The 72089-nt window shown below is 40.0% G+C and overlaps 1 protein-coding gene across 21 annotated transcripts; it reads left to right on the forward strand.

Moving 5' to 3' along the window:
• Nucleotides 1–1479: 1479 nt before the first annotated feature.
• LOC118919346 (uncharacterized) lies at nucleotides 1480–56202 on the forward strand. 21 transcript variants are annotated; one of them, XR_008992824.1, is made up of 8 exons: nucleotides 1480–1657; nucleotides 35215–35415; nucleotides 35774–35915; nucleotides 37239–37493; nucleotides 41161–41341; nucleotides 43001–43156; nucleotides 51909–52673; nucleotides 55703–56202. XR_008992824.1 is itself a non-coding variant. In XM_057489401.1 (7 exons), the coding sequence occupies exons 4-7, from the start codon at nucleotides 37342–37344 to the stop codon at nucleotides 54387–54389; spliced, it is 540 nt and encodes a 179-aa protein (XP_057345384.1). In that variant the 5' UTR covers nucleotides 1480–1657; nucleotides 35215–35415; nucleotides 35774–35915; nucleotides 37239–37341; the 3' UTR covers nucleotides 54390–56202. The 21 variants fall into 21 exon arrangements, 16 of the variants coding, with proteins under 16 accessions (XP_057345384.1, XP_057345386.1, XP_057345374.1 ...); XR_008992823.1 differs by lacking the exon at nucleotides 51909–52673 and having other exon boundaries at nucleotides 42942–43156; XR_008992822.1 differs by lacking the exon at nucleotides 51909–52673.
• Nucleotides 56203–72089: the final 15887 nt, after the last annotated feature.

Below are 72089 nucleotides of genomic sequence, written 5' to 3' on the forward strand. Positions count from 1 at the left end.
GTATTTTTGCCTAGCTATCAACAAGGACCCTCTTCTGCCTGCAGATTCATTTTCATCAGGATATTTGGCTGAGCAGTTTCTCTAAATAGATTGTATTTGATTTAGCTGTAGTGTCTTGTCTAGATTGCCTCAAATGTGTATGAGATAACTGGTCAGACTTAAGACCATGGCACATAATCAAATTAACTGGTCCAAACAAGAACCAGAGCACATAGCCTCATCTTAATAAGCACGATTCCAGACTGGATGTTCAGACAGATTTTGCTTAAAGGAAACAACAAACAAACCTATTATGAGCCAATGAATATCATATACAACTATTAAGGAATAAAATTATAAATAGTGGCTACATAAACTAATGCACTAGACTTTACATACATCTGAAAAGAGCTTAAATTATGCAGTAGTCTTTTTAAACTTTTAAACATACCGAATGGCAATTAATTTGGACAAATCTTTTGACTGCCCTGGGGCTTAAAATGAATAGGTTGGATTAGATCATTTCTGAGGTCTCTTTCAAGTCTATAATTTTTCAGGCTTTAAGTCTTAATTTTAAATAAATTATAGCCTATGGTTAAAACTGTGACATCTTGTTTCTCTTGGATTCCTCAGTGGCTAGCATGTACTGGATCTTTAGTATAGGTTTGATGAATAAGTGAATCTAGAGTCTTTTTCATTAACTTTCATGGAAAGGAGGTTACTCAGTAGACTTGCTAAATTTAAAGATTTTATTTTGATGAGTTCAATTATACTTTTAAAATATTTCTATGTGATCAATAACCATTATACTTGCATATCTGAGTGACAATAAGTAGTCAGAGACCACAAATGTTCTTAGAGCTGATGCTTTTCAAAGTTGACCCAATTCATGAAATCGGTCAAGTAGTGAGTACCTGTGGTTATTTCCTTTGCATAACATGTTAAGTACTAGAGCTTCATTAATTTGATATTCATTTATTTTACACTTTTGGTGGTTTACATAGTAGCTGGTCTGAGTTTGTTCCCTACTTAAATCTTTAAGTGACTAATGCCGTAATCAAGATTTCTGGTAAATGTTTATTGTATTAAAGAACAGTCTGCATTACGAATTATTCATTTTGTATTACACATTATTAATTATCCCAGAAATCTCATTTACATGTGAAAAATAATACGAACAAATAGCTGAAGTATAGTGCAGCTCTGGGAGGGAGGGGGTTCCCTGGAAGGGAGGGGGTTCCCTGCCCGGCGCTAGTTCCATACATGGATCCGGTGAGACCGAAGGAACGCGAGGGCGAGGGGCTGCAGACCAAGGGGTTTTTTCTCGCGGCCCGGTCTGTCTCCTCCGCGCGCTCCGCCCCCCTCGCTGGGCTCCGAGCCCCGCCTCCCCAGCCGCACCGCGCGCTCTCCTCTTCCCCCCGCCCAGGGCCCGGGAGGAACTCTGTGGGCGGGCCCCTGGTGACTGGGGGCACGCCCCCCCCGCCCACTTACATACGGGAACTCAGGAGCGAGCAGCCTTTCCACCCTCCCCGGGGCCGGACCTTCCGTGACAGACCGGCCGCTGTGCCGCCCGTAGACACCCCGCCGATGCGCGGACAGGCCCTTGTGTTAGGCACAGTGGGCACCGTCAAGGCCGGGAGGGAATTCTGGTCGAAAACTTCCTTTTCCTTACATCTAGGTAACTTTATTAGATTATTTTGAGTCACTTTTAAATATTTAAATTAATTCAAATGCTTTTTCTTTGAGAATAATTTATAATGTAGTCTTTTACTAATTTTAACTGGTCCTTCTGTCTAAAGACTGATCCTTTTGAAAATTTTGACATATTTTTTCTATGGCAAAAATCGCAGACGTCCGAGATAGGTTACTTTTTGGTTATAAGAAATCAAAATGTACATAGAGTAAAACAGGTCGTCATAAAATTTTACTTTCAAAGTGATTATTTTAATTTTATACTTAAAACAGTTTCCAAGACTTGTAAACTGTTTTAGGTATAAAACTCCCGCCTCTTGTGAGCCAAGATAACTGGCATACAGAAAATCTGATTCTGAATTCATCAAAAAGAAGATTCTCATGTAAACTGGAGTAACGGGTAGGGGATTAGTGAGATGATAATAGGTACTGTACTGTGACATTTCTATAAAACTAATGATGAAATGCAAATTAATGTCTGTATTCACCAAATTTTTAATTAGTTCTAAAAATGAGGTAATGTATGTGCATATCAGATCAACACTTTATCCTTAAGATTGTTCTTTGAGTGGCAGACTTCCTACTCAAAGAGAATCTGACAGTCCCTAAAGGAAGGGGCCACCCACATTGCTCTTAAACAGGGAAAAATACTTTTTAGGCCAGCATCTTTCTAGTGAAGGTCATTAAGAAAAAAATATAAGAAAAAATGAAAAGTATAATACTTTTAAAAACAGAGAAATATGTTTTAAATTAGTTTTGCTACCCTCTGATCTTAATTTAAGATATATTCAGAAACATTAAATTCTTTTCCAGTTTATCCTAATGTTTTATTTACAGAGAGACTGACTAACTCAATGCATTAAGTTCTATAATATTGGATCCAGGTTACTGTGGGAAATACATGTAGCAGGGCTTAGCCCCAAAAAATAACAGGTCATTATATCTGTCTGTGTTACTAAAAGTTGCTTCTTTAGATGTGACTAGGCCATTAATATTAACATTGGTTTTTTTATTCGTCCCTGCTTTTCTGGGTGTCAGTTAATTTTGTAGGCTGCTTTTCTTTGCTCCTCTATGAAAGCATCTAAATGGGTTCAGTGTAGAAAATTATGTATTTCAGAAAAACTCTAAAACCTGAAACTTTTTTTTTTCTTAAATTAGAGGTATAGAAAATGTCATAGACTTAATATATAAGGGAAAGGTCAGGTAATTACATGTTTTCCAATACAGATAACATGTAGGCGAGTGGCACTAAGACTCTCAAAGTGAAAATCATCTTAGAAAAACATATTTTTATGCAGAAAACAATTTTTAGAATATTATTTGATCCTGAATAATACTTTCAAATGTCCAAGTTGCCTCCTACTCATGGTTATGTTGAACTCAGAAAAATAAAAGTAAGACCAACTCATTATGAAGTGTTTGTCTACCTCTTAGTTTTGGTATATGCAGCACATATTATTGCACTCACATGCATAGTTACAGGTCTTCAATAAAATATTAATATTAAAATCATATGCAGACGATAACCTACTTGTGCCTTTTAATTTATAAACTGCTTATGTACTGCTTCTGAGGAACAACATACTTCCTCATAAATTGGGAGGTTAGCCTTTGAGAAGATGGATCAAAAGATGACAAGCTGTGGACCAGTTTGGGCCTCAGTGGTCCAGATGAGTGGGGATTTTAACTGTGGATTGGGGAGACTTGGTTCTGTTGTGAGTCTGCGGAATGTCTTGAAATGTTTTTCAATGTTTTGTGTTTGGCAAACCCAAAGTGTGTTTTGCTAAGCACTTTTCTCTTCATTTTAAGCCCATGTGTATTATAAAGGAAATTTAATCCGTATGTTTTTGATTCCTTTACATTTAACTCATCAAAATGTTGTTTTGTAAGAGCTATTTGATGTCCAAGAAGCCTTTGAGTCTTTTTATAATTTTTAAAAGCTTTTTTCCCTCCTTAGAAACAGGAAGTTGTGTTTTTCTGAGTAAATGAACTAAAAAATCTAAAGGCTAGGGTTAGAAGACTTTAAAACTAAATTAACTGTTAATAATAATAATACAGAAGACACTACTATCATATTATGTTTTTGGTTTGTTCTAAGCATTTTTTTGGTGTTTTGACATTTAGTTCTTGCAACTACCATGTATGGTAGATATTCTTACTATCTCTGTTTTAAAAGAAAAAGTGAAATTGTCTGCCCAAAAGTTATGCAGCTCATAAAGGTGGAGCTGGGATTTGAAACCAGGCAGTCTGCTTTCTTGCATCTAAACTTTTAGCCACTATACCATACTGCCTATTCCCATAGTGTTATGCTGTAACTTACAGGCTTTGGGCATTACAATTAGTTATATATCAGTGTCCTACTAGATGCTGAGAAGATCATGTTCTTGCCCCCAGAGTTTACCTTATCATGGGCACAAATAGACAAAAAAACTTAAATACTGCATGTTTCTTCAGTATCATTTGTTCATTCAACACATACTAGTAGAGTATCTGCTAATGCCAGGCTCTCTTCCGGTCATCAGAGAGACAGCAGTCACAGACCTTGTGTCCTCATGGGTGGTGGATGCTGTATTCCTGCCCTTAAAGCAGACCCCTGGGGGAAATGGGAGAACTGTCTGGGCTGTGGCAGATATTTCCAACAATAATAGAAAATGAAGAGGCAGCTAGGATGACTTGTAGCAATGCCCACCCAGCCTGTGTTCTTGGGAGAATGAGTTTCCAGGGGCAGCTGGGGAGCAGTTCTGGTGTGCAGCCCTGTTCTTCAGATGTCGTTGGGTATTTCCTTCCTAGCACAGCTCTTTTTTTCCTCCATGATGTCCGGAAGCTAGTATTCCTGTTTCTGTAAAATAAGGTTTTAACCCTTGAAAGTCATAGCTAAGTTGAAGAATGAAACACCTGAAAGACCTTTAGGAAATTTCATATTTGTTAATTATAAATTGGTATGTTTTACCAATTTGGCATCTGAATTATGAACAAAAGATTATAGCAAAAATTAAGGACATTTAACAGTTAACTCATTAGGTTGATATTTATTTGAAAGCTTTATGGATGTTCTTTACTATAAAACTAATAAAGCATACTAAGAGCAAACTGAAAATCAGAATCAACTTTAAAGAAAGGAAAATCCACCTAAAAACACAAGTCTAATCTGACATTTCTGTTGGCTCTAGATGTGTAGTTTATTATTTTTAAATGGGTATATAACTGTCTTGCTTTTAGTTATGTACTTTTTCAATAACTTTTTCTCATTAAAAGAAAAGGAATACCAGCGTTTACCTTTTAACATGAAATATCACAATAGAATTTGGAACCTTGTATTTGGCTTTCCTTGAAATTTGAAGTTTATGTTTTTGTAACAAGGCCATTTAAGAAACTGCTGGAACCACTGGAATTGCCATGACATGGCGCCCGGTAGAGAGAAGCCACCAGGGAATATTGGCTGAAAACCCCAGGGGGAGATGTGTGGTGTGGTGAGGAAAAGTCACCGGAATGGTGCCCTTTCCTCAGGGAATGTATCTTGGATTCCAAATCAAAATTCCTTCAAAATGAAATGGAACAATTTAGGAAGAATGGATACTACCATCTGCATAAAACCCGAAAAGTGCCAAGTAATAAAAATTTGTCAAGCATATTACACAGTTAGGATTTTCTTCTGAGCCCTCAGAAAAAGACAGACTGTTTTGTGAAAATTACTTTCTCATCCATATTGTAAGAATGAATGAACTCCTTAAAAGGTTTAACCTGTGACAATCTCTAAATTCTCATGTAATTAAGCTTTAAAATTAAATATGCATAAATGCAAGCTGAAAGTGTTAAAAATGGTAAATTCAAAGAAAAGGGAAAGCCTATAGTACTTTCATTTGTGTTAAAAAATAATATAGAAACATACTAAATAAAAAGTGAATACATTTAAAAAGACTTATATTTTTAATCTTCTCATTAAATGCCCCCCAAGCAGCCAGAATGCCCTTATTTCACATGATTTTCCAGGTTCTGCCAATAGCCCTTCTTAGTTTTGAAAACTTATTCACATGTCAAGGGAATTAAGAAAGACAAACTTTCTTTAAAGAAAGATAGGAAATCCCTGAGCTAGGCATGTTTTAATCTTTGAATTACCTTTTTCAAATACTGATATTTTTCCACTTTTCAAAAGTTCACACTTTGCCACTTTGCTATTATGAAAGTCCTATATTAGAACCTTTTTTGCTAAAGAAATCTAATGAGGATTTTTCTCCTTTACGAAAAAGGTGAAGTGAAAATAGCCTTCAGCACTCCTTTTCTTTCGTGAGCCCTGATAGAGGCTGCGCACACCCAGAGCGGGGAGAGTGGCGCCCCCAAGTTCCTTCCCGGGGAACTACACTCGATGTCTCAGCCTCAAGCCGCCATGTCTTTGAACCATGTCTGTGTGCACCTGTCTTAATCTCGATTTATTGTATGCAATTAGAAAGATGGGTCCTAAGGTATAGAAAAGCCTACAAGAGGTTATTTTTTAGATCTGGGAATACTAAAAAGTATTTCCATTTAAATTAACAGTCATTGTTTCTTTACTTTATGCCATTTTGGCTTATGAAATGTTTCATGGGAAGGCTGTACATTCAGATAAGGGGGTTAACCTTTTTGAAGATTTATTACAGTTATTCATTTGTCTTATAAAAGTTTTCCCTTAAAATGCTTTGGAGTCCTGTATCACATTTGCCAGAACTATACTCATTTCTTTCAATTTGTTCTCCAGTTCTGGAAGCTGAGAGAAAGCTGCTCTGGGTATATTACGTGGGAAAATGGAGTCTACAGAGAGACTAAGGAAGAATCTCAATTTTAGCTTCACAGTTATAAGATGTTCTCTCACTCTTGGTATATTTTTTCTTGTAATAACACAAACTAGAACAATGAATTCTTATGATTCTCAAGCATACTTTATTGATCTTTATTCTTTCCCTGAGAAAAAGAAACAGGAAAAGCAGTTGGCTTCTAGTGCAGCTATTAAACATAAAGGATGCACTCACAAAACAAATTTCTTACTTCTAATCCTATGTTTCTGACAGTTTCCTCACCTTAAAAAAAGTCATAGTATTAGTTTTTAACAGTTCAAAAACTTCAGTCTCTGCCTATTAAAACATACATATAGATAGCAATTCTGATAGGCTAAAATCGGTAACAGTGTCACTGTTGCCATAATGGCCTGGAGTTGCATCTCTGAAATCAGTAGTGGGAATTCAAGTTGACTTGATTGGCCAAAACAATGATCTGATGCTACAGCTCATTTATGCAGTTTGGCTTCCAAACCCTGGGGTCCGACGTCTCATGTTAGAGTAATGACAATTGTGGGGCATCCCCTGCTTAGTCTCATCTTTATTTTAATATTGTTTTAATACTGTGATCCTGCCTCTTCTCTGCTCATTGAAGGAAGGACAGAAAGAACTGGGTGGGTGTGTAACAACCTAGGGAGGGGCATTATTCCTGTAACTACCTTTCTATTTGGGTGGAGGAGCTGTATCACCAATGTACTAAATTGAAGATCTGTAGACCTCATTAGGTCTGAGTAGAGTTTTAGCTCATCCAAGTCCCATTCTAGAGGCAACTTAGTCCATCCTGAAATGTGGCTCACAAATACAGTTTTACTTGAACAGAAAGGAAAATATAAGAAAAGTGAAAAATACAGTTTACCTATTTCTTAATCTGAGAACAAATTGTCAAAGTTAATCTGAAAGGACAAACTCAAATGAAGCAAGATGACTTTTCTTCTCATCATTTAAAAGTAGGAAGCTCAGGTTTTACAAACTTCTGTTACGGTTTAAAAAATTTTTTTCTGTCTTTTATTTAAATTAATAGTCAGGAAAGCCTTTAGAGAGTTGAGGTTATGTCATTTTTATACCCCAAGTTTTTAATCAGAAATGATATTTTGGGGAGCCTGTCATTTTCCATGTAGAGAAGTGTGTGTGTGTGTGTGTGTGTGTGTGTGCGTGTGTGTGTGTATTCAAGAAATATCCTAATGCACAACCTGAACTGGATTGGTCATGTCTGGAGGATCTGGTACTTTTTGCTCTGAGTCTAGAAGCTCAGGTGACTGGTCTAGTCAGTGAGTGAAAATAAGCAAGAAACTGGCTTAAGATTCCAGAGAATGTCTGGGAAGTCAGAAGGATGTCAAAGACCTTGATAATGTGCTTTTCTTATTCCCAGAGGAAATTGTTCCCCTCCATGTGTATTTCCTCTTCCTCCTCCTCCCGCTTCTTTCTGTTTTCTTCCCCCTCAAGGTCATTCCTCTCCTCTCGCTCCCCTCCGCCTCCTTCTCCTCCCGTTTATTTATCTCCCACTTTTGAGTCATACATCGTAAGTCTGCTGGCCTCAGGAAGGATGAATACACTGCAGAACAGCAAATGTGCGAGTGCAGGGACAGAAATGAAGGACTTCAGTGCAAAAATCAACTCAAATGAGCTCTTTCTCTCACCAGAGTAGAACAGTTTTTTAAATGGGAGGCAGTTATTTAGTGGAACAAGAGGGGACTAGACACGTGAGGAGGAAAAGGTCACACAATGACAGACCCAGTTAGGGGAGTGGGGAAGCCCTCTGGAACCTGAGTTCTGGTTCACTGAATCACAGGGTGGCTCTGACCTCTCTAGGCCACTTCTCCTCTCTCAGTAGGAATAAACACCTCCTATAAGTCTTTCACTTCGGGACAAAAGGGCAGGGATTTTCTTGACATGGAAATTGGATGGAATTAGCCAAGGAAGCTTTAGAAAGCCTATGAGAAAATCATCTCATGGTGATTCTGAAATTATTACTTCTTTTCCTTTGGCTGTTTCTCTGGCCTGGGCCTGTTGCCTTTGATTCTTCCCTTATGCAAGTTGTAACTGTTTAGTAGTAAAGGGGGAAGAGGATGAAAACGGAGCCAGGAAGAGCAGAGTGTGGGCCTTGGCGTTTTCTTAGTGCTCTTAGTAAACCAGTGTGTGGCCCACAGGGACAGCTTCCTGCCTGGCTGCAGAGGCTGGAGCGGGACGGAAGCCTCCCAGGGTGAGGAGGGAGCTCGCTGGGGACAGGAGACGCTGCAGCTGGCACCCACGCGGGGCTTGCGGCCCCCTGCTCCTGGGGTGGAAGGGAAAGGGAGGGAATAGCTGCTCGGCAGGGATGCTGCAAAGGCAGGGGAAGGGAAAGAAGAAAAAGGAGTGAGCTTTTGTTGGCTGTTAGTATGTTGGTTACTTATTTCATACCAGGCTCTAGAAAAATGTTAAGTCATTTAATCATTACAACTTGACAAGAAAGGGAATTTTAATTCTCATTCCATAGATACCCACATCTGGGAAATCTAGATTTCTAATAGGTTTTCAAGTGATGGGTTTTGGAGAAATTTAGTAATTAGAGCAAGAGAAAAGGTAAGATTCAAACCCAGAATTCTCTGTTTTCAAGGCCAGTGGTCTAAGTATAGCCTATGAAAAAGCAGTTCATAAAAGGAAATTTCTTCCCAGTGAGGAGTTCATCTGATGAAGAAGATAAGAGTATCTTTGGAAAGAAGTTATCAAACATGACAAAAAAATTTAATACTTGGGGGCAGATACAAAATGAATTAATATAGGGGGGAAATCTACATTTTCACTGTGCACCCTCAAATGAAATTGAACATGTTGCAATGGAAAATACCTTGATTTCATAGGAGACTCATCAACCAAATTAGGGTGCATGAATCACAGAATATACTCAATCAATTTTAAACATGTAGCAAGAAACAGGAGGAAAGAGGTGGAGTGCTAACACACTTAGGATAGGATCCAGTGCGTGGACCGCATTATCTGAATTCTGTCTTTTTGATGCATCCACCTTCCCTGCTGATTCTGTGGGTTAAGGAGCAGAGTTGAGTGGGAGCCAGGGGCCTCCATAGACAGAAGGTGCCTTGAGCCAACATGTACTTGCTCTACTGCAAAGATGCTTAGGAAAACATGCAAGGCCAGAAAGTGAAGCTCGCTGATAATCGCTGAGCAGCCACAGCTTTTCTCTGTGTATCTCTGGAAGAATTAGGTCACTAATGGCTGATCAAAGGAATCTAAACCCATTTGATATCTCACAAATGTTTTTTTTCTCAAAAAGACAAAACAAATGTATTACCGTGTTTACTGCTGCCAATGTTCTTCATTCCCCTGTGTACATCAGATTTCCATCTGGTCTCAGTTTCCTCTGCCTGAGGGACTTCCTTCCCACTTTTTGTGCATGTGTGTTTAAGGTCTTTGGTGAATTCTATAAACTCTTGTATGTCTGAAAAAAAATCTTTATTTTACCTTCATGAAAGATATTTTGCTGTGTATGGAATTCTAGGTTGACAAATTTTTCTTTTAGTACTTTAGAGATATTAATCCATTGTTCCCTGGCTCACATTGCTTGTAATAAGGTGTTTGTTTGTTTATTCATTTTCTTCTGTACAAAACATGTCTTTTCTCTGGATGCTTTTAAGATGTTCTCTTTATTTCTAGTTAAGCAATTAGATTATTATTTTCCTTGGTATAGTTTTCTTCACTGCTATACTTGGGGTTCATTGTGGATTTTTTGGATCTGTGAATTTTTAGGTTGCACTGAATTTGGAAATATTTCAGTTATTGCCAATGCAAATATCTGTCTCTTCCTGTCTCTCCTAATCTTTGGGGACTCCAGTCTTGTATATAATGTGTGGCTTGAAATTGCTGTCACGCATTTCCCTGACATTCTATTCATTATTATTATTATTATTATTATTTTTAGTGTCTCTTGTATTTGTGTCTCATTTTGGATAGTTTCTTTGCTCAGTCTTTAAGTTTACTAACCTTTTCTTCAACACTGTTTAATCTGCTGTTAATCCTGTCCAGTCATTTTCAACTCTGGATTTTAAATTTGGTCTTTTTAAAAAATCTTCCACTTGTCTCCATATATGTTTGTTTTCCTCTGTCTTCTTTAACATAAAGAATGTATTTATAACAACTATTTTAATGTCTTTGCTTAATAATTTAATCATCTTTGTGATTTCTGAGTCTATTTCTATTGAATTGATTTTTCTTTGAGTTGGAGCTATATATTTTTTTCTTCTTTACATGTTTATAAGTTTATTATTGCATTCCAGTTATTGAAAATGCAATAAAATATCTGTTGGGAAGCTGGATATTTTCTATTTCTTAAAAATTCTTGACCTTTGTTTTAGGATGCAGTTACTTGGAAACAGTTGATCCTTTCAAAATATACTTCTATGCTTTTTTTAAGTGGGAAAATAATATCATTTAGTAAAGAGACAATTTTACCCACTACTGAGGCAATACTTTTTTCAGTAGTCTACTTGATTCCTGTGTATTATGAAGTTTTTTCCTATGGCTGATGGGAGCACAAACTCTTCCCAAACTTGTTTGAGGTGTAAACATTGTTCTGCCTGTTTCTTCTCTGCAGTTCTTTCTCCAGTATCAGGCAGCTTTCTCACACATGTGCTGACCTGAATTCACCTGAAAACTCAGGGGAACACTATATAGTCCTCTGGCTCTCTCTGCACTACTCTCTCCTTTCCATGAAACTTGCTCCTCTCCCTGATATACTCTTCTCTCTAGTCCTCTACTCTGAGAGTTCTAGCTGCCTTGGTGTCTTTTCTGAGTTTCAGCCCTGGACAAGTTTACTGTGGATTCACTGACATCAAGGAATGACAATGGAACGTTCTTCTCATGGTGGCAGGTCAAGCACTACAATTACATCTGCATACAATCCTGTATGTAATCTGTAATCCTCCTTCATCTCTGCCTCTGCCCAGAACACTGGTAAGAGCTCTTTATATAGTAACTCAGTCAATAATAGCTCATTGCCTAGGGTGTGGAAGCATTAGCCTAGCAGTAGGCCAATTACATCAAGTGGTTTAGGGTCAAATGAGGATCCTAGCCATAGGTATTTCCATTTTCTCCACAAGAGAGGACTAAATTATTCTGCCCCATTAAGAAGAAAATCCATAATTTCCCTAGGTTGTCCTAAAGTGGAGAAGAAAGAGAGAAAAAAGCACTTTTTAAAAAAAGTCTACAATGAGGATAATAATCTGGGATATTAGGAGAGAATTTCCCTTGGGTGAGGAATTGCTTAATGAATTCTTAGAACATATATCTAATATTTAATCAAACATTGTTATTTGTATTGTGATAAAATCTCCAAAAAATTTAACAACAGTCTGCTTGTGCTTTTGGTGCTTTGGAGGAATTCATTCATTTACCAGACATTTACGGGGCATCTACTTTGTGCCAGGTACCATTCCAGGTGCTTAGGTAAATCTTTGAAGCTGCCTCAAACTTTTACATTCTATGAGGTCAAACTCAGGATTATGTTTCTGGCTTGGAGATCTTGGGAGTAGTTAGTGAATCAAACTCCACGACACACACATAGGAATTTGGCTGTTGAGAGGGTGTTAGGTATTAGGATAGCTTCCTGTCTTGCCAGTGGGTTTCAGCCTGGGACAAGTTCACTATGGATTCAATGAGACTGAAAAAAAAATGACAGTGGAACGTTGAGGGGTGAAAGAGTTATACCCAACTTTATTCCCATGGTGGCAGGTCAATCACTAGAATCCTGTCCACCTCAGAGTGAGTCTGCATTCAGCAAGCCGGTCTCTGCCTCTGGGTCTCTCTGCCCCTGCAGCCATCTCAGTCTCTGTCCTGGGCACTGCTACCACTCCAGTCTCTGCTGTCCTGCAGCCCTGCAGCCCAGAGCACTGGGCAGAGCTCTTTTCAGACTTAACAACATATTGCCCACTCATGTAGTGAGCAAACCGACCAGGATCAGGTGAGAATCCTGGCCGTAGGAACCTTCACTTTCTCCACACTTCCTCATGCTTTCTGAGGGAGAGGCAGCATTTGACACTATTGGACATTTACTTTAGAAGCTTAAAGAAACCCAGAGTTCAGAAAGACATAAAGTGTAAACATCTTTTTCCTGTAAACTTGGAAGATTATTCTTTCTAGTTGCCAGATAAGGCAAAAACTGAGAAGTAATTGGCAAAACCTTAGCACCTGGAATCACTCAGCACACTTGGAACATCCCAGTGAGACAACCACAGGTTTCAGGATTTGTGACTGCATCTCTTGTTTATCCTTTTACCTTATAATGTTTCCACCCATCTGTCTCAAGCCTACTCTGTGGCTCTCTGAAGAGTCCTTTTGCTCTGCAAGTTCAGTCCTGACCCTAACGTACCATCCTGTGACTGGTTTGACCCACTTTTGGTCTCATGTAGCTGACTCAGCAGTAATAGATTCTAGTATCTAAGGGAAGTCTCTCCTCTCCCTATTGCTTCCCTCTCTTCCTGCATGCTTGAAAGCATCTTGAAATGCTAAAAGAATGCAAAAGAACAAACGAAAAAAGACACTTGATTTACTCTGTTTTTCTCTCGCAACAGTGTGTTGAAGCAAACGTGACTTCTGAGTAACTGAGCGCGCTGTTTGGCACAATGTGTGGAAAAAGGTGCAGTGATTTGTCAGTGTCCCTGACTGGCCAAGAGTACTGCCTTCGGCCCCTGATGCCAGGTGGTAGGAACATTCAGGCCAAGTGTCTGGAACTCTGGCGCCATTGCTGCAGTGCAGTCCACACCAGCTGGACCTGGGCAGCCACTTGGTGTGGAAGTAGTGGCACCGTTCTTAAACAGAATCTTTCATAAGCTGGAGGCCCACCTCCTAATTTAAAAGTTTGCTGCCCTCATAGATGAAGTAACAGTCTTTGTTAAGGTTTTCCAGTTTTTAAAAATTTCGCTATTTTTATTCATTCTTTTATTATATAGTATGAGTTATATTAAAAAAGAAAAACTCCAAGAGTAAATGGAAACTGCACAGAGGTGAAAACCAGTGAGTAAACACTTACACAGTTCCTCAAATGGTGGCAAAGGAAAGAGGAAGGTACCAGTTGACACTAGAGAATTCCTCACTTTCTTCTTGTGGATTTAAACTGCTAAAGGAGTTAAATGTTTTGGCTTACTGCAAGCTTCCTTTATTTTAGCAACTAAAAAACATGATTCTTCCCTTAGTTTTTTCTTCCTCTTTTCACCAAGAACCTGAAAACAAAGACTTTTTTTTCTTCTTTTAATCAAACATTCCTCTCTAGGTATGTGCCAAGTCAGTTTTTCTCTCCACAAAATCAGGGCCCTCTTCCAACGTGGGAAGGTGTCTGCTCAACAGGGTGTGGCTCCTTACTCTTTTCTGTTGCTGTGTGAATGCCAGATTCTCATTAATTTTTTCACAATGAGGAGAATCCTAGGTGCTCATTAAGAGTTTTTCAGAAGGTACTTTGTGGGACAATTGTAAGGTGTACCAGCACCTGACTAGCCCATGTTCCACCACTCCCACTCGGTGTCTGTGGCAGACGTGCTTGTCTATTGTGGCACACCTTCCCACAGATGTTGGGTGTGCTCAGAATGCCTCTCAGCAGCATGTTCCCGCTGACCAGCCAGAGCTGTGCACAACAGGGGCCTCCTTGCCAGTGTCTGGCCCCAGTGTTTGTGGTCAGCCCCAGCAGAGGTGCCTGTTCTAGCTCTCCTGAGGGGAAAGAGGTGAACAGGGATTCTCCCTGCTGGAAGGTACTTAAAGAATATTTATTTTGTAAGCCCCCTGAATCAAAAGAGCCCCTGGCTTTAGCAATTCTACCAGAATGACATCTGGGGAAGTCATTTCCAGCCATAGGGGATTTCAATTCCAAGTAGCCAGTAAGAGACAACCAACATGAGAGTCTAATAAATACTGATATCACAGACTGTTATGACTTCTTGTTTGAGCAACAGTTATCTCCACTCTTTGCAGGATCTAGGTATACCTGTCTGTTAGGATGCCCCTACCACATCAACCTGAGTTTACAGTGATAGTAGGCTCAGAAACAGCAAAACAGACTACAGATGCCTTTCAGCATGAAAGAGGGAGTGTGAGGAAGCCAGACAGTGAACTCACTGTGTTAATAAAATACCTCGGATCATGGGGATAAGGCAGGTTCTGTAGTTGATTTCAATGAAGGATTTTAGGTAAGTAAGGAGGGGAAGTGAAGTTATGCTGTGAAGGAACAAATTGTTTGGCTCATTTAGAGAAATCCATGTTATTAGATAGACTTAAGAACATAAAAATTGCATTTTATTTAAAATGTTCTCTAATTCAGACTTGACCATAATTGAGGCCAGCTTTTGTCCAGGTGGCCTGAATTTGTTTTTCCCAGCACAGCTCTAAAGAACCCTCTCTGGGCTTAGTAGAAAACACTGCCCGCTTGTTTTAGGTCGTCCCATACCTGCCAGAATCTGTGTTGACTAGCTTGATTCTTTATCTCTTTTCTAAACCAGCTGGTATCTAGTCCCTTCCATTTATCTCTTCATCCTCTACCCTTATCAGTATCTCTGTCTCACCTCTTCCATGTCATCTCTTTTACAAACACAACACTGACTTCCTTCAAGCTCCCGACCCTCAGCTCCATTTCCCAGGGTGCCTAGAGTGGTACTTCCCTTTATGTATCAGGAAGTAACCATGCCCTTAACAGAAAGAGCAAAAATATTTTATCCTCATGCTTTTCCTTCAGTAGTGTCCCCAACAAATGTGGCTCAGTCTTGTTAATGAGACTGAGCACAATTAATGAGGTGCCAATGTAGAATAACCTATTCTAAGCAAATTTTTCAATTAGGTGTCTTTTTATTTATTTTGAATTTTCTTCTCACTTTCCGTATGCTATATTTCTTTCCAGCCTCAGCCCTTTTCACCAAAAAAACTCCCCCACTGCAAAAACCTTAGATATCTCCTTTTTAAGTTGTTAACTACTACTGAAATTTTCTTTATCAATTTCGAGCAGCAGAGAAGAGTGATTGACAGGTACTAGTTATTTTTGTGTAGGTATGTATTGTATCTGGCAATTCCGGTAGTGGTTAAGGTGCTTTGCCTTGAGACTATCATTTCTGGAACCTGGCAAATGGAAGGAAACTGAGAAGCAATCAGGATTTTTCTTCTCTGAATATCTGAATACTTCCAGGACTCAGAGTCAAATATATAAACGCATATGCTAAATTGTGCCCATGCTGATCATACATGGATCCCAAGGAGTTATTCAAGATTTATTAATTATACAAGTTGAACCTTCTCTCTTTCACCTTAAAGTAACATATCTTGAGAAGAGTCTTATCTGAACCTCCAGTCTGAATTATGTTCCTATTTGTACTCAGTTACAGTTTTTTCCCCATGTGGGCTTTATCACTACAGCAATCCTGTGATTATTGGTGCAATTACTTATTTACTCTGTGGCACTACTGTTTTATAGGCTTCATGAGGGTAGGGAACTTGTTTCTTCTTTTCTGTGCTGTATCCCAGTGCTTATCACTGTACCTGACATACAATAGGTCATCAATAAATATAGAAGCTACAATAGAAGATCCCATTTTCTATACCAACAAGTAGGAAAAAAACCCCACAGGAATAAATATAGCAATAAATATTCAAAACACATATGAAGAAAAATTTTAAATACTTTTAAATACTTTACATTTTTTTAACTTGAAAAGGTAGTTCTAATGTTCAAATGAAGACAAAACAAAGAAAAGAGCTGGGAAAGTTTAAAAGACAATAACAGTAAAGAGGGATTATGCCTTCCAGATAATATACTACTGTGAATTTATGGTACTGGCACATAAACAGGAAGACAGATCAATAGAATAAATATATGGGGAAAGTCTAAGTTGCATTACAGATTAATGGCAAAATATGAGTTTTTTTCATGAAAACATGTTGGGACACTTGAATAACCTGAAAAAATAAAGTTACACCAATACCCTCATGTCATACATCAGATAAACTTGAAAATGGATAGGAAATTTAAAGCTGAAAACAAAAACTTAATAGGAGAAAATATAGAAGAATTCATTTGTGATCTTGAAGTAAGGAAGATCTTTGTAACTATGTTATGATCTAGAAGCTGTAAAGGAAAGATTGATAAATTAATTAGACCACATACAAAAGAAACAGAAAGACTTTTTCATATACAAAAGAAACAGAAAGAAAAGACCATATACAAAAGAAACAGAAAGGTTTCAAAACAACTCCTTAAGCAAAATTAAAAGATAAAAAACATAATAGGAAAAAACATACAGTTCTTATCACAGAAAAATAAGCTTATCTCCCTAATATGTCAAAAGTTCCTAGAAAACATCAAGAAAAAGACGAAGACCAGCAATCCAATAGAAAATAGATACTTTTTTGATGAGGCTGTGGAGAAACAGGCATACTCACAATAATTTACCAATTGGTAAACTGATCAATAAGTATCAAAATTATACATGCATCAATTATATAAAATACATGAAATATAAAACATAAAAGTTATGCAAATTGACCTGGTGGCCGAATGTCCATTTAAAAATTAGTTCAATAAATTAATGTACACCCATATAATGAGATACTACTCAACTTAAAAAAGAATGATGTCACTCTCTTATGTACTGAAGGAAGACCTCCAAGGTACTTATGTGAATAAAAGGCAAGACATGGGTGCAAAGTGTAAAAAAGATTTCATGTATGTATGTATATGTATGTGTATGTATGCATATGTACATAAAAATGTATGTAATTTACATGTACATTGAATTGGCATAAGGAATGTAAGAAAGGATACATAAGAAAGTTCCTAAGAGTGACTCCTGTTAGGATGGGTAGAGAATAGGAAAAGGGAACTAGGTGCAGGAGAACAGACTTGGCATTGTATGACATCTTATTGTTTATTTCTGAAAGATATTGAAGAAATATACATTTAATGAATTAAATAAATAAATGGAATTTAAGAAAAAATGTGATGTCATCCAGAAAAAAGGAAACTGCTCATTCTGTGAAGTCAAGTCCCATTGAATAAAAAATGCCCTGGAAGGATACTGTGGCTGGCATCATATGGTTTCTGTATTTTTTAAAATTTAAGCTGCCTTAAATCAGTTTTGAAAATAGGGAACTAGTGAATAAATAAACGTATATGTGTATACTAAAATTTGTTGATCAGCCTTGCTTTATCTAGACAGACTAATGATTCTTACAAATTAGGAAGCAGGTATCACCTCAGGATTAGGCAAAGACTCCTGAAAGGCATAATGAGGGCCCTCTCTTGGGAAGTGTTCCCTGGGATTCTGAGCTGCTGAAAGATACTCCATACCTTAAGGAAAGAACCTCAAAACCAAATATGGTGAAACTCAATAACTTCTCACTAGAAATTAAGCTACTTTGAGGGGGAGGTCAAACACACCCTTCTTGCTAGACTGTGCCACCAGTAGCTTCTGTCTGTGGTAAGGAGCATCACAGTCAGAAATTGTTTTCACATTAAATGTCAAGTTTATTACTGCAGTTGCATCATTTCACTTTTAACAATGGAAGACCTAGAGCTCATAAAGCAAATTTCCCTTATACACTACTCTATAATAGGGTTACTCTTTACAAGAGCATATCATGTATAAGTTCTAAACCCAAACAGAACAGTTTCCCTGAGGTTCTGTTTAACATAGAGGTCCTGATGAAATTCACATGGCTTGCATTCAACCAAAGTGATGTTGATTGACAGGGGAAAGAACTTGGATAACTGGCAAGAAATAGGACTTCATTGTGGATTGAGGAAGTTTAGCCCCAAATTCTGAGCCTCAGATGAAAACCTTAACATTCCTGAAGTTCTTACCAGAATCATTCCGAACTCCTGACTTTCCTTGACATCAATAGGTAAATTACTTTTCCACCCTCACCCTGCCAGGAAAGCCTGCCGGAATCATCTTTGTGCCCCTCACCTCTTGGATGAACATTAAGAAGTGGTGAATGGGGTGTAGAGACACGGAGTAAGGAGGGGCAGGGCAAAGTTGCACCAGAGGAGCAGTAGGCTGTTGAACATTTGCTAAGCTACGTCAGGCCTTGAGCCTAGAGTTTTAGGAGGCCATCCTGGTATCTGTTTCTTTTTTCTTTGCCAAAAATGTTAACCATTTCAAGGTGATTATTTAAACTAATAGTTCTACCTTAAATATTTTCAGTTTCCTTTTTAAGCAATAAAACCTCTGCTCTCAGTAGCTCTGTTCCTTTGAATTCTTTAGAAGGGTTAGTTTACTCAAGGACTTGATTCCTGTTCACTCCCTGCATTTTAAATGAATATGTATGAGATAGATATTCACAGTTCTTTCATTTTCTGGAATAATTTTATGTGTGTATAAATACATGTAAATATTTTTATTGTATGTAATGTTATTAATATGTTTCCCTCTGCTAGAACAAAAATAGGAACCTTGCCTGTCTTATTTCTCTCTGGATCCCCCATACCTAGCACAAGTCTTGGCACACAGTAGGTAGTCAACGAATATTATTGAAAGATAAATTTGAGTTCAAATCCAAATTCTGTCACTTAGAACTTTCTGACCCTGGATAAATTGATTAACCTAACCCTTGATCTCCTCGTCTCTAATAATAGTATGCCTTTCTCATAGAGATTTTGTTGTTGCTAAATAGTGCTTAGTGAAATGCCTGGCATATAGTAAGCACTCAAATATTTATAAAATATTTGTGCTTGCTAGCCCTGTGCTGCCTGTGGCCTCTTTCAGAGAAATTTGGGACAGAACAATAATTTAAAACCTGACATGTTGTATACTTGGTATACTTGAAGAACTTTGATTGTTTTAAGATTATACCTAAATTCCCACTTGCTACTTTAATATCAGTGTTTCCAGCTATTGCTTATCTTTTCAACAATCCAAAATGTGGGTTTATGAGATCTGACAGTTCAGTTGGCCTCTAGGTTGTTGTAAGTTTAATGGATATGTTGTTTATAAACAGCAGTGTATTAGTTGTCAGAGATTAAAGCTAGAGTATAGGTAATAGCTGTTTGTAAATTTAGGTTAATAACAAGTTATACCAGTTAAGCACTTAAGACTTCCCATCATATTTACCATCCTGAGCTCTTAACTGTCCAGGCACAAAAAAATATTTCCTGATAAGAAAATTTAGGGGAACTGATTTCCGTACTGGCTGACTATTAAAAAAGCCCAGGTATTATTTTTTGAAAATTGAGATAGACAAACAAGCCATAAATAACATAGAAACACATATGACAAATATAACCAAGGAATAAGGGACAATAACAGATATTTGCAAAATAAAAGTAATAAGAATATACTACGACTACTTCTTTGATATACTTAGGAATTTGAAAATCTTCATAAGTGCTCTTTTCTAGAACACTAAATGATTACAGAAGTAGAATATTAGAATAGCCTATCAACTATTAAAGAAAATTCTAATTAGAGAACTACCTCAAAAAAATATCAGGTTTTAAAAAAATATTTTAAAAACTGATAGTGTGTTTTTATTTTAAACCATTGAAGAAAATAATTTTTGTATTCTTTGATCTATTACAACAAATATAAAAGAATTAGAGCTGTCTTTTTAATTTTGTTATGCTAGCAAAATCCTGATAACAAAATTTGACAAGTATAGTTTCAAAAAGAAAATCATAGATCAATTTATCTTTTAGTTACCTAAAGAGTGGCAAATTTAAACTTTATAAATTAAAGAATCAGTCACTCCAACCCATCAAGTTTTTCCCTAGGCATACACAGTTGGTCTAACATTAAAAAAATTATTAATGCATCCCACCAATAGGTCTGATAAAGATATCTATGAGATAATTTTATATCACTTAATATCCATTTGATACCATTTAATATCCATTCCTGGATGTAAAAATGTAAATGTAAAAAAAATGTTGGAAAAGTAGGATATTTCCAGCAGGTTACACCACCACATTTAATGGAGAAATAGTAGAGACATTCCTGTTAGCATGAAGAATTTGATATTCATGATCATTATTATTATTATTTAGTTTTTTCCTAAATACCTGACCAATGAAATCAGATATGGAAAAGTAAATGAAATACTATAACTGGAAAGGTGATTACATCTTTGTTTCAGACCATATGATTATATACTTGGCAAAAACAAAATCAACAAGAACTCTAAGAATTAATAAGAACTTATGTAAAATGATCAGACATAAATTAAAACAAATAATATTTCTTATATTGCAAAAACAACCGTTAGAAGATATAAAAAGATATGACATTCTAAGTATCAAAAACATGGAAAATACATTAAAGAAACTTCTAAGGTCATTATGGAGATTGTACAGAATAAGTTAATAAACTTTATGGAATGAAATGACATGAAAAAATAATATGTGAAGAGATTTCTTTATTCTTGTCAGAAACATTACAAATATGTTACTTATAAATTATTTTATAACTTTAATGTAATCAATACAAATAATAATTATTATACTTATTAAGATTTTGAAGATCATCAGGAAGTATTAATAGGCAGGAAGACCTAAGACTGATAAGGATGCCCCCTATTCTACCGGGTATTAGAATGTACTTTAAAAATGTACTAATGGGAGAACAAAGAATACAGTGTGCATTACCGAAATAGGCCTCTGGATGAAACTGCTATTTAAAAAAGGATGCTATTTTCTGAGTAAGTTAGGAAATATGATTTTGATAAAACATTACTGTAAACAACAGCAAGCGTAACAGAAACAGTGGATTACAAAAGCTGGTGTTCCGTCACAGCTTTCACCTACTGATCTAGATTTTGGTGATAAACCCTGGTCACGTTGCACCTCAGGAGCTGGAGGAGGTGACAGATGCAATGGGGTGGCTGGTCTTTAGCAGGACTGGTGTGTGTGTTTAGGCAATTGTTTTATTGTTAAAAAAACAATTGAGAAGCAAAAAGAATATCAATAAAATATATGTGGGGTTGCGGGGGAAGATACATTGAATCTTTGTGTGCTCTCACCCAGATCAAGGTATGGACTCATTGCCATTTCCTTCCAGGTCTCCTGGGCACCCTTCCCATCTATTTCCATCCCCTTTCAGAGGGTAATCACCATCCTAAAGTCTTCCTCTTGGTTTTCCTTCACTTTTCTCTCACTTTTCTTTATGTACTTCAACATAGGTTTGTATCTCTAGCCAACATATTGCAAATCTGAACATTGTGTTCTTCATTCAACCTATGTCCTGAGATTCATGAATGGTGTTGTATGTTGTATGGAATTAAAAACAGTGGATTTTAGCTGCTGATAGTGTTCCATACTTATTTTTCCCAATATATATACAGAAATATATATATATAAACACACATGTATTAAATTTATGTGAATGTGTATACACACACACACACACACACACACATATATATTCTCTCAATTTATTTCCATGAACAAGGCATATCTCTCCATTTAGTCTTATTTAATGTATTTGAGTGAAACTTTATGAATCTCTCTATAGCACTCTTATATACATACTTCGCTACATTTATGCCTAGGAAATTTATATCCTTAATGTTATTATATATTGAATCTTTAAACAAAGAATTGGCTAGAATAATCAGCTTTTTTGCACTTATTGTTATTCCTGACAAATTTGGATTAATACTAGCATCTTATTTTGTACTTTCTTTTCTCCCATTGTTTCTGTTTCTTTTGTAACTTTTTCTAACTTTCTTTTGGATTGATGGAATATTTTCTTTTATTCCATGTCTTAGATATTTGTTGAGAAGTTAAATGCAACATTGGTGTTCTGATTGGTTAATCATTTTAGCATGCATGCCTAACTTATCAAATCTGCATTTGATCAATATCTTTCTGCATATCTGGGCACTCCCAGGCCCCTGAGAGCACTGGGACTCTAGTTGCCTGGCTGCAGATTTATATGCTTTTGGTGGCATGTATTTAGGTCCCATCCTCTCATGATGCTATTATTCAACACTTGATGATTTATCCAAGTACTTACACATTTCCAATTACTTTCTTTCTGTCTAAGGTTCATCTTTTAAAAATCCCCTATTGAGTGTCTGTTGGTGGCAAACCCTTTTAATTTATATTTTCTGAAAATGTTTTTATATATTTCCTGAAATATATTTTGTTGAGTATACAACTCCAGGTGTATACTTTTTCCCCTTAATATACTGAATATACAATTCTACTATCTTTTTCCTTCTGTTGCTTTTGAGAAGTCATTTCATAGATTAATTGTTGTTTCATTTTAGGTGAGTAGACTTTTCTCTCTGGCTATTTCACACTTTTTTTTGTGCCTTTGCTATTACGTACTTTCATCGTGGTGTGACTAGGGTGTAGGGTTCATCCTGTTTGGACTTTTAGACTTTTAGGCCTCTTGGATAAGAAGACTGGATAAGATCAACTGTGGAAAACTCTCAGTTACCATCCATTCAAATGTAGCTTGTCTCTGTTTCCATTCCCTTCCCTTTGGGAACTGTCTGAACATCTTCTGTCTTCCCTAGCTTTTACTTCTCTTCTGTTCTGTCATTCTGTGCTGCATTATATACATTTTTTAGATCTGTCTTTCTGACCATTAATTCTTTAGCTCTACTGAAGCTCCATTGAACTTTTCCACTGAATTTTAATTCTAATAATTAGAGGTTTACTTTCATGAAGTTCTGCTTTTTAAAAACTTGTTTGAGCATTTAAAAAGTCTCTCTTCATTCATCTTTTTAAAACCTCGCACTTAATTTTGTTCAGTATGTAGAACATACTTTATGATTTACTTGATCATACTAACAGCTCATGGATTTTGGGTTTGTTCATGGTACCTTATTTCCTTGTACCTCTTAGAAAGTTTATTAAATCATGAATTCCAATTCCTTGGCATTTCATCTGAGTAAATTCTTTGAGGCCTATTTTGAAGGTGGATTTCTCCAGGGATGATTTTTGTTCTGTTAGTCAACTGGGCACACTACCAGCTTGGAATCACTTAAAACTGAACTCTGGATTTGAGGTGCTTCATATCTTCAAGCTAGAGTGAATTTGGGCTACAACCCATGTAAGACAAGTTTACGGTTATACATTTTCAAGGGAATTCTTTTTTTCTCCTTTCCCAGCACCAATATCTGGGACAATTTCCCTGCTGTTCCTTGGGGAACAGGAGAAGGATGTGTTTTTTTATAGCTCACCATAACACAGATGATGCCTTTCAGACATAAGCTATGTCTATGGTGTGTTATATATGGTGTGAGCTATGTCTGTGGTGTGTATGGTGTGAGCTACATCTGTGGTGTGTTATGTATGGCGTGAGCTTTGTGTATGATGCCTTTGGCCCTTATGTCTTGCCTTTTATAGCTTGGTGAGCCTTGAAAACTGAATCTCAAGTTAACCTGGGGTCAGCCTTCCAAATGTGAACTGTTCTTTGCTCTTAGAAAGAGCTCTGGGTTCCTTCTGTCTCTTAGTTTGAAGTCTGAAAATGTCTTGATTCATTGACAAATTATGGATGCATTTAAAAAGAAACTTTAAAAATTACTCAGCATTTTAAATTGTTGTTGTCAGAAAGGTCTGCCAAGATCACCAGACAACCATGTGGAAACAGAGAAATTCGAGGATCCGTGTTTTAGAAAGGATGTTTCCTGTTTCTCGTATCTTCTGGATCCTTGCAAAATTCTTGACACATCTTTGGAAAATGTTTGTGATTTTTGTTGCTGTTTTGTTGTTTCTCATTTATCCTATTAGTTACCAGATGTGAAACTAAAATTTTCTTGGGAATTTGAATGAATGCCTTGTTTCAGTAAGTTGTTTGAAGTCTGCTGGGATATAGTATTACATCAAAATAGAATATCAGTGTTGTGAAAGTGTGGGAGGAAAAATTAGCTTGGGGAATATACAAGATAAGCCTGAAGCATCCTGTAGTGCCAGGAAGTAAGGAAGTATTCAGGAAAATAAATCCACAATGATGGGAGTATGTCAAAGGGACACAGGAACCAACTGAATAAGCTCACAGTGGCCAATACCGGAACGAGTGAGCAAAAAATAAATGCAGCAGCATTAAAGTATAACCCAAAGTATAAAATAAATATCTATGTATCTACAATGATATAAAGAAATTATCAAATTGGCAAATAAATGGGGGAGAATAGACAAAGTAATTCTAAATAATTTATGTAGATACTGCCCCTTCCAGGAGCAGAAGCCTCACTCCCCATGCCTTATGTGTGGGCTGTGCATGGTGACTTCTTTCAAAGAAGTGAAGTATGTTAAAGGGGGTCGAGAGTAACTTTATAGTGGAGAAACCTGACAAACTTCACCTCGGTCAGTTGATCAAGGTTAACATCCACAGTACAGACATGTGTATAATTTGTGCCCTGGATGTGATGTGATGAGAATGGCACTTTAATTTTGTGGCCTTCCTCCCCCAAAACTCATAGCCCCAGTCAAATTACCAGGAAAACATCAAGTGAATCCCAACTGAGGGATTTTCTATAAAATGCCTGACTAGTCCTCCTCAGAACTCTCAAGGTCATCAAGACCAAGGAAGGTCTGGGAAACTGTGACGGCCAGGAGGGGCCTAAGGAGGCCTGACAGCTAAGGAAGTGTGGGCTCCTGGACGGGACCCTGGGGCAGCCCAAGGACATTTGGCAACGATAAAGGAAATCTGAATTAAATATGTGGATGGACTGAGATCATTCAAAGAGCAGAGAAGTTTTCAATCCTCATCTCACATCATCTGTCAGAAACATTTGAAAAAAGAGTTAATTTTCTACTTGGAAAACCTTCTTTACTTGAATATCCTCACACACCATAAAGACGAAATTTTAAGAGGTTTAACAATTAGATCTCCTACCTGTCCTAGGGAGGGGTAGGGCTGGTTTTGCTTCTGCTGGAGCAGGAAAGAGAGAAGACCCTGGACTGTAGTTTTAAAGCAATAAACAGATTTTAAACTTTATTTCTCCCTTTGACTGGTTGTGGTTTTTAGAGGTATTTTGCCCTGGGATTTCCTCTCCCTGGACTTACATCTGGAGCAGTTGGTAGGATACCTCTGAACCCGACATCTATCATAATGGGTGCGACCTTTGGGAGGGCCACCCCTAGAAATGATGGGGAGAAGTGGCGCTCATGCCAAGGGACGTGTGTCTACACTTGTGTGGTTATGGAGGCACCACCACTGCTGCTGGCTGCACCGACCCCAGCCCGTGGCCCAAGCATAAGGCTACTGCTTCTACCACTGCTGCTGTTGCTGCTGCCAGTCAGAGCCTGGTCACAACTGTGGAAAGAGCAGAGGTCCGGGTCACCTTATAACTGGCTGCTGTGTACCATGCCTTGCTGGCTATGGAGTCCATTGCTGGAACAGCTCCAACCAAGGTAACCACCAATCCCATCGCGGGGTGGGTGAGAGACTGGACCCAAAGGCCACGGAGTGGTGTGGCACAGACACCTACCATAAATCATGTGATTGGCCATTTGCCTTTGGCATCCCCAGGGAATAATGAAGCAGATGCACTGGCCCAGGTACACAGGCTAGAAGGAAAGCCTTCCTCTGACGTGGCCCAATGGCTACACCAGCATTTGTTGCACGTGGGGCAAAAGCCAATGTGGGCTGTAGCCCATTGGTGGGGCTTGCCATTGACCAGCCAAGCCTGGAAGGAGTGCCCTGCATGTTGTGCAGATCAGCAAACCACCAAGAGGGGCCTAGAGTGTCTATTTGCAGCCTATGGTCGGTCACAGGTGTTTGAGAGTGATCAAGGCACCCACTTTGTTGAACATGCATTGCAAGGATGGGTGCAGCAATTAGGAGTAAAATGGATATGGCCCTGGACATTTCAACACATGGACTGGCAATGGCTCACTCTCCTGGCACCTTGGGGAAAAGGCCTGGAAGCTGGCCTCCTGTGTAGTCCTGGAATAACAGCAAAGTGGCTCCCCAAAATCACAGTTATTTGCTTCTGCAGTCCTTGTGTCCTGGATGCGCCCCCTGGCTGCAGCTGCTGCATAATGGCTGGAATGGACAAGCTTTGGACTAAGTCTGCATGGGACTTTGAACCTAGCTGAATTCTCTGGCTTGAGAATTATGATTGTGTTGCTGTTGTCAAGAAAAAAAATGCTTAAAGAGAGGCTTGACTTTGTCTAATGTTTGGTAAAGTTTTGTGAGCAATCTAGCATGGTTGATAGGAATGAGTAAACAAGTATAGAAACATATTTTGTGCTTAGTGAGAGATTGTGCTGTAAAGTACATTTACTTAATCTGCATAGGCTGAATTCTCTGGTTTGAGGATTGTCATGATTTTATTGTTGTTGGCCCCAGACTGAAGTTTGTAGGTGAAGGGGAGGGCCGGTTTTGCCTCTGCTGGAGCAGGGAAGAGAGAAGGTGCCGGACTGCAGTCTGTAAGCAATAAACTTTATTTTTTGCTTAAAAGGTTTTAAACTTTATTTCTCCCTTTGCTGATTTTTAGTTTTAGAGGTATTTTGCCCTGGTATTTCCTCTCCCTGGACTTACAGTAAGTCAGAAACCAAAGAACAATCTTCTATACCCTCACCTCTAGTCTATAATCAAGGCCTGTCAACTATTACATTTAAAAAATTTAAACATTCATCAGTTTATCTGCATTTAACACCTTAGACAAAGCTCCTTTCATCTCTTAACTGTACTATTTCAATAGTTAATTTATCCTACTGCATCTTCTCCTTGTATTCCCAGTCATTCTGTGGTTTTGGAGTAAAGTTTTCAGAAATAAATCTGATCCTATCACCTCATTGCTTAAAACCTGTCAAGGGCTTTATAATGCTCTTAAGACTTAAATCCTTAACATAACCCTGAGGCCCTGTTTGGTCTCACCTGTGCCCATCTCTCCAGCTTCATCTCACTCTGGGCATTCCATCTGTGCTGGCCTATATCATATCCTCGGATACTTGAATCTTCTCTGTGGCGATGTCTTTCTGTCTGGAAAGCTTTTCTCCCTTTAAACCTAGTTAAGTTCTACTCTTCCTTCAGGTCAAAGTTCATGGCATTTCTATAGGAGCGATTTCCTGATGCATATTCTTTTGTTAAAAACTCCTACATAACAGATGCTTCTTCTTTTACAAAACTTACTTCCATTGGACAGTATACATTCATTGGATGATTATTTAGTTAATGCCTGTGGGTAAAATGGCAGTATTTCCAGAATCTCTCACCTGGCTTTAGTGCATCTGCATATCAACAGGTGTTTCCAAGGGGTGGAGAAAGGTAGCCATTTACATATCACTAGGTAATTGCCAGGGCCTGTGAGGGTTTATCTGAACCAGAGAGGTTGGGTGGAGTGCTCTTCTGCTTCAGCCTTGTCAAGAGAGAGAGACAGGATGACTGCTTATAAGAAATAAATGGGTTTCTTAACTGTTTATCCCTTTGACTGATTTTGGTTTTAGAGGTATTTTGCCCCAGGATTTCCTCCCAGAGTTACATCTGGCATTAGTCAGCAGGACCTCTGAACCCAAAATCTGTCTAAATGGGTGTGACCCTTGGGTGAGCTGCTTCTAGGAATGATGGGGAGGCACCAGTGGCTGTAGTGGTAGAGGGTGAAGCTTTACTCAGGAACCCCCTAAATGTGGGGCTTCCAATTGGAGAGCCCTAGTTAGGAATTGGTCTAGGGTGTAGCACCTCCTATAGGGGTGGGGCCTTCCCCTGAACTGGGGAAGGGTGGAGACTCTGGAAGCTGCAGAATTAGCCCTCGTCTGATAGAAGAGTGCCTAGAGGTATGAATGGCCATGTAGCAGCTGGCATTGCAGGATCTCTTTTTGTCCACTTAGTGGAAAGGGTTATTGAGGAGAGAGAGAATTTGGCAGGAGAGAGACACACTTCAGCATTGCTTGGAGTAGCTGGGCAATGTTGTGCCCGAAGTCGCGAATCCCAAGGAGACCACCAAGGAGCCAACACGGATGCAAAAGCAAGGAGCCTTTATTTGAGCTAGCCCGAGCTCAATCTCACACCCGTGCCAACACAGTGGCTAGGTGCCAGAGAGAGAGCGAGTTTCAATACCACAAAGGTTTTATGGGGTTCTAGGGCAGTTGGTGGGGTGATGGTCGTGGCTCTGGCTGATTGGCTGGATCTAGGGGTAGTTGGTGGGGTGATAGGTCATGGCTCTGGTCAATTGGCAGGGTCTAAGGGTGGTGGGTGAGCTCCTTGCTGACTGGAGAGGAGAGAGAGACCAAGCTCCGATTGGGTGAAATATGATCCGGGTCCCGATTGGCTGAGGTAGGATCTGGGTCCCAATTGGCTGAAATAGAATCTGGGAGCTTGCCCCTTCATTCCCCCCCTTTCTCTGGATCCTAAGAAGGGACCCAATCATGGGTCTAATAAAGTTTTGCAGTTGTAAGGAGATAAAGGCTGATACTGTTGTCTTAGCACCATTAGCTGGTCTGTATTAATTCTATCTTTAAAGTTATCAGTTTATTGAGGATACATGGTCTAAAGGTAAGCAGGAGTAACAAGATTACTAGAGGCTTGTATTGAGCATGGAGGACTATCAGTTGGACGGCCCCCACGTGGTCTCTGACAATCTCGACCAGCCTGTTGATGATACAGGGCCCAAGGGTTAGTAAAAGGAGTAGGATGGCAAGGGGTCCTTGAATATTAAAGATAATTTCCTGCCTTGATTTCTCTCTGGGACACTGGCGCCTTGGTTCGGGTGCACATCAAAAGACTGCATGCCCAGCCTCTAAGGTGGGCTGAGATATTGTCTATTTGCTAAAGAATCCTCCTTTTACTATGCCGTCTACAGCTGGGTCTGCATGGTAAGTCAATTGCTCAGCTTGCAAAATTACCTAGTCAGATCTGAAGGAGGAAAGACAGCACATAGGCCTGGGCCTTTTAGTATGCTAAAGTGAATCTTATACATGATTACAAATGATTAGCATAATAAAACATGTGCTACTCTTCTTTATCTGGGGATCATTAACTGATCTCACTGAAGAATGATTCTGGAGCTTAATGTTCAACATAGTTTTAGTAGGGGGGTGGTTTCCAGCATGTAGTTACATTGCTCTGATTGCAAATATCCTGCCCTGCCTCCTCCAGAGGCTCTCACCTTATTCTGTCTAAGCCTATGGTCCCTGTCTCATTCTCCCCTCTACAGATAGAGACCCTAGCTGCTGCTAGGAAAAAGGGGCCATGACTGCTCTGGCTGCTTCGTGCTAAGAAGGGGGGCGCAGTAAAGGGTGCAGCTAGGTCTCCATCGCTGGTCAGTTGAGAGGGCCTCAGAAAGTTGGTGCTTCTATTCTGGGTTTCATTTCTATTACTATTTGCAGTTTTGTGGCTTCTAGGCAAGATAAAACAAATTGTGTTATTAGGTTAAGTAGCAACATCTGGAGTTGGATTTTCTATTCTGGAAGGACAAACTTGATGAGATTAAGAATGCATGGCTGAATATGAGAACTAGAAATATGAAGACTCTAATTGAGAATCATAGTCAGGTATTATGGGGAAACTAGAATTCTGGATATTAGGATTTAGTATAGATAAGACAGCATTATTGAAACAACACTTTTCTCTAAAATCACCCTTATTTTTATTAGAATTAGCTAGATTAAGAAAACAATTAAGAGTTGGCTTGATTATTTGCATAAGTGCAGCAAGAAGAGCAATTGATTACATAGGCTCTTCTAAACATGCCTTGCTGGAACTTTTTGTAAGGAATTTCAGATTGAACTTTTAAAGGCCTCTTGAGGCCAGACAGCCAAGCAAGACTTGCCATCAGGTTTTGCCTGCAGTACCTATAGATTTGGGTGAATTCCTCTCTTTTTGAGGTTCCTGCACCTGCCAGGAAGTGACCTTCCTTACTCACCTGGTAAGGCTGCTGGGAACTCTGTAAGCAATGTACCAGGCCAGTTCTTCCAAGGGGCTTTGTTGGCTTTATAAAGTCAATCTTAGTTCCTTAAAGCTGTCCATACCTGAGTTTATGCATGTGTCTCTCAGGTATGACATTCTAGTAAAAGCCTTGGTAGTATAACCAGTGTTTTTAATTGGTCCTCTTACAAGGAATGCAGGTTCTTATTGAACTTATGCAAATAAACATACTGCCATGAAACATAAAAATACTGAAAGCTTTTAAATTCTTGAGGGGTCAGGTAGAGAGAAAGATAAATGTTTCAATTCTGCTTTTAAAGGTATTGTCATTCATGAAACTGTTGTCAGCTTAAGAGAAAAAGCTTAAAACACTTTATCAGCAACGTCTGAAACAAAAAGTCACAAAACTATCTTCCTTAGTTCACTTAATCCTATGTAACCAATACCTGTTCTGCTGAAATCTAGTTCTTTACTAGTATAGGAGTAATAAAACAGTGACTATAAATGGCAAAAGACTTACAAATGACAATGGTTAAAGATCTGATGAGAGCTTACTGCAAGACAGTAGACATAAGGAAATTCAGATATTTCTGTAACAAAAAACATTCAGTAACAAAGTTTAGCATCATTCCCTTTGACAGTGCTTTCCAGGTAATTAAGCAGATAAGTATATATAAGATAAATAAGCCAAATTAGTCAAATACTTTCTCCAATGAGAAAATAAATTCCTCTGACATGTTCCAGGGGCCCTCTGGAAAATATCAGAGTTAACTAGAGGTAAAAGTACCTTTTTGAATTTGATTTTGGGAAGTTGTCAGAAGAAAGTTTATTTGGCACTTGCTTAAATAGTATTATAGGTTGCTATGAAGCAATACTTATCCATTTAACCAGAATGACAAAATACCTCAAAGGCAAATAAAGAAGTTTACACAGTTAGCAAACTTTAGCTTTTAGTCTTTTTAATATTAAGATGTCATTTTCAGACAATTCATTGAGATTTTAAGCATGAGAAACTTCTTTGATAAAACAATTAGAAAGCCTTTTGCAATCTTTCATCATTAAGAGCAGACTAACAGTTTAAGAAAACTTTGTCTTTTTAACTGAAAACAAAATTCTAATTTTGCTGTGTACTTGATACCGAGACTCATTTGCTTTAATTTTATATAGCATGACCATATTAAATTCTTCCAAAACTTTCTACAACCTTCTTCTTATATTTAGAGTTCTCCCTCTAAATAAACAGCTGTACTTTAGAACAAAGTTACTTTCTATTATCAAAAGACCCATTCTTTAGCATGCAGAAATGTTTTCTGTATTACTTTAAGTAGTTTTAATTATATAAAACCATTAGGTACCTTAATTTCTAGTGAACACTGAGAAGCAGGCTATTGTAAACTGTTACACTAGCATTCTTTAGATTGACAAATTTATGAACATTTTATAATTTCTGTAACTATGAGCTTTACAGCACAATCTCTCACTAAACATAAAGTATATCAACTTAGCAAAACTTTAAGATTTTAGGTTACTACAAAGATTCTCAGGCTGCAGGTAGGTATACACACTGTAACACACAACTGAAAAGGTGTTCACTTGCCACACTCGTAACAGCTATGCTAGATTACTTACAAGACCTTTACTGATTATTAGACAGAGCCAAGCCTTTAAGCATTTTATTCTTAAAAGATTTAGCAGATAACATGGACTTAAATGACCTTAGGTAAACTTAGGCAGCTGATAACTACAAGGACATGCACGCCTCAGGCAAACCCAAATTAGCATTAATGCTTAACATTTTTTATCAGATTTTCTGGAAGTTTTAGAATGCCCAATTTCAATTTCATTAATACCATCCAGAGGTAGAAAGATATTTTCATTTGCACGCTTAGACACACAAACATACAGACTGAGACATAATGATAAGGTTCCCTCTGGCAGCCCGCCAACGTTAAAGGACGGCCTCTCGGAGGTGCAGAAAACACGAAATTTTCCCTTCCTGACGTCTGTGCTCAAATTGTGAGCTCTCTCCCTAACATCTGAGAAAAATGGTCTGTCATGAGGCAAGGGGGTCATCTGCGTCTGTCCCATATCTTCTGTCAACAAAACTAGACAAACTCGACAAACAACAAATAGGTGCCTACAGAGAAGAATCTGCCGTGGCCACGGAGGCAAAACTGAAAGTAAGTTGAGGGTTTGTTGGACTGCAGTGGCAGCCGACTTTCCTCACAGATGAGGACCTTGTCCTCCAGATGGGGGCAAGGGACGTCTCCCAAGACCCCTGGTCGGCGACCTGCCAGTGCATCTGCCTAAGTCAATGCCGACCCAGATACAGACTGGAGCTCCTACAGGCTTATACAGGCTTGTTCGTGAACAAAAACAGTGAGACACAGATAGACAAAGACAGAGTGAGACACAGGTAGACAAAGACAGACAGATAACTGAGTGCATTCACCAGCCGGCACTAGGCCCCTGGGTCGGGAGTCCTGGGGGTCTCCGGGATACCGGACGAGCCCCCAAATGTTGTGCCCGAAGTCACGAATCCCAAGGAGACCAGCAAGGAGCCAGCATGGATGCAAAAGCAAGGAGCCTTTATTCGAGCTAGCCCGAGCTCAATCTCACACCCGTGCCAACGCAGTGGTTAGGTGCCAGAGAGAGAGAGCAAGTTTCAATACCACAAAGGTTTTATGGGGTTCTAGGGCAGTTGGTGGGGTGATGGTCATGGCTCTGGCTGATCGGCTGGATCTAGGGGTAGTTGGTGGGGTGATAGGTCATGGCTCTGGTCAATTGGCAGGGTCTAAGGGTGGTGGGTGAGCTCCTTGCTGACTGGAGAGGAGAGAGAGACCAAGCTCCGATTGGGTGAAATAGGATCCGGGTCCTGATTGGCTGAGGTAGGATCCGGGTCCCATTTGGCTGAAATAGAATCTGGGAGCTTGCCCCTTCAGGCAATGACCTATGGGATGCTCTTTAGGGAGAGAGATAGCTATTGAGAGGATGGGTTGTGCTCCTGGAAGATTCCTTAGCAGCAGTGAGGGGGGAAGGCAACAGGAGAGTGAACTTTGCAGGAGGTCATGGGGGAGGGAGAGGAAAGAGCGGTGCCTTCAGCTCCGGAGATGGTGGAGGAGCCAGGAGGAGGGGGAGAGGATGGGGGTCTGGGGCCGAGAACCAATCTATTGCTGAAGCCATTGCCTGAGGCACCAGCCTCTCCCTATTAAAGATCTGCCCTGCTGTAATTAAGAAAGTAAAAATATAACAACTGTGGGTTCCTGAGGGGGAGGAGCCACCTCCTCCCCAGATTGTGGAGCCCTCTGTGCTCCCCCCCTATACTCAGGATAAGCTGGTGGACATGAGTGTCTGGTATCAGCAGAAGCCATCAGAACCTCTGCCTTCCATCTCTGGGATAAGGGAGTGGAGAACATTTTTATGTCAGGTTCTGAAATGCATAGACTGGCTTCCCTGACAACTCTCTCCAGCAATGGCTGCAAAATGCCTGTCACACCTCAGGGAATTGGATGCTCCTGAATTGGTTGACAGCAGGCATCAGGGCAGTTTGGCCTAATCAGGGTGTTTTACCATACTTACCCACTAGCTGGAAAATGGATGCAGAGCTCCAGCAGGTGTTATGGGAGCTGGGCATGAAGAGGAACATCTATAATATGGGCCCCCAGGGTCACGATGAGGAGTTGTTCACTGCAGGAATGAGAAATCTGGTGCTCCATACAGCTCCTCCATCTCTCTTTGGGTCCCTACTGATTATTCTTGCCCCCCACTAGGGCAACCTATAAGTGAGGCTACTTATATGTTAGCAGATCTGGAAGAGGTTGAAACAATAAGAGCATGGAAGGAAGTATGGGCTATGACTGAAAGGAGAGGTGCAAAAGGCCCTGTGAATGTCTCAAGGACCCAGATGTAGGGTTGATTTGAAAAAGGCTGGGGTAGTGAAAGAAAAACTTTATGGGCAGCACAATAGGATCCTATTAGAACTGTGGCACCAATTAAAGCCAGAGCAGTGGTTTCAGTCCTGAGGTCCAGGACATGGAAGCCAGAGGCAAAGCCTCATGTCCAGCCTGTGTCCCTGCAAGACTTCCTGTGGAACAGTGCTCAGGCTCTGCCTGGGCCTCACCCCCACAGGATGACGATTGGGCATTGTGGTCAACTGAGGGAAGAGTCAAGGCCCGTACCTTGGGTGACATGGTGGGGACCAGAGGCCCCATGTAGAATTAGCAATTCATTGGTCCCCTGTGAATGTACAATGTGTCTGGTTTTTGTGGACACAGGAGCTGAATATTCTTTGATTTATGGAAACCCTGAGTGTTTTCTTGGGACCCCTGCTGTGATAGATGGCTGTGGGGGTAAGGCAATTAGAGTGAAGAAAGCCCAAATCCCATTGGGCATAGGGCATTTACCCCCAAAGGAGTATATCATATACAATTCTCCCATCCCTTAATATATTCTGGGGGTGGATATCCTGCAGGGCCTGGGTTACAGACCACTGCAGGTGAGTTCAGACTGAGGGTACATGTGGTAAAGACAGTACTGAGGGGATGTGATAAGCACCCACCTATAGCTCTGTCTGTACCTAGGTGAGTGACAAGTACTAAGCAGTATAAATTGCCTGGGAGGCACAGGAAATTGGAGAGACTCTACAGGAGTTGGAGAAGGTGGGCGTCATAAACCCCACTCATAGTCCTTTTAATTCCCCAATGTGGCCAGTGAAAAAGCCCAATGGCTCCGGGGGTATGACTGTGGACTATATGGAATTGAATAAAGTCACACCACCTTTGCATGCTGCTGTGCCCTCAATAGCAGCCCTTATGGACACACTAAGCCATGAACTGGGGATGTATCATGTTCTGGACCTTGCTAATGCTTTCTTCTCTATTGACCTATCACAGGAAAGTCAAGAACAGTTTGCCTTCATGTGGGAAGGCCGGCAGTGCACATTCACTGTCTTTCCACAGGGATATTTCCACAGTCCCACCATTTGTCACAGACTTGTAGCCCAGGACTTGGCTACATTGAAGAAACTGCAAATCACTACATTGATGATATTGTGCTCACATCTGATTCTCTTTCTCACTTAGAAGAGGTAGTTCCTAGACTGCTGCAACGTCTACAGAAGAATGGATGGGCTGTGAACAGCACCAAGGTTCAGGGACCTGGTTTGTCTCTTAAATTCTTGGGAGTTGTCTTGTTGGGTAAAACTAGTTATTCCTGATGGAGTCATAGACCAGGTTCAGGCTTTCCCCACCCCTACCACTGTGGCAGTCTTAAGAGTTCTGGGGTATTTCAGGCTACTGGAGAGTGTTTATCCCACACTTGGCACAAGTTCTGAAGCCCTTATACTGGTTTGTATGAAAGGGCATCGGGTGGGACTGGGATGAGACATGTGCAGCTGCATTTACTGCTGCTAAGTGAGCAGTCAAGGCCATACAGGCCGTGAGTGTAATGGACTCATCAAGGCCCTGGGAGCAGGATGTTCATGTAATGGAGGATGGTTATGGATGATGTCTTTGGCAGCAGGTTGAATGGACACGCCAGCCCACTGGATTCTGGTCATAGTTATGGAAAGGAGCAGAGGTCTGGTACCTCTTGATAGAGAAGCAACTGGCTGCTGTGTACAAAGCCTTGCTGGCCCATCACTGGAACAGCTCTGACCAAGGTAATAACCACCTATCCCATCACAGGGTAGTTGTTGAGACTGGACCCAAAGGACACGGAGTGGTGTGGCATAGACACCTACACTGGCCAAATGGGGTGCATATTTACAACATTTACAACAGTGGAAAACTCCAATGCTTACTGGGGCCAGTGGTGTATACCAGTGGAAAGCAGGAAGAACTTGCTTTTGAGCCATTGGTAGCCAAGAGTCATTATCAGGATGGAATAGCCCTTATACCTGAAGATGCTTGGTACACAGATGGTTCCAGTCATGGGCAGCCCCCAAAGTAGCGGGCTGCGGCTTTCCCTCCTAAGACTGAGACAATATGGATGGAGGATGGAGAGGGGAAGAGCAGCCAATGGGCTGAGTTGCAAGCAGTATGGCTCATGGTCACCCAGGAGCCCTCCCCCATAGTTGTCTGCACTGACAGCTGGGCCGTCTATTGGGGTTTGACTCTGTGGCTACCGACATGGTACCATGCCAACTGGATGGTTGGTCACCAGCCCCTTTGAAGGCAAGAGTTGTGGCAAGACCTATGGGACTCTGGTCAGACTAAGACTGTTACCGTGTATCATGTGACTGCCTTTGGCATCCCCAGGGAATGATGAAGCAGACACATTGGCCCAGGTGCGTTTGTTAGAAGGAAAGCCTGCATCTGATGTAGCTCAATGGTAACATCAGTGTTTGTTGCACATGGGGCAAGAGACAATGTGGGCTATAGCCCATCAGTGGGGCTTGCTGTTGACCTTTGAAGAAGTCAGCAGAGCCTGGAAGGAGTGCCTTGAGTGCTCTAAGAGGGACTTATACCAAGTCCCTCAGCAACATAGGACAATAGTAGAGAGGCTGATACCCCTTATCAGGTGGCAGATTGACTATATTGAGCCTCTGCCCATATCAGAAGGATATCAGTATGCCATGACTTGCATGGATACAGCTGCTGGCCTACTGGTTGCTTTTGTTGCACATTGTGTAGATCAGCAAACCACCAAGAGGGACCTAGAGCATCCCTTTGCAGCCTATGGCCTGCCTCAGGTGGTTGAGAGTGATCAAGGCATGTACTTTACTGGACATGCATAACAAGAATGGGTGTAGCATTTAGGAATAAAGTGGAAGTTTCATGGACCGTATAACCCTGCTGGGGCAGGAATGATAGAGAGGTACAGTGGTTTGTTGAAATCTGCCCTGAAGTCAGATACCAATAGTCTATGGTGCTGGTCAGTTCACTTATGGACAGTGCTATGGCATTTGAATGAGAAGCCCTGAAAAGGAGCCTTGAGCCCTGTGGAAATGCTAACACACCTTGGTGCCTCTCCTATACAACAGTGCAAACCAAAGAGGAGTTATTGAAGACAGGATATGGCCAGCAGAGCAACATCCTGCTGCCAGCCCCTACTGCATTTATCTCCAGAGACACTGTTGAGTGGACATGGCCCTGGATATTTTGACATATGGACAAGCGATGGCTGGCCCTTCTGGCACCTTGGGGGAAAGGCCTGGAAGCTGGTCTTGTGTGTGTTCCTGGAGTAACAGCAGAGTGGCCCCCAAAGGTCATGGTAGTGTACCCAAAACATCCAGGAGGTAAGAGCATCTTGCAGGGAAGTTTTGCTTTATCTTTCTGGCCAGTGCGTGTACCTCCTGTAGCCCTATATATATTGACCCATCAGTAACTCCCACAGGGGGGCGTGATCATCTAGTAAACTAGACCAGGATGAGATCCCATTCCTGCCACTGCCCTATCACAGGACTACTCTCTTGCATGTATCCTACCTGATGCACAAGATTTGCCTATGCTGGTGTCATTAAAACATGTATCTTACCGCCCTTAAGGTTATTTTCTTCTACATTCCTTGTGGCCTGGGCCAAGCCCCTGGTGGCAGCTGCCATGTGATGGTTGCTGTGAACTCTCTACCTGTTCAGCTACTGACTGCCTGTGGACTGGGCAAGCTATGGGCTTAATCTGCCTTGGAATTTGAATGTAGCTGAAACGTCTGGGTTGATGATTATCATGATTTTATTGCTGTTCCTATTGTATGTTATTAGTCTAGTTATAATGCTCCAGTTTTCTCACCCAGGGGCCATTGTGGAAAATGTGGAACATGTAGATTTTGAAGCAAGATTTCTGGAGGAGTGGAATGTCTGTAAAATTGCAGTATTTCCAGAATCTCTCACTTGGCTTTCGTGCATCTTCATATCAATAGGTGTTTCCAAGGGGTGGAGAGAAGTAGGCCATTTACATATCAGTAGGTAATGACAGGTAATCACAAGGGTGGAGGAAGGTTTATCTGGACTGTAGTGGTTGGGTGAAGCACTCTTCTGCTGCAGCCTGGTCAAACGAGACCGGATGACTGTTTGTAAGAAATAAACAAGTTTCTTAACTTTATTTCTCCCTTTGACTGATTTAGTTTTTAGATGTATTTTGCCCTGGGATTTTCCCTCGAGAGTTACAATGTCTGTCATTTCAAAAACTATTATTGCTCAACATTTTATCTCCAGAATTTAGAACAATATCTAGCATGTTGCATGTGTTCAGTAAATATTTTCTGAATGTGTGAATGAATGGTGTCCCATTTAGATGCTAGATACCTCTGGCATCTATGGAAAGGAAGTATGAGTAACGTTTTCCTCCTTTCTAGGGTTTTAGCAGATGGAGGTAACATGCAGGGAAAAAAAGAGAAATGAACATAGATCTTATTTTTTTGTAAGAATTTAGTTTTTTCTGGAAAGACTAGGAAAATGTTCTTTAGTCAGGACACCAACTAGATACTCATATTAGCTGCTCCTTCTTGAAGTGTGGAAATGAACAAAGACCAGACAATTGAGAACAAGAAAGAGCATTTATTCAGAGCTTGCTTAACAATGGAGTCAGCACCATCATTTGCATTTGGCAGAGACTCTCCTAAGGCTGACAGAGGAAAAGGATAGCTTTATAATGGGAAAAAGGGAAGTCTTCAGGGACACCCAGACTAAAGGCTGTTGGCATGGGGAGACTGGAGGCAGGCTAAACAGATGTGAAATATCATATGTGATTGGTTAGGGTTGCATATTTGGCTTTCTTTGGTTGGGTCTAAGTTGGAAGGAGAGACAAAATTAGGAAAGCTGTGAGTTATTAATCGAGTCCTGGCCGTGATAGGCCAATTGCTATAGGGGTTATTGTTTGGTTTTCTGGATTGTTGTAGCGGTAACAGTCTGACTTCCCATGAGTCTAACTTATAGCAGGATGGCTTTCTGGCTGGTTATTACATATGAAGAGATTGGTTTCCTGGGAAGGTTGCTGTGGGTTGTGGGCCAGAATTCTATTTTTATATATGGTCTGTGCCTTATCTGTTGTATATTCAGTCTCTATAAAGTAGGGAAAGGCCAGAAAGGGGAGGAAATCTCCCTTCTCTATGGCTCTCTCTCACTCCCGTAGTAGGTGCAGCTTTCAAGGGCAGAAGCTTAAATTTGAGGAAAGGAGCACAAGTACGTCCCCCTTGCCAACCAGTCTTGAAAATTCCCATTGAGGATTTATCTCAAAAGTCATCAAGAAAAACAATGTGTACAAACAAAAAAACCCAAAAAAACAAAAAACAACTACAGAGTTCAAATTAAAATGTGTGTCTAGCACATAGAAATTTTCTAAGTGAAACAAATTTCCCTATGAAAACAACTGTGTATGACCCACAGGGACCTGGGAACACCACTGCTAACTCTACCTTTGAAATAGACTGTATTGGCCATTCCAGTATCGCACACGCAAACCTCCTAGCCTTCCTACTTGATTTGTATTTCTGATCATTCTGTTGATGGGCTGGCTTTAGCAGAGTATGCCCTGGTTAATATTCATCATGATTGATTTTACAGTATGACCCTAGTCTCAGTGGACTGATGCCAGTGAAAAGGAAAGGTATTTAGGAAACCAGCCAAAATACCAATACTGCACCAATGAAAAATGGAACCCCAAATGCCCTGATATCCACTCCAATTTTCCTGGTTTACCTGGTGTTAATTGCTTCCTGGCCTTACTCCTTAGAATGGACCTTGAAATTTCATATCCTGTTCACTTGGAAACCTGGCATTTTAGCCCTTTCCACGGAATGGAAGTGGATGCATTTTTATTTTCTGTTTTTGGGCTTTACTAAAGACAGTTCAATTAACCTTTGAGTACTAAGTTTGACAATTCTGACTTGGCATCTAACCATTTTCTTATATTTTCTCCTCTACTGGACTCTTGGTGGCAAGAACAGGAAATTAGCATGAACAATTCACTTATTTCCTAAATCAAATCAGGCAATGGGAATTTGTGCAAGAGTTACTACTATTTTTTGAAGTTGATTTTTAAAGGAATAATTTATTCTTTCCTAATGTACTTATCATCCTTTTTTGCTATAGGTCACCAAGCATGTATTTCTCATTTGTCTTATTTCTCCATAGAAATCTTCTCAGTAGATTGAAAAAGAAATGAAAGTAAGCAAGCAAATTAGTCTAAGGGCCTTTGGACCACCCTTCTGTATAGATGGTCTGTTTCCCCAGAGCTTTGTGAAACTGCACTACTGCCCTTCCTTGTATTTAATGAGACCTGTAGGCAAACACATGATTCAGGGGAAACCAAGAGGCAGAGTTTAAATATGCTCCGATGACAGCTGGCTTACTTGTGCTAGCCATTGCAAAAGAACTTTACTAATGGTTCAAGCAGATGGACAGAAGGAAGAAGGCTAAATGTTAGAATGTGTGAGAGGTCAAAGGTCAAGGTGAATGAGGCTGGTGATTTCCTGAGGTCTGTAGGTGTTTTGTGTTGCAGCCTAAATTGAGGGTTGTTTTTAATTTGATGCATTTTTCTAAACTTTAAGTAGGTTCATTAAAAAAGAAGAAAAAAAAATCTCAGCTTCTCTTTTAGTTCCCATTAAATTTGGGGTTTTAACTTCCAAGATAATATAGCATTTATTTTTAAAGTGTGGGAATTCATAATACATTTTTAAGTGGAAGTTCAAAATGGTTTATTTAATAGATATTTTCTACAAAACATGATCCCCTGAGTTTTTCTTTTTAATCAACAATGAACATATATCTTTTGCCTTTTTTTAACTTAAAAATAATTTTCCTGCTGGAGCAGGGGAATTATAAAACAGTTTAAATATATTGCATAAGGAATAAATACCATTTGTTTCTTTCTGGAAAATCCTACTTTCCAGATATTTGCTGAGATTTAGGCTAAAAATTAATGCCATTTTTCTATTTCTTATGATTTTGTAAATATTATATCTTTCAGCTTTAATCAAGTTTTATTGAAGCCAAGACATGAACTAACCTTTAGTTTGACAATCAAGCCCTTTAAAGGAGGTCATAAATTTAAAAGGAAGACTGTTTTAGTTCCAGAAAGATATTATTTCCAAAGCTGAAATGTACGTAGCACTTATGGGAAGAAACAAAGTCCAGCTTTGTTACCCAAGGTACATTCTGTATTTCTCTGGTTCAAGGAATGGAGCAGGTCCCCATGAGAAGTGGAGAAAGTCTGGAGGTGCAGCTCCAGCTACCCAGGTACCAGGCCTTTCTTCTAACTGGGATGTCACTGGCATCGGCATTGCCCTGGGTCAGTTATGTGTTTATTCAAAAATAAGATTTTAATGATATGAAACCAAAAATTTAAGGGTGTGTAAAATTGCACCTCAACAATTAGACATATTGTTTATCACCTTGATTTCCAAACCCTTTCAGACTAAAATTCACTTGGGAGTCATAAAAAATTGCCAGGAGTGGCCATTAAAAAAATTACCTCAAATCACAATTAGCAGCTCTTTATTGGTAGTTTTAATACATACATGGAGGTGCTTACCATTTCAGGAATAATTCACTGAAATCAGCTACATTTTTTAAAAGAGTGCACAAGCTGAAGCTGGGATAATTTAAAACCAACACATTCAAAATTCAAAGTAACATCCTTCCCTTAGGCGGTTACTTTTTCTTATAAATTAGTTTCTGGTGATCAACTGGGTGAAGTCTCTGAAGGTTATATTCATTACTGAATGAGTTCTGTGAATATGGGAAATTCCTCAAAAGAAACCTAGAAAAACAAAATGTAACATCTGCAGGAGGCCAGAATACAAATAAAGTGGTTTATTTCTTTGTAATGTTTCATGTTTCTAGCTAAAGACTTTGACTAGAAAAATTTTTAAAGATATTTATTAAGTAACACCTAAAGAGAAAAATTTCCATTCCATTGATTTAATTAATTTTCCCAAATTGCTTAAAGCTTACCAACCAGTTTATGAACAAAAAGATACAAACTTTGCTGACAGGAGACTTCATTGAAGAGCTAAGGCAGTAAAAGGGAGAAGAAATGTCAGTAAACTTGACTTGATTATGTGAACTTGATTTGTTTTTAGTATAACTTAAAAATTTTTTCATATTGTAATATAAACATATATTTTAAACTACTGTCTAGTTATGATAGGTAGATTTTTATGATTTTTAGTTATTGCCTTTGAATGCTTTTTAAAAACATGTGTCCAGGAAAATGTTCTTTTGTACCTGATGTCACTGTGAGGAAAGACAGCCTGGTCTACACCCGGAGCAGTGAGCATGGCCCCTGAGAGATGCAGCTCCTCTCGCAGTTTTATCAAAGACTGGTTTTGTGAGATTGGTAATGATATAGTGGATCAAGGAGTAAGGGACCAGAAAGATTGAACATTTTTGTAACCCTAATACATGTAGGTTGAACCTGTTTAGAGATGACAATGAAAAAAGCATACTGTAAATGTTAGGCCATATACACAGATACAAAAAAGAAAAAGTTATCAGAAAAAAAGAGGGGTGGTAGTGAGTAGGGCCTAAGTGGACAGAGAGTTTGTTGGTGAATCCTCTATAACGAGGTTATTGTGATGTTAGACTGCTGGCATTATTAAGCATATTCTTGCAGTCTATACTGTATTAATCAGGCTAGGCTAGGTTATGGTACAAAAACAAATAGCAGCTAAATCTCAGTGGCTTAATTAACAAAAGTGTTATTTTTCATTTGTGCAAAATCGGTTGAAAGTCTGATTGCTTTTTCAGGGCTATTATACAATTGTCCTCCATATGGTCACCCAAGAACTCATCTACTTCAATCTCAGGACTCCATCACCTCTACCTGCTCTGACTGCTGCATCAGGGGAGAGAATGCGGGAGGACTTTCCTGGACAGTTAAATGTGTCCGCTCTCAATCCACCAGTCTCCACCAGAATGTGGCACAGGCCCTGCCTAACTGCAAAGAAGGAGAACTGTACATTGTGAGTATTACAAATCTGTATCAGGCACACTTAAGACTCTTGGTAGATTGCTGTTTATTTTCAGACTCTGAACTGTGACTTCTATGACTATTTTACTGAAATAGATTTTATAAGCTAAAATTCCTTCAGCTTAGTAGAAAAGTTTCACTTTGATTTTAATCACTTTTGATTAAGACACATTAAATTATTGTTTTTTAATTTTTAAGTGGAAGATGTTATCTGGAATTGATTTTGAAAACTGAATATTCATTGATCTTTAATCAGCAGGGATTGTGAATGTTTTCTCAGCTCTGTGTCAAGCAGCACAATGTGATCTTACAGCAACAAATATTTAAGACAGAAACTAAATAAAAACCCCAAAAAACTGCTCTTTATTCTCCCATAGTGGATTGGTGGGGACTGTCTTAGAGACTGTTGCTCATTTGCTGAAGGGCCACTGAGCAGCAAGATGGGGTTGGGAGAGGCATGAGGGTTATGACAATTCCAGGGCACATACATCTCCAGGTTCCTCCACAGTGTGAACCATCAAAGCTCTGGCTCCCACCTCCCACTCTTTGAACAATAATGGCAGATCACCTATGGCATAAGCAAATAATTCCACTGGAAGCAGACACTATTTCAGTAATCCAGAAGGCAAAGCCATCTCATATCAGCGTAAAAGACAAAACATTTTTGGTTAAGAAACATAAAAAGGTATGTCAGTCTGGATTTTTAGAATAATTGCTGATTCTGGTCATCCTTGGGAAATTATTCTATCAATTATTGAGAAAGCAGAATATACTTCTCTGTTTATAAGTATGGTGAAATTACAGGCAAAGTAGTGAAAGCTTTCTAGTAGTTTAAACCCATTGTATTCCTTGGCTTCACGTATTTGTTTTTAATAGGTTTAAGTGTCACATTGATCAAAGAAGGTTATTTCAAAAACGTGGTAGACAAGCACACTGAACACTGCATAGCTATGATCCATAAATGTAAACATAACTGGATAAAGAAATAAATCCATTAAGTGAACAGCAAACCAGGCCAAACTAAAGGCTTTTATTTTTATTTATTTCCTTTAATTGGTTGGCATCTAAGTCTGTATACCACAAGAAGATTTGTATTGTGCTTAACATTTCCAAAATGGCTTCTTCCTAATGCTTTCATCTATGAAGTGTTTCAAGAAAAACTAGTTCCATCATCAGAAAGTTTGGGGGATTATAATTTCCTGATTCAGTTATCTGTGGTAGGGCTCTGAAATCAGAATTTTCAAAAGAATTCCCCAAGTGATTCACATACATACCTGTTTTGGAACCTATGAATAATTTAAAGTGCTTCAGAGCACGTGAAACTTGGGGTCTAAGAGAGATGTAAATATTCCATGGCAACACTTTATGACAGCGTTTTTACAACAGGATGGTTTTTCGGCAGCCCTGTGACTCAGTGGGTTACACTCTACCCAAGGCTCCTGATTCTTACCTGCCCTCCAGGACGCATGCATTCAAGTTCTGCCCTTCATGGACTCTGGCCTGCATTCTTGGTTCTTCCGTTTTGTAGCAGTACGATTTGGGGCTAACATTTAATTCTCAGCTCCACTTGCTTCTTCTGAAAAGGAGCTACTTTTTATCTGTTTGGTAGCAGTAGAAAACATTTTCATAAGAAAGCACCCATTCAATGCCTGGAACATAAGTAAGTGTTCCATTTCTATCTTAGAGTAAGAGCCAGAAAGCCCTCCATAGTGTTCAAAAAGAAAATTCCAATAGAGGAAATTTTAAAGATCTTACTGGCTGTTTTCAATGATTCACAAATAGGGCAGCATCGCATCTAGCAGGTGGAAAGGAGCTTTAAAGAGCTGCACAGAGTGAAAGGTTTTCATAAGCTGAAGGGCTCAGGAACCAGGAAGTCACACTGGAAAACAAAAGAAGGACTGGTTACTGCATGGTCACTTTCCTGTAGCGGGGTGGCCAGAGTCTGTAGGCAGGTCCCTGAGCTAGAGCTGGTGTTTTCTGAGTGACGGCTCTAAGATTCCAGCTCTGAGAGCCAAACTATGATTAAGTCTTGGTTCAGTGATATGTGGCTCCATTTCAGATAAGCAGATCCATTTGGGGCCTGTTGTCTTGTTTTCAACAACAGACTGTGTCCCTGCTTCCATTATCCTGACATTTTCTATTATACTCCCCTTTGCTGGCTTCACACTGGCCTTCCTTCTGTCCCTCAAACCCTCCTGGCACACTGCCCAGGTGGGTGCCTGTAGGGAAAATGGAAGTTGCTACAGCCAGGATCCTCACCTGACCCTAAACCACCTGATGATGTAATTGGCCTATGGCCGAGGCTGAAGCTTACACACCCGTTGGCAATGAGCCACTGCTGTCGGCATTACTGTATAAAGAGCTCTGCTCAGTGCTCTCCCGGGAGGCAGAGACAGAGATAGGCTTGTTATGTGCAGACTGCCCCAGAGGTGGATGTGATTCCAGCACTTGACCTGCTCCCATGAGAATAAAGTTTGGTGTAAACCCTCTTACCCCTGCCCTTCCTTGTTGTTATTCTCACTGAATCTGGAGTGAACTTGCCTGGAGGCAATCCCCCACAGGCAAGGCAGTGCCTCTCCCTGCAGAATGCTTCCGGAGGCCACCCTCAGGCTTCCTCCTTCATTTTGCCTTCAGCTGAGACTGCTCCTTTTACTTTCTATTTCCCTTCCTGCAGCTATCACCATTTACTGTATTATGTATCATATTTACTGAGCATGTTTATTGTTTCTCTCTTACCACAAGAATATGAGCTCCAGGAGGGCAGAGCTTTTTGCTTTGTGATTACTTACTAATTTCTAGCTGCACTAAGAGCACCTGGCAGAGGGTAGGCATTCAGTGTGTGTTTACTGAATGAATTTCTGTTGAGGAATGGTAAGTACCCTTGGCTATTCCTGGGAATCGCAGCATCACTAGGCCAGAGAAATTGTGGGCCAGGTCTGAATCAAGTTCTGCTTTCAGATTGTCCTGGGTTTGCACCTGAGTATTCTTTGGGGTGGACAAAATCACCACATTGTCCCTTGGAACAGCCCAGCCTCCTAAGGCATAGTTAGAAATGCAGTGACTCAGAGTGGTGCTGGGTACCCCTGCCCTCCATGTCTTTCCACTTGGAGTCACCCATCAAGTCTAGGGTGGCATTGGGCTCTATGAGGAGAGGAACTGGACATTTCACAGTGGCAAATTCAGGGATATCATGAGACAGCTGCTTGATAATGTTAGATAAGCAATAATATCTGACTGATAATCTGATGCACTCCTCTCACTGGTAAAATTTCAGCTGTTTTCCCAAGATTTTGTCAATGAACTTTCCCAGCCCCCCCTCATGCTCTCTCTATGCTACACACACACACACACACACACACACACACACACACACACACACACACACACACACACACACACACACGAGCTCCTTGCCTTTATTGTACATGGAGAAAGGGTCTTCCTCTCTTCCTGTGCAGAAAGGGATAATCAAAGAGACGGAGAATGAACCCTATCTTCTCATCCCCCACTAAAAGAAATGTTTTCTAAATGTAGTTAAAAGAAAGCAAGGAATTATCATTTATGACAGAAATGTCAATATTGTGGGAAAAAAATGTTGTTTTACCAGATGCTTCTGGTTTTGGCTGCCTGATCCATTTGTTCCCTCAGCAGCTGCAAGCCCTTTGTCAGGCCCCACACCTTCCATGTGCTGTCTCTATCAGTTGGAACTCAACTGGTGCCTGCTGCAGGCACTAAACTTTAGGCAAATAAAATAGCAGGGGTGAATAATGAACAAGACCAGTAAAAATAACCTTCCTCTATGCCTCCAAATTATAGTATTACAATTACACTCCTAAGCACTCAGAAAGCTGAGTCAATGACTTGGAGGACAATTTATTTTCAACTGGGAAGTCCAAGAATATTTCTGAAAACAGGCAAAAAAATCCCTTCATATTTATGGAAAGTGTATTGCTACAGATTGTGCCATGCAAACTTTAAGATTAATTGTGTATTATTCCTCAAATATCCTGTGAGCATTGGAGCCCCTGTTTTACAGATGAGAAAACTGAGGCTCAGAGGAGTGGAAGATTCTAGATCTCCTAGATCTGATCGACTATGCAGTCTGCACCTTTGCAGGTCTATCGTACTGTTCTGCTCCTTGCCTGGCTTAAGTTCTGAGGCACAGAACAAGCATGCTTACCCTCTCCTGGATCCCTCATTTTCTTGAATATTTCCAAACGTTCTGCACTTCACTATATCCAAATAAAGGCTGTAATTGAAAGTGGCCATTATGGAAGTTTGTGTACCTGTAAGAGAGTCTGCATTTTCAAATACTGTATTTTGAGAATTTTTAAAACTTCAAATTCAGAGGGTGCTGTGGTATAAACTTTCTCCACAACTGCTGCAAACCTGGACTGAGATGGTCAGTAAGGCTTAGTCACTGGTTATGTGATAGACTCCAGCAGACTAGCCAAAAAAATTCGAATCCAAACCTTACAATAATTGCACATTATTACATTACGAATGTTTAGAGTGCATAATGAGTAAATGTTAAATCTGATAGCTTGTTACACGGGGCCAGAGCTTGGTTCAGTCTTCTCTTTGGGACCACGCTTGGAGTTACTACAGCATGGTGGTTACAAGCAGGGACTTTTGGAGGCCAACTTCCCAAGCTCGGATCTCTGGCTCTGCCACTTACTGGTGACGTGGTCTCAGGCTTCATTTTTCTCTCTCTGTGCCTCAGTTTCCCTCACTTTAAAATGGTAATGATGCGACCTGCATTGTGGGGTTAGTGTGAACATTGCATGAATCACGGATATCAAATGCTTAGAAGAGTATCTGGCACCTCATAACAGCTCAGATGTTAGCTATTTTTATCACATATTACAATCCAAATTTTCTTAACAAGTTTCATTTATTTATGGCTCCACTGAATTCTGTCCCTCACTTGAATTACTCTATTCACTGGAACTGGAGCTGCACAAATTCGTCCATCTTCTTATTTCCAATTTACCCTCCAAAGAAGAGGCATTGCCATTGGTGAGGAAAAGCCATGGCTATTTCTGGCAGCAACTGAATGAGTGTAGAGCCTCTGGCATGATTGTTTTTAAAGGACAACACTGATTTTCCACGTGTAAGTTCCACAATGTTGGTTTAAAAAGCAGTTCTTTTACTTCATAGTCATACCTTCTAAAAGGTGATGCCTTTGACATATTTCATGAAATTTCCAACTCTATTTGTAATTTCATGAGCATGTTGGGATCTGTCCAAGATGTCATGTGCTGCTCTGAATTAAACACAAGCTCCGAAGCGTTTGAAGTTCTCTCCATCTATAATTGCTATCAGAGACTAGGAGTTGAGTTGAGCCCTTATGTTTGATAGCAGCTGAAAGAAACTAATAATCTTTGACCAATCACCCTTTTCTAAGTGGCTTACATTCAACAGGATTTACAGTTTCGAGAAATTGTTTTAAAGTTCCACCACCCTTAGTGTATGTTAGCATACACGTGAGTCAGGCAGAGATGAGGTGGTTAGTATACCTTTACTCATATAGACAATGTGTTGGGTTAAAATGTTAGATATTTCTGCAATTAAAAAATACTTACTGGCATGACTGATTTTCCTTATTCTGCAAGGCTCTCCCATCTGCACAAGGGGGGCTGGAGAAATGCAGTTGGTGCTGTAAGTCATTGTTGCAGTTCCGTTCTTTGGCTACAACAACACAAAACTGTAAGAGAAGAAATTTGCACTTGACATTTTCTGGTTTCCAGTTTTAATTCCCTTCTCTGCCTCTTGCCACCTCCCCCTCTGGCCCTTTCATCATACCCTTCCCTTCTCTCCTTGTCCTTAACAAGGTCCACCCATCTTTTTCACTTCCCCTTTGGTACAACATTTAGTCATCCTGTTATTTCCCACAGGGCCTCAAACAGTGCCCTCAAAAAGGAAAGGAATGTTGAAAGTATTACTATTTTATAACATAAGAGGTGCCCCAAAATTTCAATTAATTAATTGAAATTAATCTTCAATCAAATTTAAACTATTTCTCAGTATGAAGCTAGCAAACAATATTAGCTAACTGAGTGTGTGTGTTAACTCCTGAGGGTGGCATTGGGATACAAAAAGTGGACTCTACAAACTCTTACTTTAGGAGTATTTGTTTTCATTTGAACTGAGAATTATTAAAGACAAAATGCCTCCCAAGGAGGAATAGATCTTATTAGTAGAACCCCAGGCCTAGTGACGGGCCATGAGGAGAAGGCATTTGGGTCTAGATGGAGCCCTTTCCTGAACTCTCTCCGTTACAACATGAACATGCGGTGTACATGCATGCATGTGCACACACAAGACAGAGACACACACACAAAGACACACAGGGAGAAATGTGTAAATGCATCTTTTACTGACCAATACAAAGAAAACAAAAAACCATTTCCAATTTTGGTGTCTTAAATACTCCTAGGAACTCTATTTTATATGCTGGAATAAAATCAGTGAGTCCCCAAATCAGCTTCTTTAATAATTTGAGTAAAATAAAAATATTGCAATAACCTGATTTTTGTATGGAAGCTATGGAAGTTGAGTCTCTATGAACAATGTTGTTATAGTGCTTTTTTAAATTTGGTTTATTTTGCTTTTAGACAGACTCTAACTGTGAAATAATATTCATTCCATTAAATTTTCCTTAATATTGTTTCACTTGAGGAATATGAGTGCATCTTTTGCATATAAAAATGTAATGTAAATGTTTTCTAGCATATTGATAAAATCTGGTTGTTAACTTCCAGTGTACACCTTCTAACATGAGTAATACAGCTCCACAAGGAATACGACTTATTTCAAAATGGTGTTTTAAGCTTTATTTATACAGAAGTTTTTCTAAAGTAACACTATTCAGAGAATGATTTCATTCTGCTTCATTTTAAGTAAATTACAAAAAGTATCCACATCATGTTATATAATGTGCTTCCATTAGAGCCTTATTTTCTTGTCAATATTTTTACTTAAAATTTAATCTTTTGATGCAACAGAGGCTTCAAATTAAATCGGAGACAGTGGCTTTCATTTTCTTACTTTAACATGACACGCATATTTCTAGCTCTAAAGCAAGTGCCAAGAAAATGTTTAACTTCTCTAAATTGGCAGTTTAAAGTGCCATGGTAGATTTGAATCTTAAATAGCATCCACAGTTAAAGTCCACCTTGGGTGCATTTGACTGTAGGTGCTTTGTGTTTAAAAATGAAAACTTCTGGTGTTTCATGATTTTTGACTCTAAGTTAGTGGCTTTCCTTTAATAAGTAGAAGAATTGAAGATACTAAAAATCCACTGTTAGAGCACATAACTGTGGCCTCCAATCTCTCCTTTTTTTGAAAAGGAAAGGAATGTTGAAAGTCTTACTACTTTATAACGTAAGAGGTGGCCAAGCATTTACAACTCTATATGCTTCTCCAGTTGAATTCTTCTAAACCTCAGACCTGGCCAGCAGGTTTCTCCCAGACGATTTTCATTTTCATAACATTCACATCCAATAAAGTGTACAAAACATAGTGTGAGAGAAAAAAGGGGGACAGGAAATGGCTCTGTTGCATGGTTATTACACCCTATTGCCTGGGGGTTGCTTGTTATGAGTTTTAACTATGTAAATATGACGTATATGACATCAGAATTTAATCTTAAGATTTCTATGTGGGAGATAGAGTGTGACTTTATCGTTGGGGCTAAAATCAACTGGGTGTTGACAGGTCTCAAAAGTCACCGAGTAAGAGCTTGAAAAGAAAAAGCTCAGACTGATAAGCTGTTCTTTGATTGACAACTTCAGGCTTGACTGCCACTATTGAAAACAGTTGGGTAAAAGTTTTGTGGGAAAAAATGTGTTATTTCATAAGAAGCTATACTAGGGAATATAGGAAGATTTATAAGCTGATACAGTACAAAACCCAAAGAAAAACAGGTGTGAGCTTTAGAAAATCTGGAACCCAAGAGAAAGGACACTGTCTTTGAATGATTTAATTAATATTGTAAAAGGACTTTGTGCAAAAGAATGCCAACTCAAGGAGAAAAATAAAACACTGCTGTCCACCAGCTTTGGTTTTCAACAAATCGTTTGTCAGCAGCTTGTGGTGAAACACTCTAATGGGGCTGGGAGTATAATGCACAAGCAAAAGATTACAGTGGAAAATAAATGCAGGAGGAAAAATAATATGGTCCTTCTTTTGTCTTTCTAGTAGAGTAGAACCAATGCTGGGGCTGTAAAATCCAGTATGGAAACAATAAAATAAATGCATTCTGAAGTAGCCGTCGTTGGTCAATTGAAATGTTATGATTGTTACACATGCCCTATCTTATCAAATTTATCCATAAGGAAGTATTCAATTCCTGTTGTGCCGATTATCCCACTATGTGCATCATAAACTTTTATGGCTTGTTATGGAATGTCACTTGGCTAATGGCTTTTCCCTTCAAATATTGCATCATCACATTCAGATGGAAAACATATTCTAATGTGGCAAAGTGTTAAAGAAATTTAATACTCTAGGGCTAAGTGGAGCTGTTATGGTTCATCTCCTGGATAAGAACAACAACTTATCAATGCAATATTCATTTCCTGAGGTGAGCACAAGTGAAAACTTCATCTGAAACATAAAACCTCCATGTTTGGCCTCTGGAAGTTTCCTCATTTAACTCATTGATGTCATATTTGAAGGCCACTGGTAAGATCACATCTGGGGAGTGCTCACTGTTTTGACCACCCTGATTGCTTTTACAGGGAACTCCTGGCATAATTGCATCAGCCAAGACCAGGCCACAGAGTCTACAAGATCATCTTTCACTTTTACTATATTGTTAAAAATGTCAAAATAACCCGTTTGTTTTCCCTTGATCATGAAAACTGATGAACAGTTTGGGATTTTAATTCAGAGGCATTCATTCAGAGCTAAGGATCTAGAACAGTGCATATCTTATATTGAGAACTCATGAAATGATAAACTTAGCATGTGTGTGTATCTAAGACTAGGGAATCCAGAGATGGTTCTAGTCATCTTTGCAGAAAAAGGAAAAGAACAATGGCCAAGAACCATAATTTCTTCCCTTCAAAAGTTAAAGTTCTGCACTATATATTTTAGTATATTAAACATAATAAATTTGACTTACAAGGAAACCCATTTGAGTCTTATCTATCAGTATCAAGGAGTGGTAGAGAATACAATAAGAGGACACTGTTTTGAGCATTAACCAATCTTCTTTTATTAAAAGAAAAATCCACTCCTATTAAATACAGAAATCCTAGGCCCCAGGGTGAAATATTCAGATAAATGTATGAAAAGTTCATTGTCATCTGAAACATCTACAGAATCAGGAGCAAGTTTTGCTCAAAGCAAGAATCTGAAGAACTGTCAGTCACCATAGACATTCACAACCAGGGATAAATGAGACAGTGGCAGAGAAACACATTGCAAGTTTTCACGCAAAATGTCTCCTTACCTTCCACAAACTCATCTCCTCTGACCAGTAAGCCAAACCCAGGACAGAGGTGAGCTATGCTTTGACATTAATACCCAGTATTTTGAGACTTCAGCTTTGGTGGGAAAGGTGCTAAGCATAAGGTATTTACTAAGAGTGACATAAGCCCACTTGGGGGCATGAAAAGAAAGGATGATAATAAAAAGAAGCCATTTTTAGATGAAGTCTGAAAAACAAGGTGTGAGGCAGACTGTATGGCATAAAATTAGCACCCAAACCAGTCTTATATTCTTTCTGAAGTGAGTGCCACGGGGAGGCAGAATGTAAGGAGAAAGATGAGAGCAAAAGAGAAAGAAGGAAGTGACCCAGCCTGCAGTGGCCTGGATGCACGCGTCCCTCCAAGACTCATGCGCTGACATCGTGATCCCAGGGTGATGGTGCCAGGTGGTGGGACCTTCAGAAAGTGATTTGATCGTGAGAGTGGATGCCCCATTAGTGCGATTAGTGCCCTCACAAGAAGAGGAAGAGAACTAGCTCACTCTTTTTCTGCCACGTGAAGACACAAGGAGAAGTCGGCAGTCTGGCACCCTGCTCTTGGACCTCCAGCATCCTGTGAGAAATAAATTTATAAGCCAGTCCAGTCTATGGTATTTCATGATAGCGGCCCAAATTGAGACAATCCTTCCAGAAGAAGCCATGTTCTATGATTCTGGGGATGAAGTGTACCCCTCAGTTATTACCATATTCTGACACACTAAAGCTATGTTTGAAATTCTTTGCGGTTCCTAAGTTTCTTAAAATCACTTTAAAAAGTACTTAAACTTTATTGAGTTTTCAGATCTACAAAGAAGAGATGAACACCTTTTTCTATAAGACAGTCATGGCACAATGTTTCAGCTTAGCTGGAATTTGTTTTCAGGAGAATGGACCCATTATTATCTTTACTCTCAGTGCTGACAGCCTCCTCATCCTTGCATACTGCCTATAAACTTGATCTCTATGCCAAAGATGTGTGACAGGGGGATGCTCAGCATATAGAACTGCCTTTGAGCTTGCTAGACCCTGACTCGGAGGAACAGTGTAGAGCAGGAGGGAGGAGGGTGTGGGAAGTGAACTGGGTCCTAACGCATCTTGTGCTGCTCCAGGTACTTTACATATGGGCATTATCTCCCTCCACACACAGCACAGCCCCGCACTATAGGCATACAGTGAGGAATCAGGCGCAGATCACACAGAGCTCACAAGACTCCTAGTTTGTGTTTCTTCCACTACTCTATTCTGCATGAGCTCCCATGGGACCTTTCAAATATCCTAAAGAAGATTTGAAATATTAAGTGTTTAAGTAATGTTGGTTTTAAAAGTCAAAATACTTTCTAGCGGGTGATCAAGTGGACAACTCTTCTATAGGACTGCTCCAAGAGTGGGCATAGAGCAAAAGCAAATGAAAAGATCAGATGAATGAGAACCCTGTGGGGAAAGTAAGGTAGATAGTGATGTAAGTTCCACAAGCAGTTAGAATGGTGGGTTATCCATGGATTGGAGCAGAAATTCTGAGTTTCTCAGAGCTTGCAGACCCTGTCATGTGCTAAGGACATGACTTTCAATGTGGCTGCAGTGATGGGCACCCACCCAGGTAAGATGCCAGGTGATTTCTACTTGTGGTCAAGGACTGTAGGTCTATGCTGTGTCCCACACCCTTGAGTCAAGGATGCTTCTTATCTCCCAGGAACCCTTGATAAGGAGACCGCCAGGTGCTAAAGTAAGAAGACATGGTATAGACAACTAAAGGAAGGTAAATCGGTCCTGTGATGGACAAGGGCTCAGATGTCAAACCTTTGTGTGTGTTATCTTACTTAATCCTCACACAATCTGACATGTTGTATATACTCTTATTTTCTCCATTTGATTTACATGGAAATTTAGGCTTGCCGAGGCAGGTTACTTCCCAGGGTAAAAGCTGATGTTTCAAGAGCCAGACTGGACCCTATTGGTCTGTTGGGCTCCATCACCAATAGGTGGTGCTGTTTGAATCTCGGCCATGCTGAGGTCTGACATCTCTGGGCCTCACTTCAATACATCCTACTGTAGCTATTAGAGGCTACTGCATTTTTTAAGACTTCAATAGATAACTTAGAATCTTTAAATCATTATTCCCTGAAAACTGACCATAAGCTTAGCACTGGACTAGGTTGTTTGCTTTAGTTAAAGCTGTAGTCATTAATCAAATCTTTCCATATGTGTATGTTGGCAGTTTGGTGTGCTAGTGCAAAATGTGAAATATATGATTTTTAAACATAATTATAGAATAAAAAACGTGTACATTATCACTGTCCCACTTTTAAAGCAGAGCAATTGGTTTGCAGAACTAAAGTTTACACCGATCTCTGTTATGCTCAATGAATAATTATGCTTCCTTGCGGTAGTCAAGACCCTGAGCTTCAATCACTGGGTAGCTGCTCCATCAAATCAGATGTTTTTTGTTGTGTGTGTGTGTGTGTGTGTGTGTGTGTGTGTGTGTCTGTTGGTGATGGGGGGGTGTCCCATAATTGAGGAGAATGTTGGAGAGACCGTTCAGGTGGGGAAGCAGAATGAAACACCAAATCAAAGGCAAGACATCAATTGTGTGCTGCATTGTGTAAATCAAAGAGGTGCTGGATGATATGGCTGTTGGTTTTAGTTTTGAAAATGAAGAGAAAAGGAACCATTTTAGGAATGACAGTGAAATTTGATTGCTTAGTAGAGAAAGGAAGAGAAAGATAATTTTAAGAGTGTATGTTAAAAATAGGAAGACAATTATATAATCAAATATCCAATGAAACTATTAACATACTGTTATTTTTACAGTACATATTGAATTGACTAGAATTTACCATAAGTTGAAAACTAATTTTTTCTTGAGTATGCCATATGTGTAAAACCTATCAAAGGTATTCTATAATTATTCATATATTTTTATCTCTAAAGGCTTGCAACAAATTAAACTTTAAGCTTCAGTGAAGACAGATTTACATGTAGAATCTTAAGTAGCCTTAAGGTTTATGCTTTTAACTTTGTGTCCCTGCCTGGAGAAAATTCATTTTCCTTTTTGTTCAATTGAAGGGCTGCAACGACCCCCTGCCCAATTTAAAATAAGATCAAAAATGGCATTTTATTTGCCCATCTGGAGATTACCAAACGTGTAAAGTTTGTCCGTGTGGAGGCCATCTGTTGTGAATGGAGACACACATGGAAACTTAATCCTTTAACTTCTTTTGCAACGTTCTCTTTTGCTTGCCTTAGAGCAAGGCAGTTCGGACTAGTCACTTGTGGTACAAACTGGGCCAGGACAGGTTGCTGCCTTTCAATGTCACAAACACTTCCATTTGTCCGAAGGCAAACATGTCTCTGCCAAGATCTCGTGGCCTTTGCCTTTCCCGGACACCATGACACAGCCTGAGAGCCAGGGTCAGAGCTCTTCTTAAAGGGCTGTTGTGGAGGCTGTGGACTCGGGGGAGGATGAGTTGCGGGGGATTATACCCAGTTCCTTCTCTTTCAAGGCATCCCTGGTTTCTGTGAGCAATGCTGAATGTTCTGACATGGAATAAACACTTCCTAACTCAGTGTGTTTGTTCGACTCTACATCCTCACAGGTTCCCATTTTAAGTTGGAGAAAATGCTTCTCCAGGCTAAAAATCATTTCAAAATAATGTTACTTATGGGGTTAGCTTATCTGCATGTATAATTTCATGTCCGTAACTACCATAAGTCAGCATGTTAACTAGATTGGCTTGATGCTAGGGCCCAATCCACAGCTGTGAGCACAGAGACCGGAGTCCTTGTCTGGAAGCTGTCTGTGTCACTGTCTCATGTTCCTTCCATCAGCTTTAGCACCTGATGGGATTGCCGTTAAAATCAACCAAGTTAATTCTTTAAAAAATCATTTAAAAATCTCTGCTTTGCTTTCTACAAGGTCTTGTTCCTCAACCCTCCCTAACATTCCTTCACGACATTTGTTTGTGATGCTTCCTGCCCTCACCTTCTTAGCCCAAATGCCAGTTCCCTCTCCCACTGGGGATTAGGACTTCCCACCCATGGTTTAAACAGCCTCTAAAAATTCTCAACACTGCTACCAAAGTAATCCTCTCTTTCTGGTTCTTGCATTCCCCAAACTGTGTGATTTCAATTTGTGCACTGTTGTGAAAAAAAACACAGTGGTAATAGCAATTTCTTCTATACTATTTTTAAAGAAAGCTGTACACTAGTTAATAGCAAAAAACTGCGAACAGCTTACATGTTGAATCATAGGGAACTGGATTAATGGTTTTTGGTGCATACGCATAATTGAATCTGGAGCAACCATTAAGAATTATTTTAGAAGAATAGTTAATGATTTGGAAAATGACCACAATAAATGGAAGGGAAGAGTAGGTTAGAAAATAGTGTGTGAGGTGTCACTACATTTTTTTTTTTTTTTTGTGAGGGCATCTCTCATATTTATTGATCAAATGATTGTTAACGACAATAAAATTCTGTATAGGGGAGTCAATGCTCAATGCACAATCATTAATCCACCCCAAGCCTAATTTTCATCAGTCTCCAATCTTCTGAGGCATAACAAACAAGTTCTTACATGGAGAACAAATTCTTACATAATGAATAAGTTACATAGTGAACAGTACAAGGGCAGTCATCACAGAAACTTTCAGTTTTGCTCATGCATTATGAACTCTAAACAGTCAGTTCAAATATGAATACTCATTTGGTTTTTATACTTGATTTATGTGTGGATACTACATTTCTCTCTTTATTATTATTATTTTTAATAAAATGTTGAAGTGGTAGGTAGATACAAGATAAAGGTAGAAAACATAGTTTAGTGTTGTAAGAGAGCAAATGTAGATGATCAGGTGTGTGCCTGTAGACTATGTGTTAATCCAAGCTAGACCAGGGCAATAAAACATCCACATATGCAGAAGATTTCTCTCAGAACAGGGGGGGTGAGGTTCTAAGCCTCACCTCTGTTGATCCCCAATTTCTCACCTGATGGCCCCCCTGCGACTGTGCCTGTCTTAGGTTGTTCCTCCCTTGAGGAATCTTACCCGTCTCTGGCTAACCAGTCATCTTCCGGGGCCATACAGGGAAATGTGAAGTTGGTAAGTGAGAGAGAAGCCTTATTGTTTGAAAAGGTTAGCTTTTTACATCTTTGCATATTTATGCCCTGTGGCTTCTATGCCCAGCATTTGTCTTGAGGTATCTTTACCACTTGGAAGAATTATGATACTCGATAAATTTGATATGAGGCACGAATTCTATTTAAGGGTTGTAATTAGGAAGGAAGAAGAAAAGCTGTAGAAGTAGCAGGCGGAAGAAAACATGGGAAGATTGATTATTTCTTTGGCATATCTTGTAGAGTAACTTCAGCATGGATAGGTTTTAAGCTACTACTTAAATTGCGCACACACATTAACATAATAGGAGTATAGTTACATAACCAAAGCATATCTGTAATTACCAGCCATCTCCAGTGAAACCAAGAAAACCAGTTAGGCACCTTAGGCATTTGTGAAAACTTATCTATGACATGGTGGATATTGTCCAACTGAACTTGAACAGTCTGAGAGAAATCAGACAAATTAAAACAACCCATTCCTGGGGAATGTTCACATGCCATTTGTTCTTTTAACAGTAAATAGTCTGTAGTTGTAAGACTTTGGAGCGCTACAATTTGCACTTCTCCAAATTCTTGGTTGAGTTCCAACAGTTTAGATCCAGTCAAATTTGTTGTTTTACTGTATGCACAGGCCAGCTTAGATATCTCCTTCCTCATTCCCATGGCAAGTCCAGGAACGGGTGGGATGAGTGCATCTACAGCTGTAGCAGTGCGTGGATCTTTGTTGGGGTTTTTTGATGATCATCTTCTGGCATGAGTCTTCCAGAGAGTGCTGATGTTGGAAGTTCTTTTTCATATCGTATCTTAGTTCATTTTCGGGGTAGCCCAATTAGGCTTTGATCCTCTGTATAAACACAAACAGACCCTTTGCCTACACTTTTATATGCCCTTTATACCCTTGTGTAGAACTCGTTGGAGGTTACCACACAGGAACTGCCCTTTTTTTTTTTTTTCTTTGTTTTTGGTATCACTAATCTACACTTACATGACGAATATTATGCTTACTAGGCTCTCCCCTATACCAGGTCTCCCCTATAAACCCCTTTACAGTCACTGTCCATCAGCATAGCAAAATGTTGTAGAATCACTACTTGCCTTCTCTGTGTTGTACAGCCCTCCCTTTTCTCCTACCCCCCCTTGCATGTTAATCTTAATACCCCTCTACTTCTCCCCCCCTTATCCCTCCCTACCCACCCATCCTCCCCAGTCCCTTTCCCTTTGGTACCTGTTAGTCCATTCTTGAGTTCTGTGATTCTGCTGCTGTTTTGTTCCTTCAGTTTTTCCTTTGTTCTTATATTCCACAGATAAGTGAAATCATTTGGTATTTCTCTTTCTCCGCTTGGCTTGTTTCACTGAGCATAATACCCTCCAGCTCCATCCATGTTGCTGCAAATGATTGGATTTGCCCTTTTCTTATGGCTGAGTAGTATTCCATTGTGTATATGTACCACATCTTCTTTATCCATTCATCTATTGATGGACATTTAGGTTGCTTCCAATTCTTGGCTATTGTAAATAGTGCTGCAATAAACATAGGGGTGCATCTGTCTTTCTCAAACTTGATTGCTGCGTTCTTAGGGTAAATTCCTAGGAGTGGAATTCCTGGGTCAAATGGTAAGTCTGTTTTGAGCATTTTGATGTACCTCCATACTGCTTTCCACAATGGTTGAACTAACTTACATTCCCACCAGCAGTGTAGGAGGGTTCCCCTTTCTCCACAGCCTCGCCAACATTTGTTGTTGTTTGTCTTTTGGATGGCAGCCATCCTTACTGGTGTGAGGTGATACCTCATTGTAGTTTTAATTTGCATTTCTCTGATAATTAGCGATGTGGAGCATCTTTTCATGTGTCTGTTGGCCATCTGTATTTCTTTTTTGGAGAACTGTCTGTTCAGTTCCTCTGCCCATTTTTTAATTGGGTTATTTGTTTTTTGTTTGTTGAGGCGTGTGAGCTCCTTATATATTCTGGACGTCAAGCCTTTATCGGATGTGTCATTTTCAAATATATTCTCCCATACTGTAGGGATCCTTCTTGTTCTATTGATGGTGTCTTTTGCTGTACAGAAGCTTTTCAGCTTAATATAGTCCCACTTACTCATTTTTGCTGTTGTTTTCCTTGCCCGGGGAGATATGTTCAAGAAGAGGTCACTCATGTTTATGTCTAAGAGGTTTTTGCCTATGTTTTCTTCCAAGAGTTTAATGGTTTCATGGCTTACATTCAGGTCTTTGATCCATTTTGAGTTTACTTTTGTATATGGGGTTAGACAATGGTCCAGTTTCATTCTCCTACATGTAGCTGTCCAGTTTTGCCAGCACCACCTGTTGAAGAGACTGTCATTTCGCCATTGTATGTCCATGGCTCCTTTATCAAATATTAATTGACCATATATGTCTGGGTTAATGTCTGGATTCTCTAGTCTGTTCCATTGGTCTGTGGCTCTGCTCTTGTGCCAGTACCAAATTGTCTTGATTACTATGGCTTTATAGTAGAGCTTGAAGTTGGGGAGTGATATCCCCCCTACTTTATTCTTCTTTCTCAGGATTGCTTTGGCTATTCGGGGTCTTTTGTGTTTCCATATGAATTTTTGAATTATTTGTTCCAGTTCATTGAAGAATGTTGCTGGTAGTTTCATAGGGATTGCATCAAATCTGTATATTGCTTTGGGCAGGATGGCCATTTTGACGATATTAATTCTTCCTAGCCACGAGCATGGGATGAGTTTCCATCTGTTAGTGTCCCCTTTAATTTCTCTTAAGAGTGACTTGTAGTTTTCAGAGTATAAGTCTTTCACTTCTTTGGTTAGGTTTATTCCTAGGTATTTTATTTTTTTTGATGCAATTGTGAATGGAGTTGTTTTCCTGATTTCTCTTTCTGTTGGTTCATTGTTAGTATACAGGAAAGCCACAGATTTCTGTGTGTTGATTTTGTATCCTGCAACTTTGCTGTATTCCAATATCAGTTCTAGTAGTTTTGGGGTGGAGTCTTTAGGGTTTTTTATGTACAGTATCATGTCATCTGCAAATAGTGATAGTTTAACTTCTTCTTTACCAATCTGGATGCCTTGTATTTCTTTGTTTTGTCTGATTGCCGTGGCTAGGACCTCCAGTACTATGTTAAATAACAGTGGAGAGAGTGGGCATCCCTGTCTAGTTCCCGATCTCAGAGGAAATGCTTTCAGCTTCTTGCTGTTCAATATAATGTTGGCTGTGGGTTTATCATAGATGGCCTTTATTATGTTGAGGTACTTGCCCTCTATTCCCATTTTGCTGAGAGTTTTTAACATGAATGGATGTTGAACTTTGTCAAATGCTTTTTCAGCATCTATGGAGATGATCATGTGGTTTTTGTCTTTGTTTTTGTTGATGTGGTGGATGATGTTGATGGACTTTCGAATGTTGTACCATCCTTGCATCCCTGGGATGAATCCCACTTGGTCATGGTGTATGATCCTTTTGATGTATTTTTGAATTCGGTTTGCTAATATTTTGTTGAGTATTTTTGCATCTACGTTCATCAGGGATATTGGTCTGTAGTTTTCTTTTTTGGGGGGGTCTTTGCCTGGTTTTGGTATTAGGGTGATGTTAGCTTCATAGAATGAGTTTGGGAGTATCCCCTCCTCCTCTATTTTTTGGAAAACTCTAAGGAGAATGGGTATTATTACATTTTTGTAATAAGAAATTTACCCTTTCATCAGAGAAAAAGATTTTAAGTACATACATCAAAATGTTAATTGTGGTCATTGCTGAGTTATGGAATTATAGGTGATTTTATTTTCTCCTCTAAGCTTTTTCTGTATTTTTCAAATATTCTACAATGAAGTTATTATATTTTAATATTCAGAAAAAAATACTATTTTACAAAATTGGCAAAAATATTCCACTTAAGAAGTGGTGTTTGCGTTCTATTATTCCATACCATGTATCTAAATATAGACCTAAAAATGGGTAGCTAAACATGTCACACTTCTAAACTAAGGAGCTGTATATTATGTGTAGCAAATGAGGCAAACATCCAGAGTTCTAGGACAGATTCCTGTGTTGGACACCAATGGATGATTTGGTGCCATTCAAGTCCATTTATGTTTTCAATGTTTCTAGAAATAATAGCATGTACTATATTTTCTTCTCTCTGCATAAGATCCCTGGCAGCATCTTTCATGAGAAATCATTTTCAAGATCTTTAGCGTCTCTGTAAAAATCCATCTCCTTCCATTTCTTCAATGTCTTCCCTTAGTCCCTTTCCTTGTTCAGTATCCTTTTTACTGGTTTATCTCATGTCAATCTCAAAACCTTCTCCCAAGCTATGTCATATGCCAGAAATGCCTTTCCTGTGCTTTGAGAACATGTAAGTCATTTGCATGGCTACTCCCATCGTTCTTTATCTTGAAGACCAAGCCATGTGAGTGTAATAGTCCATCGCACTTCTGGCCCAGCTGGCCTGGGGAAAATGCACAGAAAAAGCCATGTGAGGCATCTGCAGGCAGAGACAACCTGCTTGAAGGGGCGACAATCAGACATGAGGTTCTTCCCACCACATCCCTGACCTTTGACCCTCCTTAGGCACCTGGAACTTATATGTGGACCTGGGTTTCTGATCAACTGAAAAGCCCAGAACCAAAGTAAAATAGAATCTATTGGGATTGAGTTTTTTCCATCTGTGAGAATGGAGTTAGAAACAGAAAATAAGTTGTATTGTGGTAAAACAAAGACTTTTTTTTTATATGCCTGAGTCTGTGGCCTAAGAATTATACTTGCTATATTTAGAGCAGGAATTAAGAATAAATATATATTTATTTTATACACATGTAATAAAAATGTGTGTATAGTAAAGAAAGAAAGAATGAAAGAAAAAGAAAAAGAAAGAAAAGAAGGAAGAAAGAAAGAAAGAAGGATAGGTTTCCATGTCTGAAGTATTTACATATCATTCTTCTGGACATTTCCAGTCTATTCCTTTTGAACAGTGTCCAGGACTTGGTCATCTACAAGCAAGGACTTAAGAAAAGCCTTTAAGAGGAAACTAGAAAAGCAGAAAATGTGAAGTAGATATCTATATTATTTGGAACCCAAAAGGACAAACAAAACTCAGCATTTCCTTTGGTTTACATGGAGCTGATCATTATCCCTGTAAAGCCCCCAAACCAGTCTCTGGGCTTCATTGCCTTAGTCAAGGAGTCAAATCAGAGGAGCACTGCAAAGCTTCTGGCACATCTTCCCTAAATTGCAGTTAAAGAACTTCAGAATATTGAGTTTAGCCCCTAGTTAGTCTCAGGATCCACATGCAAAAGGCCTTAGGATCCTGGTGGGTGACATAAATGAGTAAAGGTGTGGAAGATATAAAAGGGGCGATGGGAACTCTGGCAAACTCGTGTAACACCTGAAGGACACGAAGCGGTTAGCCAGGTGAAGATGCCAGGAGAGCTTTCAGGAACAGGGCAGAAGTGTGTGTGGGGCAGGGTCAGGTGGGAACTTGTACCTTACAAGTAGCCAAAAAAAGAGAGTAGGAAGAGTCTGCAGCCAAACCAGATAGGTAAGCTGGGGACAGTATAAGCTGTAGGGGATCCTGCCCCGGAAAATAAAAAGACTGATAAATTAAGAATTACCTTGTCCCAGATCCTTTCCTTCTGTCTCCATCCCTAGGCCTTGAAACTACAATTCTCTTTTGAGAATACTCAGCTTTTATTCCCCTCTTTGTGACAGATACCTTTTTCTCAACTACTTATGCTGCAGCCTCATATATAACAGCTTGTAACAACTCTCCTCAATCAGTTAAATATTTTTAAAATTCATGTTGTCTTAAAGCTGCCTAACAGACTGGTTTAAATTGTGTTTAAGTTATGCCACAAACTTTGGCCTCACCATCTGCATGGGCTCCTCCCACATAAACCAATATCTTCTTTACCTCCTTTTTATGTTTTCTCTTTCCAATTTAGCACGGCTAATTTGAGTGTGATATCAACAGCAAAGCAACTCCTATGGAGTCAGGGGTGAAACCATTTAAGATCCATTTTGGTTTTCTGCTTGAATATTACCTAGACATGTAAAGTGAAGACAGCAATGTCATGGAATTTATTAGGACTACTGTTGGGAAAGCAATTGGACTGATTTTTAAAAAACTGATTTGCTACTCAGCAACTGTTTCTGTAAAACGTCAAGTAGAAATGGAACCAACCTGAAAAATGTTGCTGGGTTTTGTTAAGCCTAGTAACTGTGACCAAAGCCACCCTGTAAACATGCATCTTGTAACTTCTCCCGTCTCTCTCTCCATCCATTTGTGTCCTACTTAATTTTTAAGGCTTGATTCTAAACCCATTTCCTGAGGTCTTTCCTCACTACCTCAAATGCTAGTGCTCTGGTGTCTTCTGATATTCCTGTCCAGTCATTCTTTCAGAAATATTTATTGAGCACATACTTACTAACATGTGTGTTTGTTATAAAGCAGTGAAAAACAGATGACCCTTGCTCTCTTGGAACATATAGTCGGCCAAGATAGGTTATGTGAGGGAAGAATGGAAGGCACAAGAGAAAGGATAATGGGGGCCATTTGAGGACAGGGAATCATGGAAGACCTCCTTGAGGCAGTGACACCGAGTCTGTGTCCTGACCGAAGGACAGGGTGAAGATGGAGTAGAAGAAAAGCAGTGCGCTCCATTCATGGGGAGCGGTCTGGTCCCTAAGGTCCTGAAACCAGTAAGCACATGGAGTGGAGCAAAGGCCGGTACATCTGGACTGGGGTGAGCGAGGTGAGGCAGAGATCTGGGAGATGAAGTTGGGAGGAAGAATGGGGTCAGAGTATAGGGCCCAGTGGGCCACGTTAAGGATGAAAGCAAGGGGAAGACTCACGGACTTCAAGCGGCTGTGCTAGACGGGCATGTCTGATCTTGTGAAGGATCTCTTTGACTCCTCAGAGGAGAATGCATCGTAGGAAGTAGGCCAACATGAAAGACAGGCGTCAGGAAGCTTCTGTGCTGGTCACAGAAAGGGACCGTGGTGGCTGGTAAGAGGGAAGAGGCAGTGAGATAAAGCAGGACCGTGTTTGGGGTGTGACTGGCTGTCTCTATCATGCATTCGGCCCACGGGGATGTTGATGTGAAACGCACAATCCTTGTGTGACTCCTCTCACTCTACCCGCCCTCCGAGGGTGGGGGCTGTGATTGCGGCTTTTGTCTCCCATGGTGACTGGAACATACTAGACACTCTATAAAGTCATGTAGGTTGACTAGAAACTGTAACAGAAGAGCAGACTTTGTATTTATGTTATAACTGCCTAATTCCTTGTAAATCTAAGATGAATTTCTTTTAGGATCCTGTAGTCTTCACTTCTTCATGGCCTCGACCCCATCCTCACTTACACTTCTTTCCGTGGCAGCACTTAAAAGATTTGGCTTGGAAGAAAGGGAAATCAACTTAAACATGGCAGCAGTTGAAGATGTTGATAAATTTCCATTAATCTGCAGCAGAACTTTAGGGTACTGAATGGTGTTCATGTTCTTATAACACGCTCAGGGCTCTAGCCCAAAGGAGAGGTGACAGGAGGGCCCCAGAAGCCTGGCAGGCTGGCAGAGGAGGTCTTTTATAGAGAAGGGTAAATACATTGTAAAAAATATATTTGAACTCTCTTGGAATACAAAAATGCCTTCTTTTAAAAAGTTTACCCAGAACCCCCAAAAAGAATAGCACATTCAAAGTAGGGCACAGACCACCATCCATTTGTTCTGTTTTTTTTTTTGTTGTTGTTGTTTTTTCCCAGTAAGAAAGGGTGTGAGTTACGCCACCCTGATAGTTAATTTTGTGTCAACTTGACTGGATTATAGGATGTCCAGATATGTACTTAAACATAATTTCCTGGTTTGTCTGTAAGAATGTTTCTGGAAAAGATTAGCACTTGAATCACTAGAATAAATAAAGCAGGTTACCCTCCCAGTGTGGGCGGGCATCATCCTGTCCACTGAGAGCCTGAATGCAACAAAACTGTGGATGAAGGGAGGGTTTGCTGGCTCTCAGGGTGCCTGCCTGAACCGGGACACCAGCCTTCTGCCCTGAGCTCTGGTTCCCAGGTCTCCAGAACCAGGCTGGCAAGCACGCCATCAGGTCCCTAGGCCTCAGACTCCACCAGCAGCTTTCCTGGTTCTCCAGCTTGCACATATGGGACATCTGAGGCCCCAAAGTCGCAAGAACTAGTATCAATCAGTCAATCAATCTTATTGCCTCTATTTCTCTGGAGAAACCTGACTAATACAGCCCAGAAGCTGATCCAGCAGGGGCACCCTCTAGGACAGGGTTCTTTGGACTGGGCAACATTATTTGGTGCAATCTGAGAAGTACCCAATTACCCTCCTCCAAAGATCTCTGCCAGCCTGCCAGGCTGTAACATTCTGTGAATGCATGGCATTACTATCTTCCATGTGTTGATCTAGTGAGGTGGCCTCAGATACCCAGGTCTATTCCCGAGAGCAACCCTGAGGGTGCAGGGCATCTCAGGGAACACAGCTGCTCTGCTCCTTTACTATTGCCCATCAGGGCCCCGCCGCCTTTTGGGAGACAAACTCCTGCTCTATCCACTAACTGGGATAATGCTCAACATCAATAAGGTTTTTATTCATGAAATAGGGATATTCTGATTTAATACAGCCCCAGAACAGGGATAAGTATTTCTAAATATAGGCATACACTGGCAAAGAGATGGAAACATTCTTATTCCAAGGCCACAAAACTGAAATAAGCGAATAAATAAAACCCAGAATGGCAAGTGAGCTCTGTTATACACGCAGCAGGCCAAGCTCTGGGTGGGCATGGGCCTTCTGATTCTTCTTGTAACCCCTGGCACCTAACAGCCTGGTATATCATAAGCACACTATAAATGTTTATGGAATGAATGAAAGGCACATTCCAGTGCCAGCAGGGTGGGAGTCCCTTGCTGTGCACACACTGCCTAGCATGGGTAAGGAACAGTCCCAGCAAGACTTTAAATGTAACACCTTCTTAAGGTGGCTCAGCAAGGGCTGGGGGGTGAGGGTGCAGAGGGAGATGTCACCATCGGTTTCCCAAAAGCTTTTCCTGGCCTTTATTTGACCCTGAGAATGCTGCTCACAAAGGGCGGCAAGCTGATTTAAGTTTGAGGGCAAATCACCCTTTTCAGGGGGAGCCGTCAAAAACAAGACTCCAAAGCAGAAGAAAATGGAATCTGCCATTTCCTCCTTGTGAGTGTCTGGCCACCTAGAAAATCTAAAAGCCGTACTTTGAGCATTAGCTGTGCCCAGGTGCAACCTTGTCTTAAATGCACAAAGGGGACTTGTAATGTGCCACAGAAAGAGTATAGATATAAGGTGGAATTTACACATCTGGAGGGTTTTTAATGAATGGGAGAAAAAGGGACGGTTACCTGGCAACTCTGAGTAAGTGCAAATTAATCCATTTTTATTTGATGTCAGCAGGGAGGCCCAGGTCTTCCACATGGCTGGGACAGAATCAAAGCCCACGATGCTCGAGTGGAGTTTGGGGAATTCGGTTAAGTTTAGTTTCACCCTCATCTCCATACTTGACACCGGGTGGGGTGAGGGGGGAGCACAGATGGCATTGCATCGGTCCCCCAGTAGGCCTTAATGTGGGGCTGCTATTCTAGCTCAGGAATCCTCACAGCGTGTTAGTGAGGTGGGTCGGCAGAGTTCTGCTTCCTGGTGTGAAGCCTGTGAAGACTGGGTTTCCTGTTGGGTTACCCTGTGGGCACTGGCCCGAAGGAAGGCAGAATCGTCAGGCTGGCAACTTTGCTTATGTCTCCCTTCAACTGTGCCTTGTCTCCAAAGGCACAGTCATCTCATAGTGTCCTGGCTTTGATCTGAAGATAATTTATATCAAGGTGCTCACAGTACATTAATATTCGTCTTAATTTGAAAGAAATAGTTTTTGTTAAATATCATTGCATTTTTTATTATGAGTTTTTGTTACAATGGAGAAAAATGATAGTTCTACTCTATTTAGAAGACAGAAATGAAAGTTACAAACACAAAAAATCTTGGTGTTGAATACAATGATTTGAATTGAGAAAGGATATTATTAATACATGTACGTTAATGTGCCTTAATTAGGTTTTAAAATGTAGCGCTGGTGACCCCAGGTAATTCGGGGACTTGTCCTCTTTGGGGGTGGTGTTGTATTCCACAGCACAGGGCAATGTAACTTGGGTGGTGGAGCCCTGCGCTCCCATCCCGTGTGCCATGCCTTAACCATTCTGAGTCTTCCTGTAAAATGAGATATTTATCTTTGATAAGCACAAAAGTCCTACCCAGGTTTAAATTCTATGATTCCATGATTATTCTTAAACTGAGATTAGGGAATAATTATATCTTGGAACAAACAGAACTAAGTACATGCACGTGTGCTCTAATGTAGTCTTTTTATTTGTAAAAATGTTCTCTTTTTGTTATTTTTATTCCTTTGGTGTTTTCTACTTATTGGAGGCAGCCTGGAGGTCTTTAACCCCTGACTTGATTCGGTTTTCTAATTCGGAACACTGCTTGGCTGTTTTTATTCCAACAGCCACCTGACTAGTCCTGTCTCTTTGCACTCCGCCCCCCACCTCCTCCATAAGCTTCATAAATCGGGACAAGACATGTAGGAGATCACTTTCTTATATGGACCTTAACACAGTTCTGGCTGGAGATCTTCCCCATCAGAATAATGAAGCATTTAACTTAATTTTTCTAATTCTTCTATTGTTATCATGGTTTAAAAACAAGAATGCTTGTTTCCAGATGTCTTGTTCCACAGTACCCAGGAACACATGGGAATATTTTGTAGTGCCTGACTGAGTGGGCTGGAGAAAAATAGAAACAGATGGACCCAGATTAACTCTCTCTGTTCCTGGTCTAGGCTTCTCTGTGGATCCTAGTCATGAGATTTTTGTCTCTCAATTTTATATCACCAGGCCAATCACAAGCTTGGAAACAGAAGGTCCAAGCATCCTCTGTGTAGTCATGTTCTACTGCATACTGCCAGGTGTTGGGCAGCATTTGGTATTAGTTGAACACTAGTCGATCTCTAGATTGGCAGACTCTGACCAGATACTCCTTCTGTTCAATATAGGGAGTGTTAGTACTTAAAGATCCTCTGGGTGAGTTCATGTCACTTCCTATCAGCTACAATTTGAACTCCAAATCTCTGTGTGTTCTCTCTTACACTCAACTAAGACCACATAAAAGCCTTTTTTTTTTTTTTTGCATAAGATCTAGAAATAGATCAAGTGGCTTTTTTGGCCCGATTCCCTTGGGTTCATATTCTGATCTCAGTCTTCTGGATCTTTCTACTCTTATTATGAGAAGAGGCCAGAGAAGGGAATAGGAATAAATCTCTTCCTACAGGGGACAGAGCCCCAGGCGCCCTTTCCTTGGACATCCCTGCTCCGGTGACGTTTCTGAGGCAAGGAGACCTGCACTGCCAACTTAGAGAGGGTTTCAGTCTGTCCTGCAGCACCAGCCCCTTGGGTTTGTCCTAGCTTGGGTACCCTGCACACAGAGCCTGAGACGAGGTTTCTTTTCTAGTGATTTATAAAGGGAATACACTCAGAAAAAGAGGTGTGAGGGAAGCAGGGAAGGTCAGGGAAGAAAGCTAAGCAAGAATGTTGTTTGGCCTGGAAACCAGCTCCCATCTGGTTCCACAGGGAAGCCCTGGGAAACGGTGTTGCACCACAGAGTTGTTTTCAGCAGGAGGCAAGAGGACTGCTCAGGTCTTTCAGACTCCCAGGTAGTCAGTCCTTGGCCTGACTGTCCCTAAGGAGGGGCAGGGTCTTCTCCCACTTGGGTTTGGCCAAGGCCAATTCTTTGGAGAAAGAGGCAGTTGTGAACCCTTTGTGCTCAGTACTCATAGCAGCTGGGCCACGGGTGCACCAGCATGAGACCTTCTTGGCGGGACACCAAGAGTGCCCACAGGAGGTGGGAAGAGAGAGAAGCAAGAAATCTCAGTTACTACAATATCCAAACCTCCACTTTTTACAATGGAATGTTCTTGACATGTATCAGTGCTTGTCCTTGGGGGTAAAGCTGGTGGGGAGGGGAATTTTGAACTATCCCCTGGGATTGGAGAGTGTGTTTAGCATTCAGATCCAAAGACTTCTGCATAGGATCTCTCTGGCAATATAGAATAACAATATGCTTTGCCAGTTGTCAAGTTAGTTTTAAACATGAAGAATGATACATAGACTTTATCTATGTACGTTTACTTCCATCACTTTTGTCTGTTTGTGAATCTTGGGTGATTGTTTCCATTCTTCTTAGCTTAGATCCAGTAACAACTTCCTAGAAAGAGGCCGTAGGCTCCTGCTTATTGTATTACTTTAGGGTTGCTATATTTCATGGATTGTCAAGGTAGTAGCTTAGTTATAGTTGGAAATCATACACTTTTAGAGCTTAATTATTAGTTCACAAAATTCCTCAATGTCAAAACTTAATTTCTCGAGCCAGAGTTAACTAACTTGCTCAGTTCACAGAACTAATTGTCCTAGAGGAGCAGGAAACTGGATTCCATGCTATTGGTTTTAATATTCATACTGTTAGTCATTGAGTTTTTGTTAACAGTGATGCTTTTGTAACAGTTATCAGTGATGACCAAAGGCATCACTGTTTGATGATATTATTCACAGACTTCTTAGAGAGAGGAGAATTTTCAACACCTTCCTCCTAACTAGGGAACATCTCTTCTCCGTTCTTCTTTCTTCTACCCAAGAAGAAAGAATTATAATCCAATTATTCAGATCATAGGGAATGGGTTAGATCTCATTTGTTGTGGGTGGGAGTCACTGTGTGTTAAGTGGTCACGTGTTGCTATGCCTAAATATCTTCTGGTTGCTTTTTTTTTTTTTTTTTTTTTAAATAATTATTTTTTATTGAAGGGTAGTTGATGCACAGTATTACATTACATTAGTTTCAAGTGTACAACACAGTGGTAGAACATTTATATACATAATTCTAGGTTCCAGCTATCACCCTACCAAGCTGTTACAATATCTTGACTATATTCCTTATGCTATACATTACATCCCGGTTACTTATTTATTTTACCATTGGAAGTCTGTCCTTTTTTTTTTTTTTTTTTTTTTTTTTTTGTGAGGGCATCTCTCATATTTATTGATCAAATGGTTGTTAACGACGATAAAATTCTGTATAGGGGAGTCAGTGCTCAATACACAATCATTAATCCACCCCAAGCCTAATTTTCGTCAGTCTCCAATCTTCTGAGGCATAACAAACAAGTTCTTACATGTAGAACAAATTCTTACATAATGAATAAGTTACATAGTGAACAGTACAAGGGCAGTCATCACAGAAACTTTCGGTTTTGCTCATGCATTATGAACTATACACAGTCAGTTCAAATATGAATACTCATTTGGTTTTTATACTTGATTTATATGTGGATACCACATTTCTCTCTTTATTATTATTATTTTTAATAAAATGCTGAAGTGGTAGGTAGATACAAGATAAAGGTAGAAAACATAGTTTAGTGTTGTAAGAGAGCAAATGTAGATGATCAGGTGTGTGCCTGTAGACTATGTGTTAATCCAAGCTAGACCAGGGCAATAAAACATCCACGTATGCAGAAGATTTCTCTCAGAACAGGGGGGGTGAGGTTCTAAGCCTCACCTCTGTTGATCCCCAATTTCTCACCTGATGGTCCCCCTGCGACTGTGCCTGTCTTAGGTTGTTCCTCCCTTGAGGAATCTTACCCGTCTCTGGCTAACCAGTCATCTTCCGGGGCCATACAGGGAAATGTGAAGTTGGTAAGTGAGAGGGAAGCCTTATTGTTTGAAACTGGTTGCTTTTCTCTTTGTGAGTGATCATTAAGTAGAGTTTGGCTTGGGGTGGGCCTTGCATCCTTGTCCCTTCCCATGCATGCTAGATCTTCGCACTGGACTTAATATCATGTGGTTTGTCAGAGGGTCTGGAACCCAAGACTGAGGGTCTGGCATAAAGGAAAGAGAGGTTTATTTTAGAATTAAATTTTAACCTGCATGTTCCAACCTAACTATCAGAATTCAGCACTGTAGAATTTGGGGCATGGGCACATCAAATAAGAAACTGAAACTTTGATTCTTCTTTCCTTGTGTGTATAACTCCTTTGGGAAACTTGTGGAAGAAGAGGATGATTTTCTGAGTAAGATTCAGAAATTCCTGTGTCCTCTGGTCAAATGTTATCAACTAACTTAAAAATCACCCATACTGTTATTAGTTAAGTGCTCTAGATTATGTATTCAATTTTGTATTCCAAATTGTAAACGAAATATGCTTACAATTTAGTAATAGATAACCTTATCTCTCTGACCCAGCACATATTACAATGACTAATA

This window comes from Manis pentadactyla, chromosome 12 (genome assembly GCF_030020395.1).
Source record: "Manis pentadactyla isolate mManPen7 chromosome 12, mManPen7.hap1, whole genome shotgun sequence".
Taxonomy (NCBI): Eukaryota; Metazoa; Chordata; class Mammalia; order Pholidota; family Manidae; genus Manis; species Manis pentadactyla.

What these genes read in the sequence shown, in the direction of transcription:
- LOC118919346 (XM_057489391.1), top strand. Translation starts at nt 37,342, where the DNA reads ATGGCCCTGGATATTTTGACATATGGACAAGCGATGGCTGGCCCTTCT. An exon ending in GTACCCAAAACATCCAGGAG is followed by an intron (nt 37,494 to 41,368) that starts GTAAGAGCATCT and finishes CTCTGGTTCAAG; the next exon opens with GAATGGAGCAGGTCCCCATG. An exon ending in AAGAAGGAGAACTGTACATT is followed by an intron (nt 43,157 to 47,200) that starts GTGAGTATTACA and finishes CCTGTTTTACAG; the next exon opens with ATGAGAAAACTGAGGCTCAG.